This window comes from Rattus norvegicus, chromosome 2, assembly GCF_021556685.1.
Source record: "Rattus norvegicus strain SHRSP/BbbUtx chromosome 2, alternate assembly SHRSP_T2T, whole genome shotgun sequence".
Classification (NCBI taxonomy): Eukaryota; Metazoa; Chordata; class Mammalia; order Rodentia; family Muridae; genus Rattus; species Rattus norvegicus.
In genome coordinates, this window is record NC_141535.1 from 242,966,491 (window position 1) to 243,036,214 (window position 69,724).

The 69,724-nt window shown below is 40.9% G+C and overlaps 1 protein-coding gene across 2 annotated transcripts; it reads left to right on the forward strand.

The window, feature by feature from the left end:
• Window positions 1–8,238: 8,238 nt before the first annotated feature.
• On the forward strand, window positions 8,239–45,797 carry Ifi44l (interferon-induced protein 44-like). Of its 2 annotated transcripts, NM_001446941.1 has the most exon segments (10): window positions 8,239–8,351; window positions 29,964–30,445; window positions 31,110–31,158; window positions 31,665–31,860; window positions 32,567–32,671; window positions 32,674–32,724; window positions 42,625–42,796; window positions 43,988–44,088; window positions 44,702–44,876; window positions 45,137–45,797. In NM_001446941.1, coding segments are annotated over 10 exon segments (1,443 nt in total). In that variant the 5' UTR covers window positions 8,239–8,325; the 3' UTR covers window positions 45,223–45,797.
• Window positions 45,798–69,724: the final 23,927 nt, after the last annotated feature.

The following is a 69,724-nucleotide window of genomic DNA, read 5'->3' on the forward strand; positions in this document are numbered from 1 at the left end:
CTCCCAACCAAAAAGAGCCCAGGTCCAGACGGGTTTAGTGCAGAATTCTATCAAACCTTCATAGAAGACCTCATACCAATATTATCCAAACTATTCCACAAAATTGAAACAGATGGAGCCCTACCGAATTCCTTCTACGAAGCCACAATTACTCTTATACCTAAACCACACAAAGACACAACAAAGAAAGAGAACTTCAGACCAATTTCCCTTATGAATGTCGACGCAAAAATACTCAATAAAATTCTGGCAAACCGAATTCAAGAGCACATCAAAACAATCATCCACCATGATCAACTAGGCTTCATCCCAGGCATGCAGGGATGGTTTAATATACGGAAAACCATCAACGTGATCCATTATATAAACAAACTGAAAGAACAGAACCACATGATCATTTCATTAGATGCTGAGAAAGCATTTGACAAAATTCAACACCCCTTCATGATAAAAGTCCTGGAAAGAATAGGAATTCAAGGCCCATACCTAAACATAGTAAAAGCCATATACAGCAAACCAGTTGCTAACATTAAACTAAATGGAGAGAAACTTGAAGCAATCCCACTAAAATCAGGGACTAGACAAGGCTGCCCACTCTCTCCCTACTTATTCAATATAGTTCTTGAAGTTCTAGCCAGAGCAATCAGACAACAAAAGGAGATCAAAGGGATACAGATCAGAAAAGAAGAGGTCAAAATATCACTATTTGCAGACGACATGATAGTATATTTAAGTGATCCCAAAAGTTCCACCAGAGAATTACTAAAGCTGATAAACAACTTCAGCAAAGTGGCTGGGTATAAAATTAACTCAAATAAATCAGTTGCCTTCCTCTATACAAAAGAGAAACAAGCCGAGAAAGAAATTAGGGAAACGACACCCTTCATAATAGACCCAAATAATATAAAGTACCTCCGTGTGACTTTAACCAAGCAAGTAAAAGATCTGTACAATAAGAACTTCAAGACACTGAGGAAAGAAATTGAAGAAGACCTCAGAAGATGGAAAGATCTCCCATGCTCATGGATTGGCAGGATTAATATAGTAAAAATGGCCATTTTACCAAAAGCAATCTACAGATTCAATGCAATCCCCATCAAAATACCAATCCAATTCTTCAAAGAGTTAGACAGAACAATTTGCAAATTCATCTGGAATAACAAAAAACCCAGGATAGCTAAAGCTATCCTCAACAATAAAAGGACTTCAGGGGGAATCACTATCCCTGAACTCAAGCAGTATTACAGAGCAATAGTGATAAAAACTGCATGGTATTGGTACAGAGACAGACAGATAGACCAATGGAATAGAATTGAAGACCCAGAAATGAACCCACACACCTATGGTCACTTGATTTTTGACAAAGGAGCCAAAACCATCCAATGGAAAAAAGATAGCATTTTCAGCAAATGGTGCTGGTTCAACTGGAGGGCAACATGTAGAAGAATGCAGATCGATCCATGCTTATCACCCTGTACAAAGCTTAAGTCCAAGTGGATCAAGGACCTCCACATCAAACCAGACACACTCAAACTAATAGAAGAAAAACTAGGGAAGCATCTGGAACACATGGGCACTGGAAAAAATTTCCTGAACAAAACACCAATGGCTTATGCTCTAAGATCAAGAATCGACAAATGGGATCTCATAAAACTGCAAAGCTTCTGTAAGGCAAAGGACACTGTGGTTAGGACAAATGGCCACCAACAGATTGGGAAAAGATCTTTACCAATCCTACAACAGATAGAGGCCTTATATCCAAAATATACAAAGAACTCAAGAAGTTAGACCGCAGGGAAACAAATAACCCTATTAAAAAATGGGGTTCAGAGCTAAACAAAGAATTCACAGCTGAGGAATGCCGAATGGCTGAGAAACACCTAAAGAAATGTTCAACATCTTTAGTCATAAGGGAAATGCAAATCAAAACAACCCTGAGATTTCACCTCACACCAGTGAGAATGTCTAAGATCAAAAACTCAGGTGACAGCAGATGCTGGCGAGGATGTGGAGAAAGAGGAACACTCCTCCATTGTTGGTGGGGTTGCAGACTGGTAAAACCATTCTGGAAATCAGTCTGGAGGTTCCTCAGAAAATTGGACATTGAACTGCCTGAGGATCCAGCTATACCTCTCTTGGGCATATACCCAAAAGATGCCTCAACATATAAAAGAGACACGTGCTCCACTATGTTCATCGCAGCCTTATTTATAATAGCCAGAAAATGGAAAGAACCCAGATGCCCTTCAACAGAGGAATGGATACAGAAAATGTGGTACATCTACACAATGGAATATTACTCAGCTATCAAAAACAACAAGTTTATGAAATTCGTAGGCAAATGGTTGGAACTGGAAAATATCATCCTGAGTGAGCTAACCCAATCACAGAAAGACATACATGGTATGCACTCATTGATAAGTGGCTATTAGCCCAAATGCTTGAATTACCCTAGATCCCTAGAACAAACGAAACTCAAGACGGATGATCAAAACGTGAATGCTTCACTCCTTCTTTAAATGAGGAAAAAGAATACCCTTGGCAGGGAAGGGAGAGGCAAAGATTAAAACAGAGACTGAAGGAACACCCATTCAGAGCCTGCCCCACATGTGGCCCATACATATACAGCCACCCAATTAGACAAGATGGATGAAGCAAAGAAGTGCAGACCGACAGGAGCCGGATGTAGATCGCTCCTGAGAGACACAGCCAGAATACAGCAAATACAGAGGCGAATGCCAGCAGCAAACCACTGAACTGAGAATAGGTCCCCTATTGAAGGAATCAGAGAAAGAACTGGAAGAGCTTGAAGGGGCTCGAGACCCCAAAAGTACAACAATGCCAAGCAACCAGAGCTTCCAGGGACTAAGCCACTACCTAAAGACTATACATGGACTGACCCTGGACTCTGACCCCATAGGTAGCAATGAATATCCTAGTAAGAGCACCAGTGGAAGGGGAAGCCCTGGGTCCTGCTAAGACTGAACCCCCAGTGAACTAGACTATGGGGGGAGGGCGGCAATGGGGGGAGGGTTGGGAGGGGAACACCCATAAGGAAGGGGAGGGGGGAGGGGGATGTTTGCCCGGAAACCGGGAAAGGGAATAACACTCGAAATGTATATAAGAAATACTCAAGTTAATAAAAAAAAAAAAAAGAAAAGAAAACGCATGATCATTTCATTAGACGCTGAGAAAGCATTTGACAAAATTCAACACCCCTTCATGATAAAAGTCATGGAAAGATCAGTAATTCAAGGTCCATAATGATACATAGTAAAAGCAATATACAGCAAACCAATAGCCAATATTGAACTAAATGGAGAGAAATTTGAAGCAATCCCACTAAAATCAGAAACTAGACAAGGCTGCCTACCCTCTCCCTACTTATTCAATATAGTGTACTTGAAGTCCTAGCCTGAGCAATCAGAGAACAAAAGAGGGTCAAAGGAATACAAACTGGAAGGGAAGATGTCAAAATATCACTATTTGCAGGTGACATGATACTACACTGAAGTGACCCCAAAAGTTCCACCAGAGAACTACTAAGCCTGATAAACACCTTCAGCACAGTGGCTGGCTATAAACTGAAATCAAACAAGTTAGTAGCCTTCCTCTACTCAAAGCATAAACAGGCTGAGAAAGGAATCAGTGAAATGGCAACCTTTACAATAATCACAAATAACATAAAATACCTTGCTGTAACTCTAACCAAGCAAGTGAAAGGTCTGTATGACAAGAACTTCAAGTCCTTGAAGAAAGAAATTGAAGAAGATCTCATAAGATGGAAAGACCTCCCATGCTCATGGACTGACAGGATTAATACAGTAAAAATGGCCATTTTGCCAACCAAAAGTAATCTACAGATTCAATGCAATCCCCAGCAAAATTCCAACTCAATTATTTACAGAGTTAGAAAGAGCAATTTGCAAATTCATTTGAAATAACAAAAAAACTCAGGATAGGGAAAACTATCCTCAACAGTAAAAGAACTTCTGGGGGAATCACCATCCCTGACCTTGATCAGCATTACAGAGCAATAGTGGTAAAAAAAAATAAATAAATAGAAACTGTATGGAAGGGGAAGCCCTGGGTCCTGCTAAGACTGAACCCCCAGTGAACTAGACTGTTGGGGGGAGGGGGGCAATGGGGGGAGGGTTGGGAGGGGAACACCCATAAGGAAGGGGAGGGGGGAGGGGGATGTTTGCCCGGAAACCAAAGAATTATTATTAAGTATTAAATAAATTTTAAAAAAAAAAAGAAAGGGAAGGAGAGACAGGAGTCCCAGTTTCTAGGAGGGTAGAATTTCATGTTCAGCAAATGAGTAGCACTGAGGTCCAGAGGGAAGAAGCTAATGCCACATACTTCCCAGGGTCTAGCCCCAGAGACAGATAGTATTGAGAAACTCTTCTGATGTTTACCTTCAGTGCAAGAAAGAATCAACGTCAACCAGAGGGCAAACTGAGACACAGTGAGGAAACTGCAGCATAGCAATCGCCCAGGCCAGAGTGAGGTGAAGTCAGCTGTGGAGACCTTCTGGTCTTGATCAAGCCCAGGGGGCCACATCATATGCTTCACCACCAGCTGACATGACAGGGGACTCTGGAGCCACAGTGTAGGATCCGAGAGCATGTGTCTCCCCTTGACAACAGACGCATCAATCATGTCCCTTCCTCCCACGCACCTGGACTTCTCCAAAAAAAGCAGCAGAGGAGGGGAATCTTCCTCAGAGCCTCAGTTATTTTTCAAAGGGAAACTTGGCATTTCTCAAATGGTCTCTTTAAATGATTAGACTGTATTATGATTTGAACGGACTTGAACATTAACAATATGTTTTTCCTATTAGCGAGCAGTTGGAGACTTAGGAAAAAGACCAAAATAAAGAAATAACAAATTTCAAAAAAAAAAAGTTACTTTGAACTTTTCAGTTCTCTTCATCCTCTTGCAGTGGCAATACAGATTTACTCCCTCCAACCACAAGGACATTGGTGAGTGGTAAGCATGCCATCTTCCTAGACTGATAGGTTTCCAAACTGTAGTCCCCACAGCAGTCATGTTGTTAGAAACACACATCCCCAGAGCAATGGATCCCAAGGGCTGCGTTTCAATCACCAATCCCATGCATGTTAGGTTTAAGGATCAGTATCTTAAGTGTGTATGCACGAAAGATTCTACTTCCAAACAACCACACGACATCCAGTGTGTCTTTCCTAAGTCTTACCAATGCTGAAGTGGTCACATTGTCACTTTAGAAGGCTGGCTCTAGACGGATTCTCTATTGTTACGTGGGCAGGTCAAACATGAAGTTATCTAGTGAGCACAGTCACCACAGTGCACAGAGCCTTCCTGTGGGCTCCAGACCCCTGGCTTGGCATCATGCAGTATGAAAAGGAAGAGCCCCCTCTTACAGCCATCTCTGGCATGACTTAGTCTTAGAAATCTTTTGAGATCAGGCATGTGGGATGATTTCATTACGCAGGTGAAGGCAGGTACAAGATAGAACGAGGCCTGTCATTGGATGAGAAGGAAGGATGGGTGGGAGGAAAGGGAAGAGGAGACTGAAACAGGGGGCAGAGAAGCCGTGGAGAGAACATGGAGACTGACGTTAAGATTCCACTCTGTGTATATTTACAGGTTGTTATGAATGTTCTTAAGGGATGAATTGTGTAAAGGGCTTTGTATGTTTAGGTGGGCAATTATATCTTATCAATTGGATCAGAAAAAAAATAAAAAAAACTGTATGGTATTGGTACAGAGACAGGCAGATAGATCGATGGAATAGAATTGAAGACCCAGAAATGAACCCACACACCTATAGTCACTTGATCTTTGACAAAGGACCTAAAACAATCCAGTGGTAAAAAGATAGCATTTTCAACAAATGGTGCTGGTTCAACTGGAAGTCAGCATGTAGAAGAATGCAAATGGATCCATTCATATCACTCTGTACAAAGCTTAAGTCCAAGTGAATCAGGGACAGCCACATAAAACCAGATACATTCACACTAACAGAAGAAAAAGTGGAGAAGAGCCTTGAATACATGGGCACTAGAGAAAATTTTCCTGGACAAAACACCTTGCTTAAGATCAAGAATCAACAAATGGGACCTCATAAACCTGCAAAGCTTCTGTAAGGCAAAGGACACTGTCCTTAAGACAAAACGGCAATCAACAGATTGGAAAAAGATCTTAAACGATCCTACAACTGATAGAGGGCTAATATCCAAAATAGACAAAGAACTCACAAAGTTAGATTCCAGAGAGCCAAACAACCCTATTGGAAATGGGGTACAGAGCTAAACAAATAATTCACCACTGAGGAATATTGATTGGCTGAGAAGCACCTAAAGAAATGTTCAACATCCTTAGTCATCAGGGAAATGCAAATCAAAACATCCCTAAGATTCTATCTCACACCAGTCAGAATGGCTAAGATAAAAAAACTCAGGTGACAGCAGATGCTGGTGAATATGTGGAGAAAGAGGAACACTCCTTCATTGTTGGTGGATTGCAAGCTGGTACACCACTGTGGAAATCAGTCTAAAGGTTCCTCAGAAAATTGGACATTGCACTAACTGAGGACCCAGCTATACCTCTTCTGGGCAGATACCCAAAAGATGTTCCAAAATACAATAAAGACACATGCTCCACTATGTTCATAGCAGCCTTATCTATAATAGCCAGAAGTTAGAAAGAACCCAGATGCCCTTCAATAGAGGAATGGATACAGAAAATGTGGTACATCTACACAATGGAATATTACTCAGCTATCAAAAACAATGACTTCATGAAATTCATAGGCAAATGTTTGGAACTGGAAAATATCGTCCTGAGTGAGGTAACCCAATCACAGAAAAACACACATGGTATGCACTCACTGATAAGTGGATATTAGTCCAAATGCTCGAATTACCCAAGATGCACAGACCACATGAAACTCAAGGATGATCAAAATGCAGATGTTTTATTCCTTCTTTAAAAGGGGAACAAAAATATACATAAGAGGAGATAGGGAGGTAAAGTTTAGAAAAGAGACTGAAGGAACGGCCATTCAGAGCCTGCCCCACATGTGGCCCATACATATACAGCCACCAGAACTAGATAAGATGGATAAAGCTAAGAAGTTCATGCTGACAGGAACTGGATATAGATCGCTCCTGAGAGACACAGCCAGAATACAACAAATACATAGGTGAATGCCAGCAGCGAACGACTGAACTGAGAATGGGACCCCCGTTGAAGGAATCAGAGAAAGAACTGGAAGAGCTTGAAGGGGCTCGAGACCCCATATGAACAACAATGCCAACCAACCAGAGCTTCCAGGGACTAAGCCACTACCCAAAGACTATACATGGACTGACCCTGGACTCTGACCTTATAGGTAGCAATGAATAGCCTAGTAAGAGCACCAGTGGAAGGAGAAGCCCTTGGTCCTGCCAAGGTTGGACCCCCCAGTATAGGGGATTGTTGGGGGACAGTAATGGAGGGTGGATGGGGAGGGGAACAGCCATATAAAAGGGGAGGGTAAGGGGCTGGGGGACTGATGGACAGGAAACCAGGAAAGGAATAACATTTGAAATGTAAATAAGAAATACCCAATTTAATAAAAATGGAAGAAAAAATCACTAGTAGGAAATTGAACATAACCCAAGAGCAGGGGATGTGTTTGAGTTTTGAAGATACAAATTTGAGAGCTGTCCTGTGTTCTCAGGTTTATTCTCTGTATTTGTAGTATTAGAGACAGAAAACTATGTTCCTGTGATTTTAAGAATGTAACCTGAGTAACACCTGCAAATGACTTTTCTTTACTTTGTTTAAGCAATATATTAAACATCAAAGACCCATTTAAAAAAAAGAAAAGAAAAAAAAGAAAGAAAAGAAAAAAAAACGTTTTTTGGACTCCGAGAAACAGAGCCACTAACATTTATGGGGCTCTTCTAGGAAAATGATGAGAGCATTAGCAATACAAGGCCAAAGACATAAACAACCTTACAGGAAGGGCTTTTTAAGGTAAGTTTTCAAGAGTCACCGCCATTTCACATATGCCTGCAGGTGGTCAGACTCAAGAAAAAAAAATTTTTTCTGCTTGGCTTTCTTTTTCTCATCCTGTTTCTTCCAGTGAGGAAAATGAAAGTAAAGGGCAATTGGCGTGCTGCCAACTCAACACACACTAGAGCATTTCCTGTTATGACTTTCAGTTTTGTTTCTTTGTGTGTGTGTGTGTGTGTGTGTGTGTCTCTAGAACCTAAAGCAGAGCTTTCAATCCACCAACTGCTCCGCCACAGCCCAGATAAAAGGACTTCTCTACTTAATTAATTTACCCTCTAGATGAATATGCTCGGTCTCAGAGGCAGGTAAGCACTTCTACTGGGCTTCAGAACTGCTGAGTTCTCTTTGATCTTCAGGGCGAAGCTGGCAGGGTGCCCGAGTTTCTCTCCTTTCTGTTCTTTGTGTAATGAAAATCAGCAGGCACAAGGCTGACTTCAGGGAGGGTGAGCTCAGTCTCAAATCTCTCTATCACCTTTCAACTGTGATTTGCTTCATTTAGTCAGATTCCCTTTGGAAGAAAAGTATTCCTTGGAAAGTAGAAGCCATCTCTGAATCTCTCCTCCATTCCCTCTACTTCCTGCCCAGACGACGTGTGCACAGGTCATTGGCTTGATTACTTCTCGGCATCTTCTCTGGGTGTGATGTATGAGTGGAACCTCGGATATTGCGTTACATTAACACTCTGTAGAGACGGCACCACACTAAGCTTTCCATGCTTTAGTTTGCTTTTTAGATTAAAAGAAAATTATTTGACCTTTACCGGTGCTTATTTAAAAAACAAAAAAACAAAAAAAACAAAAAAAACAAAAAAACAAAAAAACAAAAAAACAGAGCTAATCCATTCGTGTCAGCCACTGTTGATTTCCTGTGTCGATGTACCAAAATGTAACCGACTGATCAGTCCATGCGTTCATAAACAGTGCAGGCCTGACAGTACTTTCTTTTTTTTTTTTATTAACTTGACTATTTCTTATATACATTTCGAGTGTTATTCCCTTTCCCGGCAAACATCCCCCTCCCCCTCCCCTTCTTTATGAGTGTTCCCCTCCCCATGCTCCCCCCCCCTTGCCGCCCTCCCCGCAACAATCTAGTTCATTGAGGGTTCAGTCTTAGCAGGACCCAGGGCTTCCCCTTCCACTGGTGCTCTTACTAGGATATTCATTGCTACCTATGAGGTCAGAGTCCAGGGTCAGTCCATGTATAGTCTTTAGGTAGTGGCTTAGTCCCTGGAAGCTCTGGTTGCTTGGCATTGTTATACATATGGGGTCTCGAGCCCCTTCAAGCTCTTCCAGTTCTTTCTCTGATTCCTTCAACCGAGGTCCTATTCTCAATTCAGTGGTTTGCTGCTGGCATTCGCCTCTGTATTTGCTGTATTCGGGCTGTGTCTCTCAGGAGAGATCTACATCCAGCTCCTGTCAGCCTGCACTTCTTTGCTTCATCATCTTGTCTAATTGGATGGCTGTATATGCATGGGCCACATGTGGGGCAGGCTCTGAATGGGTGTTCCTTCTGCCTCTGTTTTAATCTTTGCCTCTCTATTCCCTGCCAAGAGTATTCTTGTTCCCCTTTTAAAGAAGGAGTGAAGCATTCACATTTTGATCACCCGTCTTGAGTTTCATTTGTTCTAGGCATCTAGGGTAATTCAAGCATTTGGGCTAATAGCCACTTATCAATGAGTACATACCATGTGTGTTTTTCTGTGATTGGGTTACCGCACTCAGGATGATATTTTCCAGTTCCAACCATTTGCTTACAAATTTCATAAAGTCATTGTTTTTGATAGCTGAGTAATATTCCATTGTGTAGATGTACCACATTTTCTGTATCCATTCCTCTGTTGAAGGGCATCTGGGTTCTTTCCAGCTTCTGGCTATCATAAATAAGGCTGCGATGAACATAGTGGAACACGTGTCTTTTTTATATGTTGGGGCATCTTTGGGTATATGCCCAAGAGAGGTATAGCTGGATCCTCAGGCAGTTCAATGTCCAATTTTCTGAGGAACCTCCAGACTGATTTCCAGAATGCTTGTACCAGTCTGCAATTCCACCAACAATGGAGGAGTGTTCCTCTTTCTCCGCATCCTCGCCAGCATCTGCTGTCACCTGAGTTTTTGATCTTAGACATTCTCACTGGTGTGAGGTGAAATCTCAGGGTTGTTTTGATTTGCATTTCCCTTATGACTAAAGATGTTGAACATTTCTTTAGGTGTTTCTCAGCCATTCGGCATTCCTCAGCTGTGAATTCTTTGTTTAGCTCTGAACCCCATTTTTAATAGGGTTATTTGTCTCCCTGCGGTCTAACTTCTTGAGTTCTTTGTATATTTTGGATATAAGGCCTCTATCTGTTGTAGGATTGGTAAAGATCTTTTCCCAATCTGTTGGTTGCCGTTTTGTCCTAACCACAGTGTCCTTTGCCTTACAGAAGCTTTGCAGTTTTATGAGATCCCATTTGTCGATTCTTGATCTTAGAGCATAAGCCATTGGTGTTTTGTTCAGGAAATTTTTTCCAGTGCCCATGTGTTCCAGATGCTTCCCTAGTTTTTCTTCTATTAGTTTGAGTGTATCTGGTTTGATGTGGAGGTCCTTGATCCACTTGGACTTAAGCTTTGTACAGGGTGATAAGCATGGATCGATCTGCATTCTTCTACATGTTGCCCTCCAGTTGAACCAGCACCATTTGCTGAAAATGCTATCTTTTTTCCATTGGATGGTTTTGGCTCCTTTGTCAAAAATCAAGTGCCCATAGGTGTGTGGGTTCGTTTCTGGGTCTTAAATTCTGTTCCATTGGTCTATCTGTCTGTCTCTCTACCAATACCATGCAGTTTTTATCACTATTGTTCTGTAATACTGCTTGAGTTCAGGGACAGTGATTCCCCCTGAAGTCTTTTATTGTTGAGGATAGCTTTAGCTATCCTGGGTTTTTTGTCATTCCAGATGAAATTGCAAATTGTTCTGTCTAACTCTTTGAAGAATTGGATTGGTATTTTGATGGGGATTGCATTGAATCTGTAGATCGCTTTTGGTAAAATGACCATTTTTACTATATTAATCCTGCCAATCCATGAGCATGGGAGATCTTTCCATCTTCTGAGGACTTCTTCAATTTCTTTCTTCAGAGTCTTGAAGTTCTTATTGTACAAATCTTTTACTTGCTTGGTTAAAGTCACACCGAGGTACTTTATATTATTTGGGTCTATTATGAAGGGTGTCGTTTCCCTCATTTCTTTCTTGGCTTGATTCTCTTTTGTGTAGAGGAAGGCTACTGATTTATTTGAGTTAATTTTATACCCAGCCACTTTGCTGAAGTTGTTTATCAGCTTTAGTCGTTCTCTGATGGAACGTTTGGGATCACTTAAATATACTATCATATCATCTGCAAAAAGTGATATTTTGACTTCTTCTTTTCCTATCTGTATCCCCTTGACCTCCATTTGTTGTCTGATTGCTCTGGCTAGAACTTCAAGAACTATATTGAATTAGTAGGGAGAGAGTGGGCAGCCTTGTCTAGTCCCTGATTTTAGTGGGATTGCTTCAAGTTTCTCTCCATTTAGTTTAATGTTAGCAACTGGTTTGCTGTATATGGCTTTTACCATGTTCAGGTATGGGCCTTGAATTCCTATTCTTTCCAGGACTTTTATCATGAAGGGGTGTTGAATTTTGTATAATGCTTTCTCAGGATCTAATGAAATGATCTTGTGGTTTTGTTCTTTCAGTTTGCTTATATAATGGATCACGTTGATGGTTTTCCGTATATTAAACCATCCCTGCACGCCTGGGATGAAGCCTACTTGATCATGGTGGATGATTGTTTTGATGTGCTCTTGGATTTGGTTTGCCAGAATTTTATTGAGTATTTTTGCGTCGATAATCATAAGGGAAATTGGTCTGAAGTTCTCTTTCTTTGTTGGGTCTTTGTGTGGTTTAGGTATAAGAGTAATTGTGGCTTCATAGAAGGAATTCAGTAGTGCTCCATCTGTTTCAATTTTGTGGAATAGTTTGGATAATATTGGTACAAGATCTTCTATGAAGGTCTGATAGAATTCTGCACTAAACCCGTCTGGACCTGGGGTCTTTTTGGTTGGGAGACCTTTAATGACTGCTTCTATTTCCCTAGGAGTTATGGGGTTGTTTAACTGGTTTATCTGTTCCTGATTTAACTTCGGTACCTGGTATCTGTGTAGGAAATTGTCCATTTCCTGCAGATTTTCAAGATTTGTTGAATATAGGTTTTTATAGTAAGATCTGATGATTTTTTGAATTTCCTCTGAATCTGTAGTTATGTCTCCCTTTTCATTTCTGATTTTGTTAATTTGGATACACTTTCTGTGTCCTCTCGTTAGTCTGGCTAAGGGTTTATCTATCTTGTTGATTTTCTCAAAGAACCAACTTTTGGTTCTGTTGATTCTTTTTATGGTCCTTTTTGTTTCTACTTGGTTGATTTCAGCTCTGAGTTTGATTATTTCCTGCCTTCTACTCCTCCTGGGTGTATTTGCTTCTTTTTGTTCTAGAGATTTTAGGTGTGCTGTCAAGCTGCTGACATATGCTCTTTCCTGTTTCATTCTGCAGGCACTCAGAGCTGTGAGTTTTCCTCTTAGCACAGCTTTCATTGTGTCCCATAAGTTTGGGTATGTTGTACCTTCATTTTCATTAAATTCTAAAAAGTGTTTAATTTCTTTCTTTATTTCTTCCTTGACCAGGTTATCATTGAGTAGAGCATTGTTCAATTTCCACGTATATGTGGGCATTCTTCCCTTATTGTTATTGAAGACCAGTTTTAGGCTGTGGTGGTACGATAGCATGCATGGGATTATTTCTATTTTTCTGTACCTGTTGAGGCCCGTTTTTTGACCAATTATATGGTCAATTTTGGAGAAAGTACCATGAGGAGCTGAGAAGAAGGTATATCCTTTTGCTTTAGAATAGAATGTTCTATAAATATCTGTTAAGTCCATTTGGCTCATGACTTCTCTTAGTCTGTACGTCTCTGTTTAATTTCTGTTTCCATGATCTGTCCATTGATGAGAGTGGGGTGTTGAAGTCTCCTACTATTATTGTGTGAGGTGCAATGTGTGTTTTGAGTTTAATAAGGTTTGTTTTACGTATGTAGGTGCCCTTGTATTTGGGGCATAGATATTTAGGATTGAGAGTTCATCTTGGTGGATTTTTCCTTTAATGAATATGAAGTGTCCTTCCTTATCTTTTGTGATGAATTTTAGTTGAAAATTGATTTTATTTGATATTAGAATGGCTACTCCAGCTTGCTTCTTCTGACCATTTGCTTGGAAAGTTGTTTTCCAGCCTTTCACTTTGAGGTAGTGTCTGTCTTTGTCTCTGAGGTGTGTTTCCTGTAGGCAGCAGAATGCAGGGTCCTCGTTGCGTATCCAGTTTGTTAATCTATGTCTTTTTATTGGGGAGTTGAGTCCATTGATGTTGAGAGATATTAAGGAATAGTGATTGTTGCTTCCTGTTAAATTCATATTTGGATGTGAGGTTATGTTTGTGTGCTTCTCTTTGTTTTGTTTCCAAGACGATTAGTTTCTTGCTTCTTCTAGGGTATAGCTTGCCTCCTTATGTTGGGCTTTACCATTTATTATCCTTTGTAGTGCTGGATTTGTAGAAAAATATTGTGTAAATTTGGTTTTGTCATGAAATATCTTGGTTTCTCCATCTATGTTAATTGAGAGTTTTGCAGGATACAGTAACCTGGGCTGGCATTTGTGTTCTCTTAGGGTCTGTATAACATCAGTCCAGGATCTTCTGGCCTTCATAGTTTCTGGCGAGAAGTCTGGTGTGATTCTGATAGGTCTCCCTTTATATGTTACTTGACCTTTTTCCCTCACTGCTTTTAATATTCTTTCTTTATTTTGTGCCTTTGGTGTTTTGACTATTATGTGACGGGAGGTGTTTCTTTTCTGGTCCAATCTATTTGGAGTTCTGTAGGCTTCTTGTATGTTTATGGGCATCTCTTTCTTTAGGTTACAGAAGTTTTCTTCTATGATTTTGTTGAAGATATTTACTGGTCCTTTGATCTGGGAGTCTTCACTCTCTTCTATACCTATTATCCTTAGGTTTGATCTTCTCATTGAGTCCTGGATTTCCTGTATGTTTTGGACCAGTAGTTTTTTCTGCTTTACATTATCTTTGACAGTTGAGTCAATGATTTCTATGGAATCTTCTGCTCCTGAGATTCTCTCTTCCATCTCTTGTATTCTGTTGGTGAAGCTCGTATCTACAGCTCCTTGTCTCTTCTTTTGGTTTTCTATATCCAGGGTTGTTTCCATGTGTTCTTTCTTGATTGCTTCTATTTCTATTTTTAATTCCTTCAATTGTTTGATTGTGTTTTCCTGGAATTCTTTCAGGGATTTTTGTGACTCCTCTCTATGGGCTTCTACTTGTTTATTTATGATTTCCTGGAATTCTTTCAGGGATTTTTGTGACTCCTCTCTATGGGCTTCTACTTGTTTATTTATGATTTCCTGGAATTCTTTCAGGGATTTTTGTGATTCCTCTCTGTAGGCTTCTACTTGTTCTCTAAGGGAGTTCTTCACGTCTTTCTTGAAGTCCTCCAGCATCATGATCAAATATGATTTTGAAACTAGATCTTGCTTTTCTGGTGTGTTTGGATATTCCGTGTTTGCTTTGGTGGGAGAATTGGGCTCCGATGATGCCATGTAGTCTTGGTTTCTGTTGCTTGGGTTCCTGCGCTTGCCTCTCACCATCAGATTATCTCTAGTGTTACTTTGTTCTGCTATTTCTGACAGTGGCTAGACTGTCCTATAAGCCTGTGTGTCAGGAGTGCCATAGACCTGTTTTCCTGTTTTCTTTCAGCCAGTTATTGGGACAGAGTGTTCTGCTTTCGGGAGTGTAGTTTTTCCTATCTACAAGTCTTCAGCTGTTCCTGTGGGCCTGTGTCTGGTGTTCACCAGGCAGGTCACTTGCAGCAGAAAAGTTGGTCTTACCTGTGGTCCCGAAGCTCAAGTTTGCTCTTGGGGTGCTGCCTACGAGCTCTCCGCGGCGGCAGCAACCAGGAAGATCTGGGCCGCCCTTTCCGGGAGCCTCCATGCACCAGGGTTCCAGATGGTGTTTGGTGTTTTCCTCTGGCGTCAGAGATGTGTGCAGAGTGCAGTCTCTTCTGGTTTCCCAGGTGTGTCTGCCTCTCTGTAGGTTTAGCTCTCCCTCCCACGGGATTTGGGTGCAGAGAACTGTTTATCCGGTCTGTCCCTTCAGGTTCCAGTGGTGTCTCAGGCGCAGGGGTCCTGCCGCTCCTGGGCCCTCTCCCACGGGAACCCAGAGGCCGTATACAGTTTCCTCTTGGGCCAGGGATGTGGGTAGGGGTGGGCAGTGTTGGTGGTCTCTTCCGCTCTGCAGCCTCAGGAGTGCCCACCTGACCAGGCGGTGAGGTCTCTCTCCCACGGGGTCTGGGAGCAGAGAGCTGCTGCGGGCTGGGATCCGAGGGTTTGGGACTCCCAGTAAACACCAGAAGTGCCCGGTCCTAGACGAATTTTGCCTCTGTGTGTCCTGAGTTCACCAGGCAGGTCTCTTGCAGCAGAAAAGTTGGTCTTACCTGTGGTCCCAAGGCTCATGTTTGCTCGTGGGGTGCTGCCTACAAGCTCTCCACGGTGGCAGCAACCAGGAAGCCTGACTGTACTTTCTACTGAACTCTATGTCCATAAGAACAATCGCAACCATTTTGTTTAAGATATTTATTTATCTTATGGTTATGAGTGTATGCCTAAATGTTCATATGTGTACCCCATACGTACAGTAGAGGACAGAAGAGGGCATCAGATCCCTTGAAATGGGACTTTCAGGTAGCTGCGAAAGAGCTGGGAACCGAACCTTGGTTCTCTAGGAAAGTAGCAAGTTCTCTTCACTGTTGAGCCGTCTATGCAGCCTCCAATACTGGTGTTTTAGAATCTCTGTATCTGGGCCAACTGTTGGCCCTGGTGGACGTTTATTCCCACGTGAGATGTGTGAGGCCCAGTGTCATGTTACAGAATGTTTATCCCTTTCTCTGTTCTCACCACCTCTTTGAATTGGCTCTTCACATTCCTGGGCAACTTTTTTTCTGTGTGGTTCATGGTTTCAGCTATTCCTCTGTAGGATAGCTTTGTAGACAGTAGATATTATTATAAATCCCCAACTAGTTTTTATCGTCTCTGGTTATAGGATGGTTATCTGTTTTCAAAGCCAATATGATATTCCTTTATAGTTTATATCTTTAGTGTCTTATTTCAGAAATCCAGTAATTACAATGTCATGCAATAACCCCCACTATAAATCTCATTTGTCTGAATGCAACAAGATTAAAGCTGTCGAGAGCTAAAACAAATCCTGCATGCCTCTAGTATATTCCTATATCTTCTCTGGATCTCCTCAGAATTTCAACACATGGAGAACACCTGCAGAATATTCTTTTTGTGACACTCCAAAATGCAAAATTTGTTTCAGTTCCACTGGTCTAGTTGAAGCTTTGCTTAGTTTTCCGAATCTTTGGTAGTCAGTGTGTGTGTGTGTGTGTGTGTGTGTGTGTGTGTGTGTGTGTGTGTTTGTGTGTGTGTTTGTGTGTGTGTGTGTGTGTGTGTGTGTGTGTGTACGTGCAGGTGCACTTATGCCATAGTATTTGTGGCATTCAGAGCACAAGCTGTTGTGTCTGTACTTGCCTTCCATATTGTTTGATGAAGGTCTCTTGTGCACTGCTGCAGATAGCAGGCTACCCAGTCCACATGCTTCTACCCAGTCTGCATACTTCTCCATGTCTGCATGAATTTACCAGCTTCACCCACGAGCTTTAGAGGATTTTCCTATTTTGGATACCTTTTAGCATTAGGAATGGTGGTTGTATAGATAAGTACTACTGTGCCTGGCTTTACATTAGTTTTGGGAATTTGACCTCCGACCCTTGTACTTGCATGACAAATAGGTCTCTCACTGAAGTGCCTCCCAGCCTCTCAGGTACCTCTCTGAAGTCAACAGCTACAACTCAGGAAGTGTTATTCTAAATGTCAAACTTACCTTTCTGCGTTATAACCTGAATCTTAGACAGTAATATAACTATTTATTGTCTATGAAGTATTTTTAATACTTCGAAACAGGTTACACCATTTTTATTTTTGATTTTGGTTTTAGTAACTATTATGATGGCTGTGAGGTTAGCTGTCACTGTAGGACTTGATATCTTTTGACTGCATCTCTTTTTTGATTAGATATTTTATGTATTTATATTTCAAATGTTATCCCCTTTTCTTTTTTTTTTTATTATTAACTTGAGTATTTCTTATATACATTTCAAGTGTTATTCCCTTTCCCGGTTTCCGGACAAACATCACCCTCCCCCCTCCCCTTCCTTATGGGTGTTCCCCTCCCAAACCTCCCCCCATTGCCACCCTCCCCGCATAGTCTAGTTCACTGGGGGTTCAGTCTTAGCAGGACCCAGGGCTTCCCCTTCCACTGGTGCTCTTACTAGGATATTCATTGCTACCTATGGGGACAGAGTCCAGGGTCAGTCCATGTATAGTCTTTAGGTAGTGGTTAGTCCCTGGAAGCTCTGGTTGCTTGACATTGTTGTACTTTTGGGGTCTCGAGCACCTTCAAGCTCTTCCAGTTCTTTCTCTGATTCCTTCAACGGGGGACCTATTCTCAGTTCAGTGGTTTGCTGCTGGCATTCGCCTCTGTATTTGCTGTATTCTGGCTGTGTCTCTCAGGAGCGATCTACATCAGGCTCCTGTCGGTCTGCACTTCTTTGCTTCATCCATCTTGTCTAATTGGGTGGCTGTATATGTATGGGCCACCTGTGGGGCAGGCTCTGAATGGGTGTTCCTTCAGTCTCTGTTTTAATCTTTGCCTCTCCCTTCCCTGCCAAGGGTATTCTTTTTCCTCATTTAAAGAAGGAGTGAAGCATTCACATTTTGATCATCCGTCTTGAGTTTCCTTTGTTCTAGGGATCTAGGGTAATTCAAGCATTTGGGCTAATAGCCACTTATCAATGAGTGCATACCATGTATGTCTTTCTGTGAGTGGGTTAGCTCACTCAGGATGATATTTTCCAGTTCCAACCATTTGCCTACGAATTTCATAAACTCGTTGTTTTTGATAGCTGAGTAATATTCCATTGTGTAGATGTACCACATTTTCTGTATCCATTCCTCTGTTGAAGGGCATCTGGGTTCTTTCCAGTTTCTGGCTATTATAAATAAGGCTGCGATGAACAAAGTGGAGCACGTGTCTCTTTTATATGTTGAGGCATCTTTTGGGTATATGCCCAAGAGAGGTATGGCTGGATCCTCAGGCAGTTCAATGTCCAATTTTCTGAGGAACCTCCAGACTTATTTCCAGAATGGTTTTACCAGTCTGCAATCCCACCAACAATGGAGGAGTGTTCCTCTTTCTCCACATCCTCGCCAGCATCTGCTGTCACCTGAGTTTTTGATCTTAGCCATTCTCACTGGTGTGAGGTGAAATCTCAGGGTTGTTTTGATTTGCATTTCCCTTATGACTAAAGATGTTGAACATTTCTTTAGGTGTTTCTCAGCCATTCGGCATTCCTCAGCTGTGAATTCTTTGTTTAGCTCTGAACCCCATTTTTTAATAGGGTTATTTGTTTCCCTGCGGTCTAACTTCTTGAGTTCTTTGTATATTTTGGATATAAGGCCTCTATCTGTTATAGGATTGGTAAAGATCTTTTCCCAATCTGTTGGTTGCCGTTTTGTCCTAACCACAGTGTCCTTTGCCTTACAGAAGCTTTGCAGTTTTATGAGATCCCATTTGTCGATTCTTGATCTTAGAGCATAAGCCATTGGTGTTTTGTTCAGGAAATTTTTTCCAGTGCCCATGTGTTCCAGATGCTTCCCTAGTTTTTCTTCTATTAGTTTGAGTGTGTCTGGTTTGATGTGGAGGTCCTTGATCCACTTGGACTTAAGCTTTGTACAGGGTGATAAGCATGGATCGATCTGCATTCTTCTACATGTTGCCCTCCAGTTGAACCAGCACCATTTGCTGAAAATGCTATCTTTTTTCCATTGGATGGTTTTGGCTCCTTTGTCAAAAATCAAGTGACCATAGGTGTGTGGGTTCATTTCTGGGTCTTCAATTCTATTCCATTGGTCTATCTGTCTGTCTCTGTACCAATACCATGCAGTTTTTATCACTATTGCTCTGTAATACTGCTTGAGTTCAGGGATAGTGATTCCCCCTGAAGTCCTCTTATTGTTGAGGATAGCTTTAGCTATCCTGGGTTTTTTGTTATTCCAGATGAATTTGCAAATTGTTCTGTCTAACTCTTTGAAGAATTGGATTGGTATTTTGATGGGGATTGCATTGAATCTGTAGATTGCTTTTGGTAAAATGGCCATTTTTACTATATTAATCCTGCCAATCCATGAGCATGGGAGATCTTTCCATCTTCTGAGGTCTTCTTCAATTTCTTTCCTCAGTGTCTTGAAGTTCTTATTGTACAGATCTTTTACTTGCTTGGTTAAAGTCACACCGAGGTACTTTATATTATTTGGGTCTATTATGAAGGGTGTCGTTTCCCTAATTTCTTTCTCGGCTTGTTTCTCTTTTGTATAGAGGAAGGCAACTGATTTATTTGAGTTAATTTTATACCCAGCCACTTTGCTGAAGTTGTTTATCAGCTTTAGTAGTTCTCTGGTGGAACTTTTGGGATCACTTAAATATACTATCATGTCGTCTGCAAATAGTGATATTTTGACCTCTTCTTTTCCGATCTGTATCCCCTTGATCTCCTTTTGTTGTCTGATTGCTCTGGCTAGAACTTCAAGAACTATATTGAATAAGTAGGGAGAGAATGGGCAGCCTTGTCTAGTCCCTGATTTTAGTGGGATTGCTTCAAGTTTCTCTCCATTTAGTTTAATGTTAGCAACTGGTTTGCTGTATATGGCTTTTACTATGTTTAGGTATGGGCCTTGAATACCTATTCTTTCCAGGACTTTTATCATGAAGGGGTGTTGAATTTTGTCAAATGCTTTCTCAGCATCTAATGAAATGATCATGTGGTTCTGTTCTTTCAGTTTGTTTATATGATGGATCACGTTGATGGTTTTCCTTATATTAAACCATCCCTGCATGCCTGGGATGAAGCCTACTTGATCATGGTGGATGATTGTTTTGATGTGCTCTTGAATTCGGTTTGCCAGAATTTTATTGAGTATTTTTGCGTCGATATTCATAAGGGAAATTGGTCTGAAGTTCTCTTTCTTTGTTGTGTCTTTGTGTGGTTTAGGTATAAGAGTAATTGTGGCTTCATAGAAGGAATTCGGTAGGGCTCCATCTGTTTCAATTTTGTGGAATAGTTTGGATAATATTGGTATAAGGTCTTCTATGAAGGTTTGATAGAATTCTGCACTAAACCCGTCTGGACCTGGGCTCTTTTTGGTTGGGAGACCTTTAATGACTGCTTCTATTTCCTTAGGAGTTATGGGGTTGTTTAACTGGTTCATCTGTTCCTGATTTAACTTCGATACCTGGTGTCTGTCTAGGAAATTGTCCATTTCCTGAAGATTTTCAAATTTTGTTGAATATAGGTTTTTATAGTAAGATCTGATGATTTTTTGAATTTCCTCCGAATCTGTAGTAATGTCTCCCTTTTCATTTCTGATTTTTTTAATTTGGACGCACTCTCTGTGTCCTCTCGTTAGTCTGGCTAAGGGTTTATCTATCTTGTTGATTTTCTCAAAGAACCAACTTTTGGTTCTGTTGATTCTTTCTATGGTCCTTTTTGTTTCTACTTGGTTGATTTCAGCTCTGAGTTTGATTATTTCCTGCCTTCTACTCCTCCTGGGTGTATTTGCTTCTTTTTGTTCTAGAGCTTTTAGGTGTGCTGTCAAGCTGCTGACATATGCTCTTTCCTGTTTCTTTCTGCAGGCACTCAGCGCTATGAGTTTTCCTCTTAGCACAGCTTTCATTGTGTCCCATAAGTTTGGGTATGTTGTACCTTCATTTTCATTAAATTCTAAAAAGTTTTTAATTTCTTTCTTTATTTCTTCCTTGACCAGGTTATCATTGAGTAGAGCATTGTTCAATTTCCACGTATATGTGGGCATTCTTCCCTTATTGTTATTGAAGACCAGTTTTAGGCCGTGGTGGTCCGATAGCACGCATGGGATTATTTCTATCTTTCTGTACCTGTTGAGGCCCGTTTTTTGACCAATTATATGGTGAATTTTGGAGAAAGTACCATGAGGAGCTGAGAAGAAGGTATATCCTTTTGCTTTAGGATAGAATGTTCTATAAATATCCGTTAAGTCCATTTGGCTCATGACTTCTCTTAGTCTGTCTACATCTCTGTTTAATTTCTGTTTCCATGATCTGTCCATTGATGAGAGTGGGGTGTTGAAATCTCCCACTATTATTGTGTGAGGTGCAATGTGTGTTTTGAGCTTTAGTAAGGTTTCTTTTACATATGTAGGTGCCCTTGTATTTGGGGCATAGATATTTAGGATTGAGACTTCATCTTGCTGGATTTTCCTTTGATGAATATGAAGTGTCCTTCCTTATCTTTTTTGATGACTTTTAGTTGAAAATTGATTTTATTTGATATTAGAATGGCTACTCCAGCTTGCTTCTTCTGACCATTTGCTTGGAAAATTGTTTTCCAGCCTTTCACTCTGAGGTAATGTCTGTCTTTGTCTCTGAGGTGTGTTTCCTGTAGGCAGCAGAATGTAGGGTCCTCGTTGCGTATCCAGTTTGTTAATCTATGTCTTTTTATTGGGGAGTTGAGGCCATTGATATTGAGAGATATTAAGGAATAGTGATTATTGCTTCCCGTTATATTCATATTTGGAAGTGAGGTTATGTTTGTGTGCTTTCATTCTCTTTGTTTTGTTGCCAAGATGATTAGTTTCTTGCTTCTAGGGTATAGCTTGCCTCCTTATGTTGGGCTTTACCCTTTATTATCCTTTGTAGTGCTGGACTTGTAGAAAGATATTGTGTAAATTTGGTTTTGTCATGGAATATCTTGGTTTCTCCATCTATGTTAATTGAGAGTTTTGCAGGATACAGTAACCTGGGCTGGCATTTGTGTTCTCTTAGGGTCTGTATGACATCTGTCCAGGATCTTCTGGCCTTCATAGTTTCTGGCGAAAAGTCTGGTGTGATTCTGATAGGTCTCCCTTTATATGTTACTTGACCTTTTTCCCTTACTGCTTTTAATATTCTTTCTTTATTTTGTGCGTTTGGTGTTTTGACAATTATGTGACGGGAGGTGTTTCTTTTCTGGTCCAATCTATTTGGAGTTCTGTAGGCTTCTTGTATGCCTATGGGTATCTCTTTTTTTAGGTTAGGGAAGTTTTCTTCTATGATTTTGTTGAAGATATTTACTGGTCCTTTGAGCTGGGAGTCTTCACTCTCTTCTATACCTATTATCCTTAGGTTTGATCTTCTCATTGAGTCCTGGATTTCCTGTATGTTTTGGACCAGTAGCTTTTTCCGCTTTACATTATCTTTGACAGTTGAGTCAATGATTTCTATGGAATCTTCTGCTCCCGAGATTCTCTCTTCCATCTCTTGAATTCTGTTGGTGAAGCTTGTATCTACAGCTCCTTGTCTTTTCTTTTGATTTTCTATGTCCAGGGTTGTTTCCATGTGTTCTTTCTTGATTGCTTCTATTTCCATTTTTAATTCCTTCAACTGTTTGATTGTGTTTTCCTGGAATTCTTTCAGGGATTTTTGTGATTCCTCTCTGTAGGCTTCTACTTGTTCTCTAAGGGAGTTCTTTATGTCTTTCTTGAAGTCCTCCAGCATCATGATCAAATATGATTTTGAAACTAGGTCTTGCTTTTCTGGTGTGTTTGGATATTCCGTGTTTGCTTTGGTGGGAGAATTGGGCTCCAATGATGCCATGTAGTCTTGGTTTCTGTTGCTTGGGTTCCTGTGCTTGCCTCTCGCCATCAGATTATCTCTAGTGTTACTTTGTTCTGCTATTTCTGACAGTGGCTAGACTGTCCTATAACCTGTGTGTCAGGAGTGCTGTAGACCTGTTTTCCTGTTTTCTTTCAGCCAGTTATGGGGACAGAGTGTTCTGCTTTCGGGCGTGTAGTTTTTCCTCTCTACAGGTCTTCAGCTGTTCCTGTGGGCCTGTGTCTTGAGTTCACCAGGCAGGTTTCTTGCAGGGGAAAAATTGGTCCTACCTGTGGTTCCAAGGCTCAAGTTTGCTCGTGGGGTACTGCCTAAGTCCTCTCCGCTGTGGCAGCGACCGGGAAAATCTGTGCCGCTCCTTCCGGGAGCCTCCGTGCACCAGGGTTTCAGATGACGTTTGGTGTTTTCCTCTGGCGCCTGGATGTGCACAGAGTGCAGTCTCTTCTGGTTTCCCAGGCGTGTCCGCCTCTCTGAAGGTTCAGCTCTCCCTCCCATGGGATTTGGGTGCAGAGAACTGTTTATCCGGTCTGTTTCCTTCAGGTTCCGGCAGTGTCTCAGGCGCAGGGGTCCTGCCGCTCCCGGGCCCTCCCCTACGGGAACCCAGAGGCCTTATACAGTTGCCTCTTGGGCCAGGGATGTGGGCAGGGGTGGGCAGTGTTGGTGGTCTCCTCTGCTCTGCAGCCTCAGGAGTGCCCACCTGATCAGGCGGTGAGGTCTCTCTCCCACGGGGTTTGGGAGCAGAGAGCTGCTGCGGTCCGGGATCCGCCGGTGTGGGACTTCCGGTAAACACAGGAAGTGCCCGGCCTTAGAGGAATTTTGCCTCTGTGTGTCCTGAGTTCACCAGGCAGGTTTCTTGCAGGGGAAAAGTTGGTCCTACCTGCAGTTCCAAGGCTCAAGTTTGCTCGTGGGGTACTGCCTAAGTCCTCTCCGCTGTGGCAGCAACCGGGAAGATCTGCGCCGCTCTTTCCAGGAGCCTCCGTGCACCAGGGTTCCAGATGGCGTTTGGTGTTTTCCTCTGGCGCCTGGATGTGCACAGAGTGCAGTCTCTTCTGGTTTCCCAGGCGTGTTCGCCTCTCTGAAGGTTCAGCTCTCCCTCCCACGGGATTTGGGTGCAGAGAACTGTTTATCCGGTCTGTTTCCTTCAGGTTCCGGCAGTGTCTCAGGCGCAGGGGTCCTGCCGCTCCTGGGCCCTCCCCCACGGGAGCCCAGAGGCCTTATACAGTTTCCTCTTGGGCCAGGGATGTGGGCAGGGGTGGGCAGTGTTGGTGGTCTCCTCCGCTCTGCAGCCTCAGGAGTGCCCACCTGATCAGGCGGTGGGGTCTCTCTCCCACGGGGTTTGGGAGCAGAGAGCTGCTGCGGTCCGGGATCCGCCGGTGTGGGACATCCCTGTTATCCCCTTTTCTACCTCTCCCATCCCCCTCTCACATCCCCCTGCTTCCATGAAGATGCTCTCACTCCCACTTAAACACCCTGGCATTCCTCTATATTCTGGAAATGAACCTTCACAAGACCAAGGGCTTCTCCTCCTATTGGAGCCAGATAATGCCATCCTCTGCTACATATGCAGCTAGAGTCATGGGTCATCCCACCCCCCGCCATTTGTACTCTTTCATTGGTGGTTTAGTGCCTGGGAGCTCTGGGGGAAAGGTTGGTCGATATTGTTGTTCTTCCTAAGGGGTTGCAAACTCCTTCAGCTCCTTCAGTCCTTTCTCTAACTCCTCCATTGGGGTCCCTGTGCTCAGTCTGATGGTTGGGTGCAAGCATCCTCATCTGTACCAGTAAGGCTCTGGCAGAGCCTCTCAGGAGACACCCATATCAGACGCCTGTCAGCAGGAGTTTCTTGGCATTGGCAATAGTGACTGGGTTTGGTGGCTGCATATGGGATGGATCCCCAGGTGGGGCAGTCTCTGTATGGCCTTCCCTTCAGTCTCTGCTCCACTCTTTGTCTTCGTATTTCCTCCAATGAGTATTTTGTTCCCGCCCTTCTTCTTAGAAGTCCTTCTTAGGACTGAAACATGCACATTTTGGTCTTCCTTCTTGAGCTTTATATGGCCTGTGAATTGTATCTTGGGTATTCTGAGCTTTTGGGCAAATATCCACTTATCAGTGAGAGCATACCATGTGTTTTCTTTTGTGATGGGTTACCTCACTCAGGATGATATTTTCTAATTCCATCCATTTGCCTATGAATTTCACAGTCATTGTATTTAATAGCTGAGAAGTACTCCATTGTGTAAATGTACCACATTTTCTGTATCCATTCCTTTGTTGAAGGGCATCTGGGTTCTTTCCAGCTTCTGACTATTATAAATAAGGCTGCTATGAACATGGTGAAGCATGTGTCCTTGTTATATGTTGGAGCATTTTTTGGATATGTGCCCAGAAGTAGTATAGCTTGATCCTCAAGTAGTAATCTATCCAATCTTCAGAGGAACCTCCAGAGTGATTTCCAGAGTGGTTGTACCAGCTTGCAATCCCACCAACCATGGAGGAGTGTTCATTTTTCTCTACATTCTTGCCAACATCTGTTTTCACCTGAGTTTTTTATCTTAGCCATTCTGGCTTGTGTGAGGTGCAATCTCAGGGTTGTTTTGATTTGTATGACTAAGTTAAGTTTTGATGACTAAGGATATTGAACATTTCTTTAGGTGCTTCTCAGCCATTCAATATTCCTAAGGTAAGAATTCTTTGTTTATATCTATACCTCATTTTAATAGGATTATTTGTTTCTCTGGAATCTACCTTCTTAAGTTCTTTGTATACCCTGGATATTAGCCCTATATCATATGTAGGATTGGTAAAGATCTTTTCTCAATCTGTTGGTTGCCTTTTTTGTCCTACTGATAGTGTCCTTTGCCTTACAGAAGCTTTGCAATTTTATGAAGTCCCATTTGTCAATTCTTGATCATAGAGCATAAGCCATTGGTGTTCTATGCAGGAAATTTTCACCTGTGCCTATGTGTTCAAGGCTCATCCCCACTTTCCTTTCTATTAGTTTCACTGGTTTTATGTGGAGGTCTTTGATCCACTTGGACTTGAGCTTTGTTCAAGGAGATAAAAATGGGCTGATTTGCATTCTTCTCCATGCTGACTATAAGTTGAACCAGCACAATTTGTTGAAAATGCTGCCTTTTCCCCCACTGGATGGTTTTGGCTCCTTTGTCAAAGATCAAGTGCCCATAGGTGTGTGGGTCCATTTCTGGGTCTTCAATTCTGTTCCACTGATCAACCTGCCTGTCTCTGTACCAATACCATACAGTTCTTACCACTATTGCTCTGTAATACTGCTTGAGGTCAGGAATGGTGATTCCCCAGAAGTTCTTTTCTTGTTGAGAATAGTTTTTGCTATCCTGGGCTTTTGGTTATTCCAAATGAATTGGAAATTGCTCTTTCTAACTCTGATGATCTGATAGGATGCAAGGGATTATTTCAACCTTTTTGTATCTGTTGAGGTCTGTTTTGTGACTGATTCTATGGTCAGTTTTGGAGGAGGTACCATGAGGTGCTGAGAAGAAGGTATATTTTTTCGTTTTAAGATGAAATGTTCTATAGATATCTATTAAATCCATTTGGTTCATAACCTCTGTTAGTTTTTCTGTGTCTCTGTTTAGTTTCTGTTTCCATGATCTGTCCATTCATGAGAGTGGGGTGTTGAAGTCTCTCACTATTATTGTGTGTGGTACAATGTATGCTTTGAGCTTTAGTGGAGTTTCTTTTATGAATTTTGGTGCCCTTGCACTTGGAGCATAGATATTCAGAATTGAGGGTTCATTTTGGTAGATTTTTTTTGGATGAGTATGAAGTGTCCTTCCTCATGTTTTTTGATAACTTTTTGTTGAAGGTAGATTTTATTCAATATTAGAATAGCTACTCCATCTTGTTTTTTGAGACAATTTGCTTGGAAATTTTTTCCAGCCTTTTTGTCTAAGGTAGCATCTGTCTTTGTCACTAAGGTGTGTTTCCTGTGTGAGGCAAAATGCTGGGTCCTGCTTACACATCAAATCTGTTAGTCTGTGTCTTTTTATTGAGGAATTGAGTACATTGATGCTAAGAGAAACTGAGAAATAGTGGTTATTATTTCCTGTTTTTGTTGTTGTTGTTGTTGTTGTTGTTGTTAGAGGCGGAATTATGTTTGTGTGGCTATCTCCTTTTGGGTTTGTTACAAGAAAATTACTTTCCTACTTTTTCTAAGGTGTAGTTTCCACTTTTGTGTTAAAGTTTTCCATCTATTATCCTTTGTAGGGCTGGATTTGTGGGAAATTACTATGTAAATTTGGTTTTCTCATGGAATATCTTGGTTTCTCCATCTATGTTAATTGAGAGTTTTGCTGAATATCATAGCCCAGGCTGGCATTTGTCTTCTCTTAGTGTCTGTATGACAGCTGCCCAGGATCTTTTGCCTTTCAGAGTTCCTGGTGAGAAGTCTGGTGTAATTCTGATAGATCTGCCTTTATATGTTACTTTACCTCTTTCCCTTACTGTTTTTAATATTCTTTCTTTCTTTTGTGTATTTAGTGTTTTGACTATTATGTGACAGGAGGAATTTCTTTTCTGGTCCAATCTATTGGAGTTCTATAGGCTTCTAGTATGTATATGGGCATCTCTTTCTTTAGGTTAGGTAAGTTTTCTTCTATAATAATTTTGTTGAAGATATTTACTGGCCCTTTAAGTTGGGAGTCTTCACTCTCTTCTATTCCTATTATTCTTAGGTTTCATTTTCTCATTGTGTCCTGGATTTCCTGGATGTTTTAAGAGCTTTTTGCATTTTGCATTTTCTTTGATAGCTGTGTCAATGTTTTCTATGATATTTTCTGCATCTGAGATTCTGTCTTCCATGTCTTGTATTATGTTGGTGATACTTGCATCTATAACTCCTGATCTCTTCCCTAGGTTTTCTATCTCCAGGGTTGTCTCTGTGATTTCCTTATTGTTTCTATTTCCATTTTTAAGTCATGGATGGTTTTGTTCTATTCCTTCACCTATTTGGTTGTATTTTTGTAACTAAGGGATTTTTGTGTTTCTTCTGTAAGAGCTTCTATTTGTTTACCTGTGTTGTCCTGTATTTCTTCATGGGAGTTATTCATGTCCTTCTTAAAGTCCTCTATCATTATCATGAGACATGATTTTAAATCCAAATTTTGCTTTTCCAGTGTATTGATGCATCCAGAACTTGCTGTGGTGGGAGAATTGGGTTGTGATGATGCCAAGTAGTCTTGGTTTCTGTTACTTAAGTTCTTGTGCTTGCCTCTCACTACCTGGTTATCCCTAACATTAGTTGGTCTTGCCGTCTCTGACTGAAGTTTGTCTCTCCTGTGGACCTGTGAGCCTGTGATCTGACGAATGAGATCACTCATGGGAGACCAACTCTCTCTGGGCAGGTTTTGGTTCTGGAGTGCTATGGGACAGCCTTAGCTCTGTGCAAAGATGGACACCTGAAGGCTGTTGACTGCTTTTCTGTTTCTGTTATTTTCTTTGTGGATTATTTTTTTTAAATGTTTTCATCTCGGTCCTTTAATTTATGGGTTGACACATATAGTCTATGTGTGGCAAAACTATTTTTATCGGGGTGAATTCATGTTCATTTGTTTAGATGTAGAATTAGCACCTTTTTGTTACTATAATAAAATATCTCAGGCCAGGTAACTTTGTAAAGGAAACAGGTTCATTTAAGGCACAGTTCTAGATATCTGAAAGCTATGCTGTCAAGCCATGGTACATGTCTTCTTGGTTGTACCACATCTAGGAAGATTGCGTCATGATGGCACCATATATGTGTGAGGAAATAACACCTAGGTAAACCAGAAGTCAGAATCTAGACAGTCTTAGGCTTTTAACAAATTTCTCATGAAATATGGCTAGAGTTTTATGAGCAATACTTTAGTTTCTTTCAAGGGCAAGCTTCTAAATCGAATTAGCTATTTTTCACTAGGGACTGTCCCTTTATGGTTCTACCAGCCATTGTCATCATATTAAAGGCAAAGCTCCTAATACATGAGTGAACCACACTCAAACCTCACACATGCTGTCTATAATTGTGATTACAATGGTGGTCAAGTCGTCAGGGCAGACAATAATGGAACTTTCTCTGAACCAGTTATAAAAATAAGGACATGGAGACTTTCTTATTATTGATAAAAGCTTAGGTACTGTAGCTGGACAGACTCTCTGCTAACTTGTCCAAATTAACCCTGACTATTCCTAGTCTATGTCTTTCCACTCATTCCTACCTCCTCTGTGTCCCTGGAAAATCTCTGGAATCTGCTTCTTTTCCCAGAGACTCTCTCTCTGTCCAGAAATCCTGCCTTCTACTTCCCTGCTCAGCTATTGGCCATCAGAACTTTTTTAAGCCAATCAGAAGGTAAGGGGGAATGGACATTTACAAAATCCTGAGAAAGGTGATAAGCCATTGCAACAGCAATACCCAATCTTGCCAGCCGGTTTTCACTCTCTGCCCATCTGAATTAACAACTGAATACTACAAACACATTTACACAATCTAGAAAAGGTTACTCCAACAGTAGAGACTATTTGATTCACAAAGCATATAAAACATTTCTTCATTACTATTTTTTTGTATTTTTTCTAATGTGGAATTTACTATCAACCCACGTTAAATTTCATTTATGTATTTATTTATTTATTTATTTATTTATTTATTTATTTATTTATAGACAAGCTCTCCCTGTGTAACTCTGTCTGGACTGGAACTCACTGTATATGTAGATGAGGGTGGATTGGAACTCAGTGTTTTGACCTTCTTCTCACAGGCATCTACTTACCTCTGTCTCCTGAGTGCTGGGATTAAAGGAGTGTGCCATTGTTCCCAGCCCAATGCTAAAATTTAATGCTGTTTATCATTTCAAAGGAACTTATTTTTCATATGCTCTTCCTTTATTTCTACATACTATATTACTGGCTTCAAGTTCTTAATGTGTTTTTATTGGGTCAGAAGTCAAAAGAACTCACTGGAACTAAACAGAAACTTATTCTTTTAAACTGTTGTATTTTGCTAGTCATTCAACTTCTATTTGCTTTTCTATCAGTTACAGGAACACAAAAGTGACAACCAGATTGACATGGATAGAGGAGAAGATTCTGGAAAAGCTGCTTGGGAACGCTTCTTTGACTCTTCTTTATCAGTCTAATGTTCACAAGCGGTGCACTTTGGAGATGACTAAAAAATGTTCTCTTCAGGGATCCACAATGACAATAGTTTACCTGGAGCAAGAAGTTGTGGGTGTTTTTATGCTGGAGGATTTTCCTGATAAAGATTCTAAAAAAACATCTACTTGTGCTTGGTTTTCCTTTGAAAGGAATAAAATCAGCTCTGGAATATCAGCTTTGGTTTTGAACACACTAGTTAAAGTTAATTCCACAAGTTTGCAAATGTCCTCAATCAGTGGTTTGACACTCATTGTATATCCAAGCAAAGAAGGACTTTATCTAAATGAGACAGTAATAAAAAATCTAGAACTCAATGTTAAACAATCTCAGTATTTGGAATGTGAAATTTTTCGAGTTGACGGTATGTACAAAAGGATAATCTGCTTTTACGTTTGGTTCTAGTTTTCCGATTTACATATTATCGTTGGTATGTAAGGGCAAGGAAATGATGAAGCTGTTGTGCCTGGGAACTAAGGACAGCAGGCTACTATGAGCAGAGAGATTTAAGATGTATATGTGTAAAGTTGGTGTCAGTCTTGCCGCATCTGCTCCTCTGCTGAACCCACAAACACATCTTAAATGTGCATTAGCTTATACCTTTCTTTGTTCTGTAAAACTATAAAAATGTTGTAAGAATGCTTCCACACTGGAACACTGAATGTGGGGTAACATAAATCTGTGTTCTCTGGTCACGGTAACTCAAAATGTCTCCAGAATAAACTATCTCTTCTTCCCTTAAAGCAGAAAGACAGAGCTGGAGATGAAGTTAAGACAGGAGAGAGGAGAAGGAAGCAGGAGGCAGAGAAGAAAGGAGGGAGATAGCAGAGAGACCAGAAGGGTGAAACCCATTATACAGGTGCCGAGATCTGTCTTTTCTCCTCTTCCTCTGAGGATGCTGCCAACCTGAACTCTCAGTGGAAAGGGCCAAGATCAAACAAGCAGACCAGCCCTGTTTAGGAGGGAGACTTGACCACAGACAGCCAAGCAAGTCAGGAAGCTAACTATGATGTGCTTATTTTCTGTAGGCATTAAAAACAATCCAGGCTTCATAAAGAAGATGGTGACTGCCAGACAGTAAGTTAGGTTCTTGACCTACCTGTTATTCATTTTACTGAGATTAATTGCATCAAATGCTGACAATGAACTAGTGAGAAAGATAAAAAAAAGTCATATTACTTGGAATGATAAAAGTTGTTGTTGACAGATGAAATTCCAGTCAATTTAAAAAGCAACACCCTTTCCAATTTATAGATGCAAATGCATTTTTATTTCCCTTTAATATATTTTATGCCAAGTAATCACTAACTTTCAGCGTTAACATCTCTCCAAGATTTATGTTCTAAAGTTAATAGTGGCTTGTTCAAGGTTAAGATTTCATTCTGCTATATAAATGTAGTTTATTTCAGTGAAAAATACATAACCTGGGGGGTTCATGGTGTTATACTTAATGCATTATAAAACTACTACCAAAAGAAGCATGTAGATAAACTTATCCCTAATGCAAGAAATGAAAGCTCTAAGGTAATTATAATGCTTTGTGGAAGGTCTGCTGCTGCATTTAATTTCTGCATTCTAAACAGGCATCGAGGAAAATTCCTCTCCACTCTCAGAGCCTACAGGCCTTATGCAGACTTGGTTTCAGAAGTTCGTATTCTCTTGGTGGGCCCAGTAGGTTCAGGAAAATCCAGCTTTGTCAACTCAGTGAAGTCCTCTTTCCAAGGCCGCCTAACTCGCCAGGCCATCGTGGGGTCTGACAAAAGCAGCATCACCACGCAGGTAAGCTACTTACGGCTTTGTGAAAGGTGACTGCAGGTCAGACTGAATGTATTTGTTCATTTCTTTGCAATTTTCTCTTACACATAACCTTCGTAATCTACAGTTAGATGCTAAGCAATTAAGTAAAGTAGAAATAAACACTGCATCAGAATGATCTCTATTCAGTAATATTATTCCAGAGAATTCTTTGTTTTTGCAGACCCATGAGTTAGTTACAGGAGAGCACCTTTCCGTACTTGGGGCAAGTACAGTCTAAGACTCTAGCATCTCCCGGTCACTGGTTCTACATCCCAGAGCTCAGAACATTTCTAACCCTTTCACAAGTTGCCTCTTGTTTCTTGATGTGGATTTATTTCGACATGTCAGCACAGTCTGCGAAGTCAAGGCAAGATGCAGTAAAACATCAAATCTATTAAGCATTAACTGAAACGCTTCAAGGTCTGAACTGTGGTAATGTCATAAATGGGTTCAGCACTTTGTAGTAGAGTGCAGCCTTAGAGCGTCTCCTGTACCGCATGTGGAAGAACTGTCACCACGTAGCTTGATGTGGTCATTCATGCTTTAAACCCAACCCTCTGGGGCTGAGGTAGGAGGATCATGCTGGTTCCAGGCCACTTGCTGTATTAAAATATCAGCAAAATTTCCCTTTACCTCTTGTTTCGAATGCTGACGAATATTCTTTAACTCAGTATTTCATTTTTTACAGTACAAAGTCTATTCTATCAAAGATGAAAAGAGCAAGGAAACACTTCCATTTATGCTGTGTGATTCAATGGGGCTGGAGGATGAGGAAGAAGCAGGGCTGTGCTTTTAAGATGTGACATTCCTCACATCTTAAAAGGCTGTGTACCAGACAGGTATCAGGTAAGAGGTCCTCCATTCCAAGACACTTGAAATTGTCCCATTGCTTTTTTACCCTACAGGACCATTTGGGCTGCCATTGTGATTCCAACATTAATACTACTACACAATGACATATATATATATATATATATATATATAGTGTGTGTGTGTGTGTGTGTGTGTGTGTGTGTGTGTTCATGATAGTAAAGTAAAGAGATGGTCCTCATGTTCTATGCCATTGAGAAATAACTAAATGTCAGGAATCAACTTATCCAAATTCCAGAAGAGGTTCACAAGATTGTTCTGTTTACATGGTTCTTTTCATAATGCCAACCATGAGAAAAGAAGTCATTTAAGTGGTAGTTTAATTTTGTGTATGTCTAAGTGTAGAGAAGATATTAGAATAATTATCCACCCTCTATTGGAATATTCCATAAGAGTGGAGTGGGGCAATGCTACCTCATGCCAGGATCTATACAAATGGGTAATCATAATGGTTTTTCCTAAGCCTTAGTTTTTTTTTTTTTTTTGTGCGTGTGTCTCAAGCAATATGGATACTAATTTTATGCAGAGCAGCTGTAATGAAAAATAACATCCTTTTTGCAAAAAAGAATACATACATATACATATACATACATACACATACATGCATATATATTTAGAAAGCTACTGGTTCTAACAAATCTAACATAGATTTATGCTATAATAACAAGCCAGTAGTCCAAGGAAAGTTAAATAAACAATACAAAGTGCCTAGACACATAAAATAGGGCTTTTTTTCTGTTGACAAGTGGACCAAATAGGAAATATTTCTGAAGTACTGTCTACCCAAAACCTGTTTAATCCGGCTCTGGCTATCCACCGCCTAAATCCCTTACTACCAAACATAGCCCTGCTATGGTATTTGATTAATTCAGCAAAATATTGTAGTTTGTACCCCAAAAGTCTGGATGATGATATCAATGAAAAACAACCAAAATGGTAATAGACTGTAGATTAAGGTGGGAAAACTTTGGCACAGTTCTTATTTAATGATCCCTGAATATAAGAGCTCCTTTAAAAAGTGCCGCTCCCTAGGCAATGTCAAGAATTCTCGAATTGGAACCTCGCCTCTTCATCTCTGACCTAAATTCCTTTCATGTTTTGGACCTTTTTTTTTTCCCCTTGTATGTTTTAAAAGATTTAATTATCTAAGTGTGTGTGTGTGTGTGTGTGTGTGTGTGTGTGTGTTAGAGAGAGAGAGAGAGAGAGAGAGAGAGAGAGAGAGAGAGAGAGAGAGAGAGCATGTGAGTATGAGCATGGGAGTGCAGGTGCCCACAGAGGCAATGGGTCCCACTGGAGCTAGAGTTGTAAGCAGTTAAGAACCTCTGGACTTGGATGCTAGAAACCACATTTGGGTCCTCTGCAAGAGCAGTAAAGCCCCCTCAACTGCCGAGACACTTCTCCAGCCCCTGTACTTTTTTTAAAAAAGGATTTCTCATACTCTCTATGTTTGGAAAGAAACAGCGCCAGATCCTTCCTTTAGCCTATAATCTCAGCAGGAGGAAGAGGTTAAACCACAAGTTCAAGGACAGCACGCTGTGTGAAGAACAAAACAGCAACACCCTCAGAGTTGGTTACCCTTGACGCACAATCATCCATTAGCACCCAACAGTAGTTGTAAAAGGAGTCACCTAGAACATCAAATTCTCCTGCTGACCTAACTCCTGCTATGAGTTAACCAAATCCTGTCAGCGATCCCCTCTCCCAAAGTTCCCTATCTGCCTTGCAACTGCACAAAGCCATCACCCTTTATCCTGTACACTAAAAATAGTCCGATCTGATTCATCCATGCTTGAAGTTCTGATCCATTCAAGGACAGCCTAAATCTGCATGTGTGGGGGTGTATCTCCTGCCTCCCCCCCACGTATTACAGAAAAGTCCTAAGAAGTGTAGTTCTGTGGATGATCCCACTTGATCTCTAACATACCCGCCCCAAAAAATAATTAGACTTTAATTAGGAGAAGATCCTAGACTGTATCTGCCTTACCCCTCTTCTTGCTCCCTCACGATCCCATAGAGCTCAGCTGGTCTAGAATGACCTTCACTTTCTCTGAGCCTTGCTCCACCTCCCAAGTGTTGGGACTGACTTGCTGTAGCTACGTCCCAAGCCAGAGAGTTCAAATCATTAAGCTTCCCGTTTTAAAAAGATTTATTTATTTATTGTACATGAGTACACTGTAGCTGTCTTCAGACACACCAGAAGAGGGCATCAGACCTCATTACAGATGGTTGTGAGCCATTATGTATTTGCTGGGATTTGAAATCAGGACCTCTGGGGTAGCAGTCAGTGTTCTTAACCACTGAGCCATCTCTCCAGCCTGAGCTCCCCACTTTAGCTACTTAGCCAACCACAACTGTCTTTTCCTCAATTCTGGCATTTCTAAGGTAGTTCAAACAGAAGAACCTACTGAAAAATGGTTAATACTCTGGGCAGAACTTAATAAAAAAATTCAGCTGTACTCTCAACAAAACACCTTTCCCCCCTTTTCTTTTACATTTTCCCCCCATCTTTATTAAATTGGGTATTTCTTATTTACATATCGATTAATATTCCCTTTCCCAGTTTCCATGCCAACATCCCCTTAACCCCTCTCCCCTTCTTTATGGGTGTTCCCCTCCCCATCCTCCCCTCATTACTGCCCTCCCTGCAACAATCACATTCACTGGGGGTTCAGTCTTGGAAGGACCAAGGGCTTCCCCTTCCACTGGTGATCTTACTAGGCTATTCATTGCTACATATGCAGGTGGAGCCCAGGGTCAGTCCATGTATAGTCTTTGAGTAGCGGCTTAGTCCCTGGAAGCTCTGGTTGGTTGGTATCCTTGTTCATATGGGGTCTCAAGCCCCTTCAAGCTCTTTCAGTCCTTTCTCTGAAGCCTTCAACAGGGGTCCCATTCTCAGTTCCGTATTTTGCTGCCGGCATTCACCTATGTATTTGCCATATTCTGGCTGTGTCTCTCAGGAGAAATCTACATCCAGTTCCTGTCAGCCTGCACTTCTTTGCTTCATCCATCTTATCTAGTTTGGTGGCTGTCTATGTATGGACCATATGTGGGGCAGGCTCTGAATGGGCGTTCCTTCAGTCTCTGTTCTAAACTTTGCCTCCCTATTCCTTCCCAAAGGTATTCTTGTTCCCCTTTTAAAGAAGGAGCGAAGCATTCACATTTTGGTCATCCTTCTTGAGTTTCATGTGTTCTGTGCATCTAGGGTAATTCGAGCATTTGGGCTAATATCTACTTATCAATGAGTGCATACCATGTGTGTTTTTCTGTGATTGGGTTGCCTCACTCAGGATGATATTTTCCAGTTCCATCTATTTGCCTACGAATTTCATAAAGTTATTGTTTTTGATAGCTGAGTAGTATTCCACTGTGTAGATATACATTTTCTGTATCCATTCCTCTGTTGAAGGGCATCTGGGTTCTTTCCAGCTTCTGGCTATCATAAATAAGGCTGCTGTGAACATAGTGGAGCATGTGTCTTTGTTATATGTTGGGGTATCTTTTGGGCATATGCCCAAGAGAGGTATAGCTGGGTCCTTAGGTAGTTTAATGTCCAATTTTCTGAATAACCTCCAGACTGATTTCCAGAATGGTTGTACCAATCTGCAATCCCACCAACAGTGGAGAAGTGTTCCTCTTTCTCCACATCCTTGCCAGCATTTGCTGTCACCTGAGTTTTTGATCTTACCCATTCTCACTGGTGTGAGGTGAAATCTCAGGGTTGTTTTGATTTGCATTTCCCTTATGACTAAGATGTTGAACATTTCTTTAGGTGCTTCTCAGCCTTTCAGGATTCCTCAGCTGTGAATTCTTTGTTTAGCTCTGAACCCCATTTTTAATACGGTTATTTGTCTCCGTACAGTCTACCTTCATAAGTTCTCTGTATATTTTGGATATAAGCCCTCTATCAGTTCTAGGATTGGTAAAGATCTTTTCCTAACAGCAGTGTCCTTTGCCTTACAGAAGCTTTGTGGTTTTATGAGATCCCATTTATCGATTCTTGATCTTAGAGCATAAGTCATTGGTGTTTTTTTTTTTCAGGAAATTTTTTCCAGTGCCCATGTGTTCGAGATTCTTCCCCACTTTTTCTTCTATTAGTTTGAGTGTATCTTGTTTGATGTGGAGGTCCTTGATCCACTTGGACTTAAGCTTTGTACAGGATGATAAGAATGGATCGATCTGCATTCTTCTACATGCTGACCTCCAGTTGAACCAACACCATTTGCTGCTATCTTTGTTCCATTGGTTGGTTTTGGCTCCGTTGTCAAAAATCAAGTGACCATAGGTGTGTGGGTTCATTTCTGGGTCTTCAATTCTATTCCATTGGTCTATCTGTCTGTCTCTGTACCAATACCATGCAGTTTTTATCACTATTGCTCTGTAACGCTGCTTGAGTTCAGGGATAGTGATTTCCCCAGAAGTCCTTTTATTGTTGAGGATAGTTTTAGCTATCCTGGGTTTTTTTGTTATTCCAGATGCATTTGCAAATTGTTCTGTCTAACTCTATGAAGAATTGGGTTGGAATTTTGATGGGGATTGCATTGAATCTGTAGATCACTTTTGGTAAAATGGCCATTTTTACTAAATCCTGCCAATCCATGAGCATGGGAGATCTTTCCATCTTCTGAGATCTTCAATTTCTTTCTTCAGAGGCTTGAAGTTCATATCATACGGATCTTTCACTTGCTTGGTTAAAATCACACTGAGGACCGAGGTATTTTATATTATTTGGGGCTATTATGAAGGGTGTCGTTTCCATAATTTCTTTCTTGGCTTGTTTCTCTTTTGTGTAGAGGAAGGCTACTGATTTATTTGAGTTAATTTTATACCCAGCCACTTTGCTGAAGTTGTTTATCAGGTTTAGTAGTTCTCTGGTGGAGCTTTTGGGATCACTTAAATATACAATCATATTGTCTGCAAATAGTGATATTTTGACTTCTGCCTTTCCAATCTGTATCCCTTTTATCTTCTTTTGTTGTCTGATTGCTCTGGCTAGAACTTCAAGAACTATATTGAATAAGTAGGGAGAGAGTGGGCAGCCTTGTCTAGTCCCTGATTTTGGTGGGATTGCTTCAAGTTTCTCTCCATTTAGTTTAATATTAGCTACTGGTTTGCTGTATATAGCTTTTACTATGTTTAGGTATGGGCCTTGAATTCCTCTTGTTTCCAGGACTTTTATCATGAAGGGGTGTTGAATTTTGTCAAATGCATTCTCAGCGTCTAATGAAATGATCATGTGGTTTTGTTCTTTCAGTTTGTTTATATAATGGATCACGTTGATGGTTTTCCATATATTAATCCATCCCTGCATGCCTGGGATGAAGCCTACTTGATCATGGTGGATGATTGTTTTGATGTGCTCTTGGATTCAGTTTGCCAGAATTTTATTGAGTATTTTTGTGTCAATACTCATAAGGGAAATTGGTCTGAAGTTCTCTTTCTTTGCTGGGCCTTTGTGTGGTTTAGGTATAAGAGTAATTGTGGCTTCATAGAAGGAATTCGGTAGGGCTCCATCTGTTTCAATTTTGTGGAATAGTTTGGATAATATTGGTATGAGGTCTTCTATGAAGGTCTGTAGAATTCTGCACTGAACCCATCTGGACCTGGGCTCTTTTTGGTTGGGAGACTTTTACTGACTGCTTCTATTGCTTTAGGAGTTATGGGGTTGTTTAAATGGTTTATTTGTTCCTGATTTAACTTCAGTACCTGGTATCTGTCTAGGAAATTGTCCATTTCCTCCAGATTTTACACTTTTGTTGAATATAGGCTTTTGTAGTAGGATCTGATGATTTTTTTGAATTTCCTCTGATGCTGTTGTTATGTCTCCCTTTTCATTTCTGATTTTGTTAATTTGGACACACTCTCTCTGTCATCAGGTTAGTCTGGCTAAGGGTTTATCTATCTTGTTGATTTTCTCAAAGAACCAGCTTTTGGTTCTGTTGATTCTTTGTATAGTCCTTTTTGTTTCTACTTGGTTGATTTCAGCTCTGAGTTTGATTATTTCCTGCCTTCTATTCCTCCTGAGTATGTTTGCTTCTTTTTGTTCAAGAGCTTTTAGGTGTGCTGTCAAGCTGCTGATATATGCTCTCTCCTTTCTGCAGGCACTCAGAGCTATGAGTTTTCCTCTTAGCACAGCTTTCATTGTGTCCCATAATTTTGGGTATGTTGTACCTTCATTTTCATTAAATTCTAAGAAGTGTTTAATTTCTTTCTTTCTTTCTTCCTTGACCAGGTTATCATTGAGTAGAGCATTGTTCAACTTCCATGTATATGTGGGCATTCTTTCCTTATTGTTATTAAAGACAAGCTTGAGCCAGCACTGATCTGATAGGACGCATGGGATTATTTCTATCTTTCTGTATCTGTTGAGGACTGTTTTATGACCGATTATATGGTCAATTTTGGAGAAAGTACCATGAGGTGGTGAGAAGAAGGTATATCCTTTTGTTTTAGGATAGAATTTCTGTAAATATCTGTTAAATCCATTTGGTTCATAACTTCTCTTAATCTGTCTATGTCTCTGTTTAATTTCTGTTTCCATGATCTGTCCATTGATGAGAGTGGGGTGTTGAAAACTCCTACTATTATTGTATGAGATGCAATGTGTGCTTTGAGCTTTAGTAAGGTTTCTTTTATGCATGTAGGTGCCCTTGTATTTGGAGCATAGATGTTTAGGATTGAGAGTTCATCTTGGTGGATTTTTCCTTTGATGAATATGAAGTGTCCTTCCTTATCTTTTTTGATGACTTTTGGTTGAAAGTAGGTTTTATTTGATATTAGAATGGCTACCCCAGCTTTCTTCTTCTGACCATTTGCTTGGAAAGTTGTTTTCCAGCCTTTTACTGTGAGGTAGTGTCTGTCTTTGTCTCTGGGATGTGTTTCCTCTAGGCAGCAAAATGTTGGCTCCTCATTGCATATCCAGTTTGTTAATCTGTGTCTTTTTATTGGGGAATTGAGTCCATTGATGTTGAGAGATATTAAGGAATAGTGATTGTTGCTTCCTGTTATATTCGTATTTGGATGTGAGATTATGTTTGTGTGTTTTTCTTCTCTTTGTTTTGTTGCAAAACGATTAGTTTCTTGCTTTTTCTAGGTTGTAGTTTGCCTCCTTGTGTTGGGCTTTACCATTTATTATCCTTTGTAGAGGTGGATTTGTAGAAAGATTTTGTGTAAGTTTGGTTTTGTCATGGAATATCTTGGTTTCTCCATCTATGTTAATTGAGAGTTTTGCTGGATACAGTAACCTGGGCTGGCATTTGTGTTCTCTTAGGGTCTGTATGACATCTGTCCAGGATCTTCTGACTTTCATAGTCTCTGGTGAGAAGTCTAGTGTGATTTTGATAGGTCTGCCTTTATATGTTACTTGACCTTTTTCCCTTACTGCTTTCAATATTCTTTCTTTGATTTGTGCATTTGGTGTTTTGACTATTATGTGATGGGAGGATTTCTTTTCTGGTCCAATCTATTTAGAGTTCTGTAGGCTCCTAATATATTTATGGGCATCTCTTTCTTTTGGTTAGGGAAGTTTTCTTCTATGATCTTGTTGAAGATATTTACTGGTCCTTTGAGCTGGAAGTCTTCACTCTCTTCTATACCTATTATCCTTAGGTTTGATCTTCTCATTGTGTCCTGGATTTCCTGTGTGTTTTGAGCCAGTATCTTTTTCCGTTTTACATTATCTTTGACAATTGTGTCGATGATTTCTATGGAATCTTCTGCTCTTGAGATTCTCTCTTCTATCTCTTGCATTCTGTTGGTGATGCTTATATCTACGGCTCCTTGTCTCTTCCTTTAGTTTTCTATATTCAGGGTTGTCTCCCTTTGTGCTTCCTTTATTGCTTCTATTTCCGTTTTTAATTCCTTCACCTGTTTGATTGTGTTTTCCTGGAATTCTTTCAGGGATTTTTGCATTTCCTCTCTATAGGCTTCTGCTTGTTTATTTGTGTTTTCCTACATTCCTCTAAGGGAGTTCTTTATATCTTTCTTGAAGTCTTCCATCATCATGATCAAATGTGATTATAAATCTAGATCTTGCTTTTCTGGTGTGTTTGGATATTCAGTGTTTGCTTTGGTGGGAGAATTGGGCTCCGATGATGCCATGTAGTCTTGGTTCCTGTTGCTTGGGTTCCTGCGCTTGCCTCTTGTCATCAAGTTGTCTCAAGTGTTACCTTGTTCTGCTTTCTTTGACAGTGGTTAGACCATCCTATAGGCCTGTGTGTCAGGAGCTGTTTTCCTGTTCTCTTTCAGCCAGTTATGAGAACAGAGTGTTCTGCTTTCAGGCATGTAGTCGTTCCTGTTTACTGGTCTTCAGGTGTTCCTGTGAGCATGTGTCCTGAGTTCACCAGCCAGGTCACTTGGAGCAGAAAAGTTGGTCTTACCTCTGGTCTTGTGCCTGAAGTCGCTACTCAGAGTCAGGTTTCAGCTCTCCATGAGGGCAACAACCATAAACACCTGCCCTGCCTTCTCTCTGAAAGTCTATCTCTTCCTCCCACAGGATTTGGGTGCAGGGAGCTGTTTGACCGGGTCCCTTCAGATCGGGGCAGAGTCTGGACCTCAGCATTGAATGCCCCTATCTTCCTGTTCCCAGAGGCCCTATCTTGATTTTAAATATATGAAATGTAAGAACATCACAATCTGTGTCCTAGAACATCTGAGAGCAATAGTAATACACTGTAAGTATTCACAGAGTTAACAATTTAGCACCTCACTTTTAGGTGTGGGATATAATGGAACCAGCTTCCATTTCTAGACAATGGTCTTTTTTCCCCTCTCAGTTGAGCTTCATTGAAAAGCTTGATTTTTTGATCATTCATTCATTTGAAATTATTTATTAAAAATATATTTTGTTCCAAACCTGAAAAGAATCACTGAAAAAAATCCACTGTTAATTAAAAGCGCAGGCATTATTTTCAAGAGACTTACAGTCTAGTTAGCTCAAAGAATTACAAAGTTATGGGGAGGGGAGAGTCACATCACTAAGGCCCTCAGGTTTCATAGCAAGGAGCAAGTCAATTCAGTCCAACATAAACATTTGACATGTTTCACAGTCTATCTTGTTTGTGGTAAGGACACGCTAACTTGGAAGTTGGTATTTCTTCCATTTTACTTCACCTTATTTCGCCTTGAAAAAAGTAAGAAGGAATCCTAGTCTTTAAGTTTAATTGTCATTCATTCTCTCCTCTCTGCCCCTCCCCATCCATGAGTCCAGGTAAGCATGCAAAATTCACAAAGAGAAACCTTAAAGGCTGCTGTCTTAGTTAGGGTCTTTTTGCTGTGAACAGACACTATGATCAATGTAAGTTTTATAAAGGACAACATTTAATTGGGGCTGGCTTACAGGTCCAGAGGTTCAGTCCATTACCATCAAGGCGGGAGCATGGCAGCATCCAGGCAGCCATGACGCAGGACAACCTGAGTTTTACATCTTCAACTGAAGGAAGCCAGGAACAGACTGGGCATCCTCAGGCAGCTAGGAGGAAGGTCATCACAGTGACACACTTCCTCCAACAAGGCCACACCTTCTAATAGGGCCACTCCCTGGGCCGAGCGTTTGCAAATCATCACAGATGCCTAGAAATTCTTAATGATATTTGCTTCTGGATATTGGAGATTTGAGTTAAGATTCTAAAAGTATCCTTTGCATTTTTCTTTAACTATTTTAGTGGCTAATTAACATTTTTACCATAACAATAAAGCCATTTATCTTTGAAAGAGCTCTGGTGAGTGAGATCTTGGCAATGAAAAAGCAAGCTGGGAGGAAGCTTTAACTAAACAACCTGAGAAGAAGCTGGGGAAGGAGGAGACTGAGCAGCCATGCCTTCTGCTGTACAACTTTGCAGAGGCTCTGCAAAGTGAGTGTCAACTTCTTTTTCTGTACAGTTCAACCCACGCGAGCCAATTAAGCTGAAACAGTTCACTTATACTGCCTCTCCACCTCTGAAGGACAGGATTCACTATGTGGCTTTTGTCCTAGACATCAACTCTGTCGATACACTATCTGATAAAATGGTGGCAAAGCTGAAAAAAATTCGAAAAGATGTAGTAGACTGCGGTAAGTTTCGTTGTGTAAGCGTTGGAAATTTTTGAAATGATTACCATTTCACAGGAAGTTGCAAAGGAAGTAGTGAAGATGCACATGCTCTCTAACCTGGGCAAACGCCCTGAGTCCCAACTTGGTGGCAAGTGCAGAAGGGACTGTGGAAAAACTTGCCTAATTGAAGTATGTTAGCCTTCAGAACTGAAGACCTAGATTGTCTATAGGTTGAACTTTTATAACCCTCCTGAGGTTTTTAAAGGGACTCACCTTCTCACAGGAATTAGCTAGTAAGATCAAAACAAGGGAACTGACACTGTTTCATCACACATAGATAACAATTTATGACTACACAGCTATGTCTACAACCCAGGATACAGAATCATCTCATCTCTACGAAGATCACATTCTGACTGTGTGCCATCCCTAACTACTTGTGACCACATCTTTATGGTTATATCTTCATTTGAGAATTTTATATGAAAAGGATAATTCATTCATAGGATACATTTTGAGGTTGGCTATTTTAACTTGGCCTAACTAACACCCTTCCAAGTTCATGTCAGACTGTCTATATGGTCATTGTTTATTCTTTGGTAGATAAGTAATATTCCCTGGTGTATCAGGATGTGTTTACACATTGTCTAGGTTTTAGATATGATAAAAAATCCTTCTGAATATTAGAGTTTTAATTTTTTAGGGATCACAGTTCCCTAAGGGTAAGACTTCCATATCATAAAGAAAATAAATATTAATTAAAAAATAATCACCAAAATGCTACTCAGAAAAATGACTCTATGTTACATTCCAATTAGGGCTACATGACCAACCCAGGTTTTCCGTATTTTTCTAATATTTGGTATTATTGTTGTCATTATTAAAGATTAACCTTTGTAATAGATATGTAGAAACATATTATAACAGTCTTAACTTGCTTTACCTAATGGATTCTTTAGTTCAGTGGTGCAGTAGAAATTTCTCACTGTGAAAGTGCACCAAGTTTTCAGATTTACTGTGAGTTTAGATCCATCTCCAAGTGCGCTTTCCTTTCAGAAGGAAACAATCTTGGGAGGATCTTGCTCCACACTGAGGTTATTGGCGATGTCTCTCATCCAACTTTTCAAATCATCTTAAAGAGAATGGTGTTTATGCATACATTTAAAAACTATCTTGGCACATTTTTATAATAACGGTGTCTGTTTGATTCAGGTGTAGGATGTGTAGCCTTGCTTACAAATGTGAGTGACTGTGATGAGGTTCTCGACGACAATCTTGTAAACATGACAGAAAATATGACTTCTCTAAACCAGGTAAAAGGTGGTGCTTATAATCAGATGATATGGGGATAGAATCACAGCTATGTGCTCACTTACTGTCTTCTCTCTCTCCCCCAAGTCAGCGTTTGTGTGTGCGTGTATATGTGTGCATGCATGTGTGTGTGTATGCATGCATGATTGTTCATACGTGAGATGAGGATTAGGTCAAGGTGGGTGTAGTTCTGCAAGTCTGATGCTCAGAAGCTGATACCAGAGGCTTGCAAGTTTAAGGCCTGTTTTGGGCTACAGAGTAAATTCAAGACCATGTCTTAAAATAAAGGGGAACAAGGGGATGTAGACAAAGCTCAATGAGAGAGACTTGCAAGTGTGTTTGACGCCTTGAGTTCAGTCCTCATTAGTACAAATAACTGGATTGATTGCTCAGTTTGGTCCAGCTTGTATTTTGCCTTACAACCATAATTATCCATATTATAATTTTATCCTGAAGAGGATTTATCAAGCCATTACCATTTCAGTTCCTGCCATTAATTGTATTTAATATTCAGTAAATTTATACTATGTAAACATAAAATTTTCCTATGTATACATAAGTATGCTTCATGAATGTATTTCTACGTAAAATGCATCTTAAATACATTTTCCACAGGTACAGAATGTCCGAAACATGCTAAATATTCCTGTGGCTAATATCTTGATGGTCAGCAATTATGCTTCAGAGCGAATGTTGGAGCCTCTGAAGGATGTTCTGATCTTTGCTGCACTCCAGCAGATGTTGAGGGCTGCGGATGATGCCTTAGAAGACTTGCCTCTCGAGGACACTGGTACCACTGTTCCTTTCTAAAGCACTGTCATTCGGGAAACCTTCAGCTGTACTTCAGTAGGGTGTTTTCCTAGTCCTGACATGTATTGTCATATATGCTAATTTCTGCTTTGGCTTGTCTCTGTTTGGAGCAATCTGAGGATTGACACATGCTCCTGTGACAGCATCCCTGATTTTAGCACAAGTCTAATCACCCCAATAAGAGAGGAGAGGCACCCTGCTGAAAGCCTTTGCTAATATTTGCTGTTCTGTTTTTGACAGCATCAGATGATGGCTCCTTCAACAATTCATCACATATCAAAAATGAAGGCAAACTCGGAGAAGTGAAGAGAAGAGAGATGTCCTAGGACAAATAGGCTTCCATATGCCCACACAATCTATAGTTTTATATGCAGAAAACAGAGGTGTCAGGTCCCCCTGGAACTGAAGCAGGGGCTCATGAGCCATCTGATGTGTATGCACATTTACATGTGTCATTCTCAAGCTTCTTAAGCAAAACAAACTTAGCCTTGCTTTTGCTTCCCCAGCACATTATGCTATGTGTTCTAATTGGTGGCACAGCAGCAACAAAATGATGTAGGTGTCAGCCATTTCAAAAAGAGAATGGGTTCTTGAGAAACAGGATTGGATTTGCCTTGTAGTCACAGAGCTCATCACAATGTCTAGTAAGCATTAAGATACTCATAACTCCTATTTACCACTTTCTCCAACTTGATGATATTTACTTAGGTATCTACTCCATATGTATGAGAGGACATAGAGACTAAGATGCGGGAAAGAGGACTTTTCACTTGTCTCTGGTTGAAAGGATGGGTGTCCCTAAATAAATTTAAATGAATTGAAAAGCGCTGATATCTGTTAACAACTTGATTAATTATATTAATGTTTTAATTTCATGAAATAAACTTTCTTGCTAAATGTTTCCATGCTTGATTTTAAATCTACTGAATTCCAAAACACCATAGCTGTGTCTCCAACATGGGACTTTTGAGAGATGAAATATGAAATGTGAAATATGTTTTGGTTCAATAGGTTCTTGTGTCCTGACAGCGTCACTTACTCTCAACCAGTTTACTATTTCTTCTGGGTTACTAAGAGGACAAGAATCCCTTCAGGATAGTTATGAGGAACTGGTTTTTCTTAGCATAATGTTTTAAGGGAAGCTGTGTTCTTGTGAATGTTCAAGAGCCATAACACCATCACAATATAGAGGGCTTTTTTAATGATTTACTGATTACTTTTCAGTTTCACCTCATGTACACAAATCCTGCTCTTTTCCCTCCTCCCTTCAAATCCACCCTTCACCCTGGTGACCTCCCCTTAACCCCAAGATAGAAAACACATAAACAAACAAGCAAACAATAAGACATAGGAAACATTTTATCGTGGAAGCTATAGAATATCACAGGGTGTACCACAGTAAAGCCCTCTGTTCACACATCTTCACTTGCAGTGAGTCATTGGTCTGGATTGAGAACTCTGGCTTTAGAGATACCATCAATATTGGACCCTCAACAGGACTCCTCTCTGTCATCCCATTGTTGCCCTGTGTAATATCTCCATGCTACTTTAGAACTTCAGGACTATATTTCCTCCTGTGAGTATTTTGTTCTGCCGTCTCAGAAGGACAGAAGCATCCACACTTTGGTCTTCCTTCTCGAGCTTCATGTGGTCTGTGAATTGTATCCTGCCTATTCCGAACTTTTGAGCTGATATCCACTTACCATTGAATGCATACCAAGAATGTTCTTTTTGGCTTAGTTACCTGACTCAGGATGATATTTTGTAGTTCTGTCCATTAACCTATGAATTTCATGAAGTCATTGTTTTTAATAGCCAAATAGTATTCCATTGTATAAATGTACCACATTTTCTGCATCCATTCCTCTGTTGAAAGACATCTGGGTTCTTTCCACCTTCTGGCTATTATAAATATGGCTGCTATGAACACAGTAGAGACTGTGTCCTTGTTATATGTTGGAGTATCTTTTGGGTACATGCTCAGGAGTTTTATAACTGGGTCCTTAGATAGTACTATGTCCAATTTTCTGAGGAACCTCCAGACTGATTTCCAGAATGGTTTTACCAGCTTGCAATTTCACCAACAATGGAGGAGTGTTCCTCTTTCTCCACATCATCACCAGCATCTGCTGTCACCTGAGTTTTTTATCTTAGTCATTCTGACTGGTGTGAGGTGGAATTTCAGGGTCATTTTGATTTGCATTTCCCCAAAGACAAAGGATGTTGAACATTTCTTTAGGTGCTTCTTGGCCTTTCAATATTCCTTAGTTAAGAATTCTTTGTTTAGCCCTGCACCCTATTTTTAAAAGAGATTATTTGGTTCTCTAGATTCTAACTTCTTGAGTTCTTCGTATATATTGGATAATAACCCTCTATGGGATGCAGGATTGATAAAGAACTTTTCCCAATCTATTGGTTGTGTCCTATTGAGAGTGCCCTTTGCCTTACTAAAGATTTCCAGTTTTACGAGGTTCCATTTGTTGATTCTTGATCTTAGAGCATAAGCCATTGGTGTTCTGTTCAGGAAATTTTCCCCTCTGCCCATGTGTTCGAAGCTCTTCCCCATTTTCTCTTCTATTAGATTCAGTGTATCTGGTTTTATGTGGAGGTCCTTGATCCATTTGGACTTGAGTTTGTACAGGAGATAAGAATGGATTGAACTAAAAAATATCATCCTGAGTGAGGCAACCCAATCACAGAAAAATACACATGGTATACATTCACTGATAAGTGGATATTGGCCCAAAAGCTTGAATTACCCAAGATACAATCCACAGACCACACGAAGCTCAAGAAGGATGACCAAAGTGCAGATGCTTCACTCCTCCTTAAAAGGGGAAACAAAAATATTCATAGGAGGGAATATGGAGACAGAGTTCGGAGCAGAGACTAAAGGAACAGCCATTCAGAGCCTGCCCCACATGTGCCCTATATACATACAGCCACCAAGACTAGATAAGATGGGTGAAGCTAAGAAGTGCATGCTGACAGGAATCGGATATAGATGCCTCCTGAGAGACACAGCCAGAATATGTCAAATACAGAGGGCAATGCTAGCAGCAAACCACTAAGCTGAGAACAGGACCCTCTTTGGGGGAATTAGAAAAAGGACTGGAGGAGCTGAAAGAGCTTGTTACATAATGAGAACAACAGTGTCAACCAAACAAAGCTCCTGGGGACTAAACCACTACCCAAAGACTATACAAACCTGACCCATGGCTCCAGCTGCGTATGTAGCAGAGATTGGCCTTGTTGGGCACCAATGGAAGGAGAAGTCCTTGGTTCTGCCAAGGTTCAACCCCCAGCGTAGGGGAATATCAGGACAGGGGTGGTTAAAGGGGGGATGGGAATGGGAACACTCTTATAGAAGAAGGGAGGGGGATGGGATGGGGCATATGTCCTAGAAACCGGGAAAGGGAATAACATTTGAAATGTAAATAAAAGATATCCAATAAAAAAGAAAAAGAAAAAAATGATCATGCATCATGATTGCACTGAAGACAGTGGTGACTCATGACTGACTTGATTGCACCAAGAGAGAGAGAGAGTCTAAGTGAATACAGAGAGGACTGACATATAGAGCAGCAAGTGATGAGGGAAAACACACCTCCAATGTAGTAATACCATCCAATAGGCTTAGAGCCCAGATGAAAAAACAGTGGACCAAGGAGGGGTCAACCAAGTCCTGTAAGCTCAGTTCTTCCTGAAAGACTGCTTATTGCTGCCACCACCATGGGCATCAGAGTCCAACTTCTTCACTACATCAGCAAGTCCGGGGCCCAGGTCTCGGTCTCCGATAGCGGTCACTACATCAGCAAGTCCGGGGCCCAGGTCTCGGTCTCCGATAGTGGTCACTACATCAGCAAGTCCGGGGCCCAGGTCTCGGTCTCCGATAGCGGTCACTACATCAGCAAGTCCGGGGCCCAGGTCTCGGTCTCCGATAGCGGTCACTACATCAGCAAGCCCGGGGCCCAGGTCTCGGTCTCCGATAGCGGTCACTACATCAGCAAGTCCGGGGCCCAGGTCTCAGTCTCCGATAGCGGTCACTACATCAGCAAGTCCGGGGCCCAGGTCTCGGTCTCCGATAGCGGTCACTACATCAGCAAGTCCGGGGCCCAGGTCTCGGTCTCCGATAGCGGTCACTACATCAGCAAGTCCGGGGCCCAGGTCTCGGTCTCCGATAGCGGTCACTACATCAGCAAGTCCAGGGCCCAGGTCTCGGTCTCCGATAGCGGTCACTACATCAGCAAGTCCGGGGCCCAGGTCTCGGTCTCCGATAGCGGTCACGTCATTAGTGTCCCTTGTTTCATCGCTTCCAGCTTCTTACACTTAGAAGCTCTCCAGCCTACAGACAGTCGCGATGGGACTTTCCACCTCTAATTGCATAAGCCGGTGTAATAGAAAAAACTTTCTTAAAATATATGTGTAATTACACAGAATACGACTTTGTATACTGTTGGCTTTACTTCCTGGATACCTCTGACTGATATGGTATTAATACACAAAAACATACATACTTGTGCAAAGTAAATACAGAAATGATATATCAGACACTAAGAGGATTGTTTACTAACAGCATCTATTAAGAAGGGTAAGGACAATGGGGAAGAACTCATGAGTAAGACATGGATGGTGCTTCTTTAAATATATCCTTTTGGATAATTCTGCTGTTATAAAGTTTCAGTTGTGAAATTATGAATGACAAGATATTCAAAATCAATCCAGGATAAAGATGGAGCCAAAAAAAAAGAATATGGAATACAGATAACTATTGAACCAGTGTCAATAAACATCAGAAACCACTAAAAAAATAGGGAAGGAAAGAATTAAGTTACAAGGGAGCTGCAATGACTTTGAATCCTATGGGTAAGACCTAATGGTCTATAAAACGCTGCAGAAAATTAATTAAAACTTGCTGTTAGAAAAATCTCATGATAACAAATTTGTTAAGCAAGACATAGAGGTTTGACATAAGACAGTGTGACAGTAAAATGCCACAAATACAGCAATTGCAGCAGGAAAGGCTTACAGGGCAAGGCTTGCAGAAAGTCATATGTAAGGCGCTATTCAACTGCTATTGAGAGAGGTAACTGTAGTGAGACTAAATCTAGACGTGGAATATGACTGAGATTCAACTAACTGGAAGCTAACGCCCCATTCCACAGGACCACTACACTGGTAGAGATCAATCTCCTAAGGCTCTGGAGAAGGCTGGTCACGTAGAAGTGTCTCTCTGGACTCTCACTGCTACAAAATCACCTTGCGGGAGATACTGGGAAACACTGGAATACTCACTGGGTAACCTCGGCCACCATGCAGTATAGGAGCTGGTACTGGCAGAGCTGTACATACTGCCAAGGCTAGACCACACAAACTATAGAGTCTCTGGGACCTGAGAAGCTGCCTTTCCCTTGCAGCTTTTCTCCAGAGCCCTCTGCTGGCCAGGCTTAACTTCAACCTAACCTGTGAACACTAAAAATAGGTACACTAAAGTCATTTTCAGAGCCTCAGCAACGAAGAGAAGGGCGTGGAGCTGAGAGACAATAAATTGTTAGGCAGAGGTGGAAAAAGACAACAGTATTGATTAGGAAGAGGAATAAGAAGGGGATGAGGAAGAGGTGAGGGAGGGAGAAGAGAAGGGAAAATGAAGGGGAAGAGAAGAGGGGAAGAAATACAGGAGAATGGGGAGGAGGGGGAAAGACAAGGAGAGGGGAGGGGGAAGAGAAGGGAGAGGTAGAGGAGGGAAAGGAAATGTAGAGGGGGGAAGAAGAGGAAAGAGGAGAGAAAAGAGGAAGGGGGAGGATCAAGGAGAAAGAGGAAGAGGGGGAAGGAAGGAGAAGAAGGGGAACTGGAAAAACAACTATTGTAAAATGGTCAGGAACTCAAGTACTCAAATTAAATATTTGATCCTGTCAGTTTATATGGTGAAAGCTGATCCCCGTATGATAACATTTAGGGGCACAGCCTCATGAATGAGATTGTTTCCCTTATGAAAGAGGCTCGAAAGGGCCGCTTGCTTACCTTATCACCATGTGAAGACAGCTCTGAGGTGTCAGCTGTGAGCCAACAGCAGATGCTTCCGAGCTGCCGAACCATGTGTGAGCATTGCATCCCACTCCACTGATGAACTGGTGTGGCATGAAGCTCCCCGGGAGAATACTCAATGGACACCTATAAACCAACATATAGGGAAAAAATGACACTTCCTAGCTGACAGGTGGACATGTGCAAATGTATTCAACTCCATTAATCACCAAGACAACAAAATCTAAGTCCACAGTGAGATACCACTGCACATGTACAACTGACTCAAAAGGCAAGGCCTGGAATCTGACATCTTCCTTACCCAGCTTTACTCTCTCATTCCTCCTGTGTTATACCTCCACCTAGGACCTTAAGCACCACACTTAATAATAATGGTGTTTCTCCATTCCTGACGTTAGAGATATGCCCTCAATCTTTTCCACTGTATATTGTCATGTTAGCATATAATATAACGTTATCTATAGCTTAATGTTAATTGAAGGTGTGTTAGGTATACTAGGTTGAAATATGCTTCTTGTGCTCCAGATGTTACAGTGAGCTTCATCAAGGAACATTTCTGATTGATCAGAATAATCACATGATTTCAGAGGATATTGTTTTACACTTTAAAAATATTAAAGATTCCCCTTAGGTCTGATAAAGACTTTCAACAAATGGAAATGGGGAGTCCCATTCACAAAGCTTCAAAAATATATATATCTAGAGGTAGACCTACAAGGGGAGGAAAAATCACTACTATGAAAACTTCAAAACACTGAGGAAGAAACTAGATGGTGGGAAGACTGCTCAGGCTCAGGTTCGGGGAGAGGGTGGAATTAAAATTGTTGACAAGACTCTATTACCTAGAAAGATCTGTGCCTTGTTTCAATAGTCATCAAAATAACAATTGTGTTCCTCACAGAGGTAGAGGAAACTATCTTAAATTTCCCAATGGAAGCACAAAAGACCTCAAGTAGCAAAAGCATCTGAAGCAGAAGGAACATCATTAGTTTTCTAAAACTAGTACAGACCCACAGCAACAAAAATGGCTGAAACTGGTGCAAAGACAGCCACACTGACCAATAGATCATTGGACTCAGAGAAAAAGTCACACATTCACAGCCACCTAATTTGTGGCCAGGGTGTTCTTAAAATGGGGATAAGAGAGCCTCCAACAGTGCTGGGAGCCTGAATACGAATGTAGCCAGAAAACAGCCTTATCTCTGACTCTAATCATCAATTCAGACGCAGTGTAAGACACAAAGCTCTAAAACCAGTAGAGACAGCCACAGACAAGGTACATGGAGATGTGTGCACAGGCAGGGACTCTCTGAGAGAAGCCCATGTTACTAGTTCAATAAATAAGATCAAGTCCTGACGGTTGAGACTGGTTGAAATTCAAATGGTTCAGCACAGCAAAGAAAATAATCAACAGAATGAGGACAGCCTAAAGAATGGAAGAAATTCTCTTCCAACAATATATACAACAGAAGATTTATCCAGAATGTATAAAGAACTAGAAAAATTAAATGTACACACAAAAACCATTCAATCAGTAAGTGACCTAGTGAATAGTTCTCAGAGAGAAAAATACACATGACCAGTGAGTATTTGAACTTGTTCAACATTTTTTAACTGTCAAAGAGATGCTAATTAAAGCTACAATTAGATTCTATCTCATATCAGCCAGAAGGATTATCATCAAGAAAATAAAGTACAACGATCATTGGTTTACACACAAAGGATGAAGTCCGCCCACCATTGGTATGTGTGCATCCATGTACATTGCCACACAATGCACAACAGCCAAGATATGGAACCTGCCAAGAGGTCTAGTGACAGAAGACTGATGAGGAAAATGTGGCCATATGAACAGCAGAGCCTTACCTGGCGGGATAAAAGTATTCCACTTACAGGAAATGAATGGAACTGGGGGCCATTATGTTAAGCAGAATAAGCTAGACTCTAAAAGACAAATGTAGCATGTTTTAAACCACACATATTCAATATGTGGGACATAAGAACTAGAAGAGACATTACCCAAGGGGGACATGAGGTCTAATGGGAGGGAAGAGATGAATGAGGAGTAGTGTGTGTGACACACAAGAAGACTGGTGAAAAGGAATCAGCAAGCTGGGAGGAGGAGGACAGAGGAGGAAAATTAGCAGGTGAGTACCAATGAAGTAGAATGATGTGTGCGTGTATACATATATCCCTGTGTGTGTGTGTGTGTCTGTGTGTGTGTGTGTGTGTGTGTGTGTGTGTGTGTGTGAGAGAGAGAGAGAGAGAGAGAGAGAGAGAGAGAGAGAGGCAGACAGACAGACAGACAGACAGAAGGACTATTGGCAAGTGGATAAAAATGAAGCATAATGGAGCATATCATCAAAATATCAACATGAAACCCATGACTTGCCCCCTAACTGAAAAAGTCAACAATGATGATCATTCAGATGTCAGAAAGGCCAGCCAAGCTTTGGGTAGAACCTAGCAGGCTCTTGCTCTCAAAGAATAAATGTGTGTGATTATTTTGAGCAGGTGGGCCGTGTCAATGTCAGGTGAATATATATTCTTATTATGAGCCAGAAATTCTATTCCTTTTCATGCAGATTAATTTACATGCTCATCACAGGGTTTGCACAAAATGTCTGTGGAAGCCCAGAACTCCGCAGCGGCTGTGCACACTAGCACTGGATCTGCAGAATTCAGGCCCTCCTCACAGCATCACAGCGGGGGTGGGAAGAAGGACTCCTGTGTCCCTATCACACATTGCTAGTCTGTTGGCAACCGACAGATTCTGGTATACAGTTGTGTACCTACTGTGAGCCCACCAGGCTCTGGTGGTTAGTTCTGAACTTGAGATCCCACAGACTGCCCTGATTATACTCTGTGAGACACTAACAACCAAAACTAGCAAATAAGGGAAAAGGTGTCTGTCATGGAGAGGTGGTTGGTGTGAGAGTGAAACTGGGAGGGAAGAGATGAGTTAAAATGCACAGAGTTCATGCATGAAATTGTGAAGGAACCACAAACTAAAAAAATATGTAAATTACCCATTATTCCCAAGAAAATATTTTTGTGCTCACAAAATGTAATACTGTAGAGCCATAAGAACACCTGAAATATAGGCAATGTGCACAAGCATGTTTAGGAAAGAAAATGTGGCATGTGACTGTCACTCAAAGCCTCCCTCTGGGTTTAATAGCCAGGTCAGTGACGGCCATTGTGAGGCTGTGGCTACAGCAGGATTCGGAGGATTTTCCAAATACCAGTTACATTCTTATTCTTGATGTAGGCTCTAGTTACCTAGGTATACCCAATTCACAATAACTCATTGATCTGAACCACTGGGGCTCATGCTTTTCCGTGTCTTCTACATCAGTAAACTGTTGCTCACAGGGGAGAAAAGAAAAGCCACCACAACCAACCAGGATCATAGTGAGTGAAAGATTACGGTCAATTAACTCACAATTCATGTATGCCTCCTGTAATTAGAGCACGTCAGTCTTCCCGCTCAGGGTTTTACTTGAGAGGAATGCTGTCCTGCCACAAGGGGGTTCCCTTGCTACACTCCACTGCCAATGATCACTGCTTTTCTCTAGATGTTTCTCTGGGTGTTTGGGTATATATTGTCAGCTTATCGTTGACAATCTGACAAGGCCACGCTGCTGAAACTGTCAATGAGATAGAACCTACACAAAACGGCCCGCAGGCGGCCATTTAACAGCTCCTGGCACATATTTCTTTAAAACCTGTCTCCTTATTGCTAGAAAGTCCATCTTAGTTTAAGACTAAAATCTCCCATTTGTAATTTGTGGCTTTCGTGTTTGCTCTGACTCTTATAATCCAATGCCTCTGTTGTTGACAGAGTATAAAACTTCTGTTAAGCAAGAGAAGTATTTTCATTGCTTACATCCTGCCTTGCACACTCCTTGACCTGATAGAAACAAAAAACAACACAGATGGGGTGCTAGTAGCCAAGTGTTGACGCATTTAAACCATTTGTAAAGGCTCAACTGCTAATCTTTATTAACTTTCTGTTAAAGTTGGATCATTCCTACTTATCACCATAGTTTTTCCCTGACTCTTACTAAGCTAGGTCCCTCAGGTCTTAAGTTATGACAAATAAACTGAGTGCTTCCTACCTCATAATATCACTAGTACACAATAAAACTCCAACAGCATTCATCAGTTCAACTTGGTGAAACAGTACATTCGACAGAGACATCTAAATCCAAACAAGTGTAAGGTAGACTTACCTTTCCCCATTTTGTCCAAATATGTTCTAGAACACTTTTGTTTTCCTGCAATGTACACACGCTGTCCCTGCGGTGTTATCTGCTTTTAGGTCTAGTAAAATCTGCTGACAAAGAGAATTCATCCATTTCACCAAAACCTGGTTTCAATTAATTTGATGAAATGAAGATCACAATTTTTAACTTAAGCTTGTTAGTTCTTTCACTGATTCTCTGAACAAATATAGAATACCAGCATGGTGTGCTAGCCTCTTAATAAGAGATAGAGTAGATAAGGGTTGATTAAGACTCATACGAACCAGAGCCAGAGCTCCCCCTCTCCCAGAGCTCCCAGGAACTAAACTACCAACCAAAGAGCATACATGGGCGGGAGGGGACCATGGGTCCAGCTGCATATGTAGCAGAGGATGACCTTGTCAGACATCAATGGGAGGAGAAGTCCTTGGTCCTGTTGAAGGCTCTTCTCCCCAGTGTAGGGAAATGCCAGGGTGGGAGGCAGGAGGGAGTGGGTAGATAGGAAGTGGAGCACCCTCATAGAGCCAGGGGTAGGGAGGATGGGATAGGGGGTTTCCAGAGGGGAAACTTGGAAAGGAGATAACATTTGAAATGTAAATAAGTAAAATATCCAATAAAAAGACAGTCTGGCTTTCAGGAAAGTTTATTTTCAATAGCAGGATAAAATGATAATTTCACATGACAAACAGAAGCAAATATGTGTGTGCCAACAGTGAACGCAGGCTTACTCTGTTGTATGGTTATAATGAGAAATAATACTTTGGATAAGAGTTTCAGGGAGAAGCAATCGATTTCTGAGGCAACAACAAGCAAGACAGAAGAAAGTGACGTGGAGAGCATCCATGTAGACAGAGAGGTAGGAGAGTATCCAGTGTAGACAGAGGTAGGTAAGCACAGGGAAACCAGACCAGATGGGGCTTGCAGGCCACATCCAGGAATTTGTGCAAAATTCCAGTTGGATGAATTGCGTACTATGGTTGTTCTATTAGAGGCCTCATCATGGTTGCTGGAAGAAGGTGGGTCAAAGTAGGAGGTTGGCAAAAACAGGTGGCAATTCAAGTGGGCTCTAACGGGTTGATCAAGGGTTATGATGGTAGGGATGAAAGCAAATGAAAATGCACAAAAGTATTTTGGACATGAAGCAAAAATGACTGGCAGTGGTTTGTATGTGAGAGTGGAATGGGGAAAAAAGACTAAGTTTTTGCTAAAGAAGCTAACCGTATTTTATGAACCATTTTATGAATCAAAGAGAAACTGAAGACAAATGAGACTTGTCAGAGAGACCAAAAAAATGCATCTTGAACATACAAGGCCCACTGTTAGCAGACACAGGGTAGCTGAAGCTCCCATAGGAACATCTCCCTTCTGCTGTTTCACCTTTATCTCTTGCGGACACCGGTGAGCTGCTTCGTGAAAATGCCAGCCTGTCCCAAAAGTAGAAGTGCATCCCTCTACTCACAACTACGACCCAGAGGGTAGCTTCACTTCTGCCAAACTCTGTCCGTCTCATTTCCTTCCCCAGAGATGCCCACAAATCCAGGGTCGCACGGCTGTTTCTTATCTATTTTTGAACTCCTGAATCATAGCTAATAACTCCGTAAAACACATTTACGGTGCAGAGGATTCATAAAGGAAATGGCACCCATTACAAAACGCCAACCAGATGTGGTGGCGCAGCCCTACCTTACTGCCACGCACACTGTGGGGCAGGGCAGGTAGAAAGATAAGCCAGCCTGATCCATTCAGGGAGTTTGAAGCCAGCAAGGACTACATAGAGAGACTGTATCAAAACAGCAGGAATAAATAATTAATTAGTTTACCCTCAGATCCACCCCATCTGCAGACACCAAACCCAGACACTGTGACTGATACCAAGAAGCACTTACTGACAGGAGCCTGGTGTAACTGTTCCCTGAGGGGCTCTGCCGGCACCTGACCAATACAGATGCGGATACTCACAGCCATCCATCAGACTGAGCACAGGGACCCCAATGGAGGAGTTAGAGGAAAAACTGTAGGAGGTTTTCAACCCCACAGGAAGAACAACAATATCAAACAACCAGATTTCCCCGGAGCTCTCAGAGACTAAACCACCAACACATGGAGCGACCCATGGCTGCAGTTGCATACGTACCAGAGAACAGCTTTATCTGGCATCGGTGGGAGGGGAGGCCCTTGGTCTTGTTGTGGCTCGATGCCCCAGAGTAGGGGGATGCTAGTGCAGTAAGGCAGGAGTGTGTGGGTGGGAGGTGGAGCACCCTCATAGAAGCTGGGTGGGTGGGGGATGGGATAGGAGTTTTGTGGAGAGGAAACCTGGAAGGGGGGATAACCTTTTAAATATAAATAAAGAAAATAACCAATAAAAAAATAAAGAAAAATAAATGTGTTACAGAAACTATAAATAAATAAATAAATAAATAAATAACTTTCAAAGCCCCCCCCCCACACACACACACAAAGAATCCTTAAGTGTTAAGGGTAGATAACCAATGTTTGTCTCTTTATATTTGTTTTCCCCACTAATCTCCAAAGTAGAGTCAAATTTTCATCACCAAACCAGTTTGAGAACTAGAAAGATTCAGTGGAAGGCAACTAGACACCACTCTAGTCTCATGCCCTACATGTCATATAAGGGAGGGTACAACGATCCACATGTTAATTTCTGTCAAAATATGAAATGGGACAGCACAGAGAGGGGAGCTGGGCTCAGAGACAGAAACACAGGCAGGAAGAGGGATCATGGGGTAATACATGTGCAGCCAGGGTTGCAAACATTCACTTCCGTGTCTTAGTCACTCCAATCTTGAGCTGATGTAACAGAACATATAGATTCAACAGCTTATGAACCACAGGAATTTATTTCTGCCATTTCTAGAGATTGAGAAATCCAAGGTCAAAGCACCTTCAGATTTGCTCGCTGGCGTCCTCGGTAGCAGCTGTTTCCTCAGTGACCTTGAATGGAGGATTCTTTCTGGCCTCTTTTGGACACCTGTGAACTTCGATCACAAGGGCCATGGTCAATGGCTTAGCCTTTCCCAAAGGCACATCTCCTAATACCCTCACTTTGCAGAGGAAGATTCCAACAGGAGTTGGGGAAAAAAGAAAATATAACCCATGTATATACTATACACACATCATATACACATATATACACACATATACATAGACACACATATATACACACATATACATAGACACACATATATGCATATATACACACACATACACATGTTGCTTTTTCTTTCAAAAAATGGACATGAAATCACTTGGCTCTTGGAATTAATGAAAAGCATTCAGACTCCCCCCTGATAAACATTGTTTGATAAACATATACACGAGAATAATAAACGCTGATGAGATGGCTTAGTGAGTAGAGGAACTTACATCAGGCTGACATCCCAGGATATGATCTGATTCCATTACTTGAAACTGTAAGAGAACCAAGTCCTAAAATGCCCACTGACCCACACATATGCCTGCACAAAAAGAATGGCAAAATCATAAATGATGGATTTATGACGGAATCATGATGCCTGCAGAGCACCTCCTAGGAGCCACCTGACAGGACCTCTCACATGACCTCTCCCCCTCATGGTGTCCTGTGAGACCCTGACTCTCAGGAGGACACAAGGATGTTCAGCTAAGTAGGCTTTCTTCTCAGTCTAGATTCCTCAGACCTTAATCACTAAGATGATTTCCGGCTCTCACTCAGTTCCACATCCAGAATTAATGAAGAATAGTCTGATGAAGAATCCATCCAGGAGAATTCATTTTTGTATATAGGGAATATTTTTCAACAGTGTATAATCTTAATGCTTACTTATATTTCAACATAATAATTAATGAAAGGTCTTGGTGTTTTAGGTTTCTATTTAAAGGCATTTATACTCTTTAGATTGCTAATATTTTCATAATATGGTAAGTATTATAGTTATTTGATATTTTGACTAAATTTTATTTATAAATTCAGTATGTGGATGGGCTGTGTTCAGTTGATAGAGTTTGCCTAGCATTCAGAAGATCCTAGGTTTGATACTCACCCCTCCATAAAAATCAGTTCAATATATCTAGGAACTAATGTGCTTATTCCCCACAGCTCTTGTTAGGATTTTTCAAAACATTAATATCAAATTCTTCTTTTATATATTCAACATAGGCAAAACCAATCCAGAACTACAATACTAACTACAGAACAGATCCCATTTCATTTCAAATTTTAAATTCATACGTTGAAATCTCACAGTTCCAAAAATCCCTCATTGAATTTTATTGGTTATTAAATTATCTTCAAGTCCTTGCTTGGATTACATAAGGGATCATGACCAAACTGTGTAGAATAAAACTCCATCTTCAGACTTGGCAGTAAGCACCTTTACCCACTGAGCCATTTTGCTGGCTTTTGAGAGGCTTATGTCATTCTCCTTTGTAACCTGGTCCAGTGACACTCTGTCATTTGTGAATGGTGCAAAACTTATTAAGGCCCAAGTCCCGACAGACCGTGAAAACTTTGATTGTATCCACCTGAGCTGCAGTGTTACAGTCTCCACCGCACTGAATGCATTTGTGCCTGTGCACCCTTGAATCCATCCTTCTCTGTGCCCAGAGTGAGCTTTCTCCTTCTTGTCTTCTACTAAAGTAACTGCCACACAAAACACTTTAGGGGTCACCACAAGGAAAGGAAGGTCATTTTAATAACAACAAATTATAAATGATTCCAATTTTTATGTGAAAACTAGTTCCAGGGACTCCTGTTTGAACAAATCAAAGAAAGAGGTATCCATATATCAATCAGTGGGTTTCAAAGTGCTTTGCAAATCTTAAGTACAAATTCATTAAGGCTAAAGACTAACAGGTATTTTCTAATTAGTTATAGCCAATCTAGGCTTTCCTGTTGCTTTATGTATTCTTTTGAAGGGAATATTGGTTACCCAGTTTTCACAGTGTAAAAATTAATACAGTTTTAATCTGTGGTTTTTAAAATAGCATGAATCGAAAGGAGTTCAGCAAATATTTGTTAAATGGGAAGGTAGGACAAGGGTTTCTCTAGAGAAGATATTGTGTTACAATTACACTGGGTTATCAAGACACTGGGACATCTATTTTGAAGGGCATGGCATGTGGAAATCAGTAACCAAGACATGCTGTTTCTACTGATGGAAAAAGACAAACCCTCTACCAATGCTCTGTTCCACTGCTCCTTCTTTCTGCCTGATGATATCATGGGAAATGCTAGGGTGTGATGGCCCGCGTGTCCTTATAGACAGTCTTAGTGGGGCAGACTTCAAATGATGCATACGCTTCCTTATTGTGGAGAAACTTGATTTCACCCAGCCTGTCCTCCCCGACACCACTTTCAAATGTTCAAATATTTGAGACAAAGGGGGCCATTTCTCATTCAAACTGCCACATGTATTCACCAAGAGGAATACACGTTCAGAAAGCTGGGAACCCAAATAAAATTATGCTTGTGTTTTTATGCTACAGAATAAGTGTATAATGGGGTACTGACAGTGAAACTCTAAATTACCTCTATCTTAATAGCTATTAAACTGCTTCCTATAACTTTAAAAGATCTTTACAAGTATCGTGCTTTGCTGTGTAAAGTTTGATGAAAGAACTAGAACTAGATAATAAACGAACATATACGTACCATATAAAATCATATACGTACCATATAAAATCATATGATTTTACTCAGCTATCAAAAACAACGAGTTTATGAAATTCGTAGGCAAATGGTTGGAACTGGAAAATATCATCCTGAGTGAGCTAACCCAATCACAGAAAGACATACGTGGTATGCACTCATTGATAAGTGGCTATTAGCCCAAATGCTTGAATTACCCTAGATCCCTAGAACAAACGAAACTCAAGACGGATGATCAAAATGTGAATGCTTCACTCCTTCTTTAAATGAGGAAAAAGAATACCCTTGGCAGGGAAGGGAGAGGCAAAGATTAAAACAGAGACTGAAGGAACACCCATTCAGAGCCTGCCCCACAGGTGGCCCATACATATACAGCCACCCAATTGGACAAGATGGATGAAGCAAAGAAGTGCAGACCGACAGGAGCCGGATGTAGATCGCTCCTGAGAGACACAGCCAGAATACAGCAAATACAGAGGCGAATGCCAGCAGCAAACCACTGAACTGAGAATAGGACCCCCGTTGAAGGAATCAGAGAAAGAACTGGAAGAGCTTGAAGGGGCTCGAGTCCCCAAAAGTACAACAATGTCAAGCAACCAGAGCTTCCAGGGACTAAGCCACTACCTAAATACTATACATGGACTGACTCTGGACTCTGACCCCATAGGTAGCAATGAATATCCTAGTAAGAGCACCAGTGGAAGAGGAAGCCCTGGGTCCTGCTAAGACTGAACCCCCAGTGAACTAGACTATGGGGGGAGGGCGGCAATGGGGGGAGGGTTGGGAGGGGGACACCCATAAGGAAGGGGAGGGGGGAGGGGGATGTTTGCCCGGAAACCGGGAAAGGGAATAACACTTGAAATGTATATAAGAAATACTCAAGTTAATAAAAAAAAAATCATATGATTAAGGAAAAAGGGTTGAACAGATTCCAGATTCTGAAATACAATTCAAGATGTGTGACTACAAAATACTAATTCAATATTGTCAATTCAGTGTAGGCTAGAAATAAGGAACTAGGATGAATAGAGAAAATATTATTGTTTTTTAATATTGCCATGATATTGGAGGTAGTATTTTATTAATTAAAAAATACACGTGTGCTATTGCATGGGGTTTTTTGTTATTAATTATATTGGTTTCTTCCCCTCTTCTTGACTAGGCACTGTTATTTTTTACCACTGTGATAAATTACCATGACCAAAAGTTACTTATCAAAGAGTTTATTCTGGCTTATTATTCCAGAGGGGAGAGTCCATAATAGTAGGGGGAGCATGGCAGCTGGCAACCACAGCAGGAAGCTGAGAGACCACATCTTCAACTACAAACACAAAACAGAGTAAACTCAAAGTAGGCTGAGAATGTAAACTCCCAAAGTCCATAGTTCTCCAGCAAGGCTACCCCTCTTAAAAGTTCCATGATTTCCCCAGCAGCACCACCAATAGGGACCCAAATGTTCAAATATTTGAGCCTAGGATAGGCATTTATCAATCAAAGCGCCACATACACTCACCAAGTTTTCGAGGTGTGTGGATTGTTGGGTTACTCTAAAAAGCATCTCCTTATTTTGTCTGTTTTCTAAGTTTTCGGTTTTCATTTTCTCTACTTGGTTGTGACACAGACGGTGTTCCCCCTATACAACTGGAACTTTCCTTAACAGTGGGACAGTGTGGAAATTGTGACAGACTCTCCTCTTCACAGAAGTCTTCTTGGCATTTCTGAGAGAGCATGACAACTGTCAACCTTTTACGGCACTTACCAACAGATGTCACACATTGCTCTAAACATCATTATACTGCTTCTAACCTAAGAAATACAAGTACGGTGATCTTCTGTCCTTCCTCCCTTCCTGTAGTTCAAACATTAACTGAAACGAAAGACCACAGTCTATTGATAAACACGGTCAGTGATGTGACATCACATTCAATAGCAACAAAGTCAATCCCTTCAAAGTCAGTAGGACAGTACTGGCTAAAATTAGTAGCAATAATTTTAATACTAAATTTGATTGTTACTTAATAAATGAAATAGATCTTGACGGTTGTCACTCTGAATACTGTTCTTAGAAGAAAAAAGTCACTTCCCCACTCAAATCCTAGAAGATCCTTTACATACAGATCGCCCGGGGGCAGTGAGAATATGTGTGCACTTGATGATATGTTGACACCAAGACCAGACTTCAAAATGTAAGGGAGCTGGAGACTTGGCAACCTTGGCCTTCCTGAACCCCTCAACAGTGAATGTGCCTCATGATCATTGAGATCTTCAAGCCCTCCATAATTTCTTGATGAGTACTAGCTTTTGTGCATCCACATCAGAAAAAGAAAGGAAGGAAGGATGAGAAAAAAAGAAAGAAATCACGGGACTCTAGATGTAGCTTTTGCTTTAATTTTTTCAAGATAAAGTAAAATCAACTTACTTTGCTTTTAGAACACATAGCTCCATCATAGACTTTGAACTATGTAGTCACAGGCTGCTGCGGAGTCCTAGAGGCATATAGAATCCTTTCTCCTCTGCCGTGGTGTCTACTATTGGTCATCTACCGTTTATTCTTATTGTTCCTAGCCCCAGTGACAACACTGATTTACACTGATTCTCCAGCCTCTGGCCTCTGTGCAAGATCATAGCATCCACTGACTCAGATCCGGCATGTGCAGGCATGATTTCCTGGAAGAAAGGGAGACCAAGCACCTGACGCCCACTTGATAGGGAAGCTTACTAAGCTCATAGCAGAATCTTCATTCCCAGAGCCTTCTACCACTACACACACACACACACACACACACACACACACACACATACACACATACATACAAACACATACCACACCATACACACACACATACACGCACACCATACATTCACATTATACAACACACACATATACACACATACACACACACATATACACACATATATACACACACACAACACACACACACATACAAACACATACCACACCATAAACACACAGATACACGCACACCACACACTCACATTATACAACACACACATATACAAACGCATACCACACCATACACACACACATACACACACACAAACACATACCACACAATACACACACACACATACAAACACATACCACACCATACACACACACACACACATACACCCACAAACACATACCACACAATACACACACACGTACATGCACACCACACACTCCCATTATACAACACACACGCACAACACACACACACACAACACACACACACACACACACACACTTATTCCATTCTCTGTCCTGGAGAAAAAAACTGCCTCTGCTATAGTTCAGATCAGTGAAACTAGGAGGTTTATTTCTCAATTTGTGTAGTAAAAAAAAAAAACCCTCCTGGTGTTTTCTATTCACATGTAAATTGATTCACCCATTTTTCCCCACCACTTCAACTTTATGAAGAAAATACAATAGCTTCAAATAATTAGACATCTTTAACACTTCTGGTACCAAAGACAAAATAACTTTGTACCTGAGATTTATTGTCCCAAAGGCTGAAGTTTTCATAGGTTTTTATTTGCTGTGATGACCTCCATGACCAAAACCAACATGAGAAAGAACAGCCACCATCAGGGAAGCCAAGGCAGGAGCCTAGACACAGACTCTGCACAGAGGCCATGGAAGAGCTGCCTACTTGGAAGGTTTGCTTCTCATGGCGCACATGGCTTGCTTGCTTATACAACGCAGGTGATCCTCATGGGTGGCACCACCCACAGTGAAGTGCATTGTCCCATATCAATCGTTAATCAAGAAAATGATCCATAGACTTGCCGATAGGCCAATATGATGGGACCAATTTCTCAATTGAATTTCTCTCCTCTCGGGTGGACCTGACTTTGTGTCACATTGACAAAAGCCAACCAACAGAGCAACGAAGTGTTTCCCAGGAGTTCTGCTGTATCTGTCCTTGAGTACATAGTGTGATGCTCCCTAAGACATTATAGTGCAACGATAAATCATATGTTTGGTATTGTTGCAAAAAGCCGATGGAGAGACTTCTTCTGTGGCATTGTATCTGATTGCTCAGGGGGAAACACTCAGATTGTTCCTGAAAAACTGGAATGATTGATTTTTAGAAAAAGATCCTCAATACCTATAACAATAGGCACCACAGCGCTACCCTTGCACCAGAAATAAAAATCACTTTAATGTGTAACGTATAAGTGACACAGTAGGAATAGAGCAAACATCTTGCAGTAAAATCCTATTTGTGTAAAATGCTACAGAGTGGACAAGTGTTGGTAGGCTTTGATTGGTTTTGTTTTTTTGTTTTCTAAAATAAAAAAACATTTAAGATTTACACTCCAAAGGGACCCCTATGTTTATACACCACCATATTTAAGCATATCCACAAAATAGCTTGCTAAGACATTAATTGGGATTATGAATCCCTACTTCAAATTGGGAAAAGGTGGCAACTTAAATGTTGAGACTGCCAATTCACAAAATTTCCCATTGATTGGGATTTTTAAAAATATTTACATTAACAGCTATCAATTTCAGCATATATATCCTATATATTTTGTTATATTTCTTTGTAATAGGGTCGTTTTGTTGGTACCATTTCGAAGTGAGATTTTGGTGGGATTTTTAAAATGTCAAGCTCTAATTGTCCATTAGTGATACAGTGATTGGCGTTTATCTGAAGATCTTGTAGTCGGTGACATTGTTAATCTCATCTCTAAATCCTAAGAAACATTGTGGATTTTTCCATGTAGATGAATCGAGAAGAGAGGGAGCTGTGCTTCTCCAGCCGTTCCCATTTACAAATACATCCCCACCGTCCTCTGCAGACCCACGAACTCTGTAAGCTTTTTCTCAAGTTACTGAAACAGAGATTATGACCAATAATACTCATAAATTTGATCAGTGTGCTTTTGTGCCTCTTAAAGAAGTAGCAATTATATTAAAGCAGCTGAAATTTAATGAGCAGATTTCTGCACTGTGCCATGCGGTTCTTGTCTCTAGGCCCACAGAGCCACCCTTGCCTGCTAACTCACACATCAGACTCCATCGTTCTATCTCTGTACCTGCCTCTTCAACCTGATGTTTTATTTAATTACATTTATAAGAATGATAATCTTCATTCCCAACTGAGTGTTTAAATTATCCACACAAATCTTTGTTTTGTTTCCTGAAACTAGACATCTCTTAAATAATCCACCATAATCCCTATACTTTCTATATTTTTCTCTTTTTTCTTTTCTTTCTTTTTTCTGAAAAGGGGGGTAGGTTTATAGAGAGCCAGATATTCGGATTTCCAGCTGAATTGTTTTTTATAGATAATATAAAATGCACAGTCATTTCTCTCTGACTCACTACTCGGCCCATCCACTGGATGACTGGTCATCATTCCTCCCTGCTCCGGGCCTTCCCTTTTAGCCAGGAAGAGAATCCATCTACAAAGATATGTTATAGAGCAGATGGTGGAAATTTTAAGAGGAAATTAGATGATTAACTCTTTTCTCAGCAAGTTCCTTTCTGCTGACTACCCATATAGCTGTGATTGAAGTGGTTCCTGGCTGAGATAGACCTCTACCTCGCTGTTGTGAGGAATTATCCACTTTGCTTTCTCAGTGGCAGATTTTGTACTGGTCCCTTGTTTTCGGACTGTTTCTCTTAATCTGTTAAGTTTCCATTCTGGATTACCATTAAACAGTGCCATAAACAAGAATTCACTTTTTATACTTCTGAGAACTGATAGGCTGATGTTAAGGTGCCAGCCCATCCTGTGTCTGGTAAAGTCCAGCATCCACATCTGAAGATGGCTATCTTCTCCTTAACTCTTCTCACAAGCTCACAAGAGAAAGACAACCCTTCTCTTGTCTCTTCTCACATCAGGAATAATCTCACTGTGGGGGGTCCCACCCCGGTCACCCACATGTAACTAGTTACCAACAGTCCCTTCTTCTACCTTCCACTAGAGTGGGGATTGGAGTTTCGGTATCTGAATTTAGAGAAATGCTAATGTTGAGTTCATATAATTGTTGTTGATATTACTTAGTAATATTTTATTTTAAGTTATAAAGTGAGATTTCAGAGTTTCCTAGAAGCTAACCAATTATCTCAGGTACATAGGTATGGTGTGATTTCATACACACACACACACACATACACACACACACATACACACACACACACATACACACACACACACACATAATACATGAGAGAGAGAGAGAGAGAGAGTATTCTGTCATAGCTGAGTAAGTTAAAGTAAAATCAAGAGGTCAAATTATTGCTAGAATGTCTAGTACATAGAACTATACCAATACTTAGGGGTCTTAGGGGTCCAGTCATATAACAATGCAGCCCTTAGATATCTATAAAAAAGTATCAAGATAAAAAAAATAAAAATACTAAACAGTCCCTTATGCCCACTCATAAAATGGAGACTATCTTTATTTATTATGTAAGAATCATTTATTTCCTCTCCACCCCTCCACCAGTTTATTTGTTTAATCATTTGTATCAATGTACAATATATATAGTATATTATTGCACACTATATAATACATTGTATATGTTGTTCATTCTGTATAAGCTGATTTCACGTTGGTGTCTTTGTCTCTTTAACACAGGGCAGTTCTTGGTTTTACTTCCGGTGCTGTGAGATTCTATAGGCTCCCTGAGTGTTCCCTGACCTGATCCAAGAAGCAACCATTATCCCAAAGAGCACATGACTAATTTCACTCCAATATGACACAGATAAACCAATATTTAGGGACTGGGAAAAAATTTAACATAATTAGGAACAAGCCAGCAATGTTTGCTCAGAGACTTCAGCAAGAGCAGGATGCCAAGAACCATCAGCCTGAACAGTAAGTGAACTGGATGCAGAACTGATTGAAATAAATGAGACTGCAGTTGGCAGGTCGGTGGGAGATGGGGAAATGGGACTTAGAGTTGGGGTATTATTAAAATTCATTCTTCTAGGAAAGTTGAGTTCTTACCACAGTCCGTGGAGTTGCTATGTGTCCTTGGGAAAACAATTCATGTAAAGAGAGTGGAGAACTGCTTAGTATGAATGAATCCCACTACCGCTGCCTGCCTATTTTCTCAGAACTGAAACGCTTCTCTTATGAGGAAGAAGGAAGCTCACACACTTACCCACCTCAGGAAGCTCAAAGATGACAGGGTTCACAAGGCCTCTCCCCAAGCTTAAAAGCAGTGAGCAATTGCAGGGGAGACAAGCCTATAGATTCCGTGTGTGCGCGCGCGCGCGCGGGTGTGTGTGTGTATGTGTGTGTGTGTGTGTGTGTGTGTGTGTGTGTGGTGTTGAATTTTTTTGTTATGTTGCTAATATTATTTTTGTTTGTTAGCTGGGCTCCTTTTGTTGGTGTTTTATTTCCTTAAGAATACCATTTAGATTATATTAAAACTTTAATAAATAAGTCCCTTCAGGATGAGATTTGATTGTCAATTTACTTTTATTTTGTTTTTTTCCCCCACTGATGCCATTCTAATCCCACTTAGCAGAATCCATTGTAATAATTTACTTGCCATAGAACAAAAATATTAACCTCCCGTCTTATTTGGAAATAAGTACTCACTGCTCATCTAGAAAGCCAACACGGATTAAAGAGATTTTTACTGCAGTCGGAAGTTACTTTAAAAGCAACTGGACTCAAACAAGAGTGGAAAATACCAAGATCAAAGAAGAAAAATATTATAAACATTGGAATTATAGAGAGGAAAACATAAAATCAATCCAAATGGCTTTGAATTCTTTCAAGAAGAAAGGAATGGAGAGAGACACCAAAAGAGAGATTGAGCTACAGAATCAAACTCCAGGCAATATCCTAAGAGACAAGTGTAGAAATTTTGTCTGTTTTCTGAACAATCTTTCTGAAGCTAGTAAGAGACTAGAAAGCAGCTACCCCTTGTTTCTCCACTTTTGGGGATTGTTTTTATACAACTTCTTGTCTGTGTTCTTTCTGTATTTTCTTACTCAATTTGCTTAGGGTTAGGGAAAACTCAGGGTAGGTATGAAATGGCCAGTACGAAAATGGTGATGAAATATTGCATTTTTGCAAAACTGCTTTGTTCTTTGTGCATTTCGTGCCACAACATGTGGCTGGTTACCACATGTTCAAGTAGAGCATTTCCCCAAGTGTGCCCTTCACACTAGCCTGATGCCTTCATCTGCAATCCCATGACAAATAATTCCCTCCTACTGCCCCAGACTTACCGAATCAGTCAGTGTGACTGGTCACAGTAATCTGATTTCGTAAAATACCCATGCCCAAGTGACACACACCAACATTTGAGACTCAGTTCCTATGTGTCAGTCACTGTAGCTTCATATTAATGTCACTGTCTGTACTGCTGCTATAAACTGGATCCTCAGAGTTAAGATTCCCCAGAACTCATATAAAGGTCAGCCAGGCAGCCATAGTGGCTCCCCTGTAATTCTTGCCTTGCAAGATGAAGACAGGGAATTCTCTGAGCAAACTAGCCAGACTAACTGAAGTGATGATCCCTGAGTTCAACTGAGAGACTCTGCTTGAATAAATAAGGAGGAGAGGGACCAAGAAAGTCTCCTGACATCAGTCTTGAACTTCTACACAAAAGCATCCATGTGTGTTACCCACACAAATGGGTTGCACACATGCACACGTACACGCACACACATGAATATACCATACTTGGAAAAAACAAAAATCCTAATGACAATCTCAAGTTGGACATTCTTTAAAGAATATAAATAAATGGGAAAGGGGGGAGGTGACTTTTTTGCTTCTCGATACCATTACATAAGACGAATGTACCATAATTTCAACAATTTTCATCTTGTAGACGTTACAAGTTTCTCAGTACTTACAAACAATGACTCCTAGAAATTACTCATGCCTAAACTAAGAAACAAA